The following is a 72,089-nucleotide window of genomic DNA, read 5'->3' as shown; positions in this document are numbered from 1 at the left end:
AAATCAGCACCGCCACAGTACAATCATTCTCAGGCATGGAATTCATAAATGGCCTGTTGTCGTCGGCGATCGTTCATTTGAGGAAGGTTGGGATGAATATTGCCATGAAAATGTCACAACCAGACATGATATGTTGCTTCTACGGCATATCGGCAATCTCGTCTTCGATGTCATTCATTTTTCCGAGCTGCAACAACAAGTTTACCTATCTTGGACAGTTCCATTGCCAAATTTATTACAATCTGGTGCTGACCCTCCCCAAGGTCAGTTTATGCCTCGCTTTATATCATGTAGTTACTTGTACCAAATTTATCCCTAATTTATTATCTGCTGGATACCTTCTCATCCTGCAGATTCTGTGATGCTTCAGCAGTCGGTTGCTTCATCAATGAAACCCAATTTAGCCCAAAACCTCACTGACTCGGTTTCCTTCTATCAAACCTTTCATGCAGCAACTCCAAACACATTGGTAACTTATCCTTGATCTATTTCTTTCTCCTCCTCTTACTACATTGCTATAAACAAGCTCTATACATTATGTACTCGGAACTAACTTTCATCCATTTCTATTAGAAAATCCCAAGATTCGTCGATCGCTTTGTTAATGAACAGAGAACCCCGACGCTTCTCATTAGGACTGGAGAAAATCTCACAGAGATTGGTGTGAAAGGGAAAAAGTTAAAAAAAAATTGGAGAAACTTCGTCCTCCAGCATCGATTGCAGCACAATGAGATCCTTGTGTTTGTTCCAGAATCAGCAACTAGCTTCACAGTTTTAATATTTGATGATCGTGGAGTCGAGAGGGTCTTTCCATGGTCTTGCATCTTCAGAATTTTTTCTAATTGTCCTACTTCTACCTAGATTAGGTAGTACGGTTTTCTCTGTAAACAAAATTCTCTTTTCTCTTGAAGCTCTTTATCAAACATGGTCGAAATTTTTTCCCCTTCGAGCGCACTATACATTCTCACTAAATATAACTGATTTGCAATGAATTTATGCATGCCGCAACAACATTTCAAATACATAACATCGCTCTTTACCGCTAATTTTCTTCGCATATGCAGTAATTAATTTTATTGGCTCTGCCATGAAACACAACTACACGGACAGATTTCCACCTTTCAATACATCAACTGGTTAATTCATTCTCCCGACAATAACTTCATTTAGGAGACATTTCCATTTGCTGCAAAGAAACAATACATTTCAATTGTGAGACGTTTCCATAGAATAAACAATATACAAACTATTGAACACCATCAGAGTCAATTCTTATTGTAAATTTAAAAACTACGCAAATTATCAACCTTCCACAAGAAAATAGAAAAAAAAACCCTTTGTTCATTGTTTAATAATTTTAGATCTCACATTTACTTCTCTCAACACTTCACAACGTCTCTACATCAAACAAAACAATCCTGATCAACTTCAATTTTACTCGCCTCCATTTTTCCTATTCAATCTTTTCAACAACATGTTGAATGCAAACTTTCATTTACTCACGTTTTTTCTTGCACCATTGCTTACTTCAAGAGTTAATCATTTTTTAACCAACTAACTCAAACACAATACATATACTTTATGATATTTTCGCTGGTAAAACTGGGCATTTTCTGGGCAATATGGAATTAACACCGCGCATCGCGCGGTGATCCCCTCCTAGTCCAACACTAAGAGCCAACTGGACGTCAGCAAAAAAAAAAAAAGTACAGTGAAAAGTACCCTAATAATTCAAAAAGTAAAGTAGCAATCATTGCAACAAAGGCGATACGTACTTGCAAGAATCTAAGGATCGACATTGAGATTGAGATCATGGCTGCTGCTCGCATTTCTATGGCGTTGGAGGAGTTACTGAATCAAATTCTGCTGGAAGGTGATGATTGTAGCTGTGTGAACTATGGGATCAGATACTATTGGGAGTTGTTGAGCTCGCCACTGCTATCCACCCGCTCAGCCTCCCTCATTGATGGGATCCATCAACTCAACAGGGATTGGAGTTTTTTGCGCTCAGTTCTTGAATCCATTCACCAGTGGAGTGATGCTGCTAAGGTGTCATGTGCTGTGGAGCTCAAGATTGAAGCTGCAGCCGAGGAGATTGCCCAGAACATTGAAGAGAAGAAGCAGATAAAGAACCTGAATCATGAGGAAGTCCTGGAATTAGTCCATTGTTTCCAAGAAAAAACTCAGCGCTTGATGACAGAAATTAAACAATCTGTCGACCATTTGTCATTATGCTCATTCCAGGTAAACTGTACTCGTCCTCTTCCCGATGGAGGTGGTGACGTTTGTTTTTCGTTTTGGACAAGTTTTGTCGTCTCTGTAATATGGAATCTGCGGTTTATGTTGCTGACTATTGATTCTACTGATGGAGAATCTATGCATTTTCGAAAACAAGTGTATGGCTGGTACAAAGAGTTAGACTGGATCCGTGATTACATTGTTGGTGCTTGTGGTAGTGGTTTTGACTTTCTAGCAGCAACAGCAGGTGATAACCATGTAAGCGTTATCGATAATTTCCTGAATCATGTTGCATCTGTGATTGTGCGCACTGCAATTCAGTCTTGTAATTACTGGTGCCATTACAAAATGACAACAACAACAACAACAACAGACTCACCACTTGAAGAGAGGAAAAAGATCAAGTTTGCTGAACTTCTGGTGGTGGAGGATTTGCAGCGTGAGATTGATCCTACTAATCCCTACTTCATGGAATTGCATCTCCATTTCCTTATAGCTCTCTGTAAAATAGGAAGATATCAGGTTGGGGATCTTGTTTGTTGTTTTTGTAAATATTATTTCAATTGGAGAGTAGGAGACATTCGAGACAGTGTGTCTTCCTTGTTAACCTGTTTTCTTGGCAATATGTTACACGAGGAGGAGGAAGAGAAGGAGGTAGTACAAAGTTCCTGTGGAGAAATTACTGCAGTGCTACTATGGATAGCATCTCTGTTTGAGGCAGCACGGAAAGAGGGAATGGAGGTGGAGGAGGAGGAGGATGTTTTTCTTCCTGTTCCTCCATGTTCGGAGGAGGATGTTCGTCTTCCTGTTCCTCCATGTTCTGAGTTGCTTATTGAAATTTGTCTTCTTGAGACAGAGCTTTTCCTGAAGAAGCTACTCCGCCATGAATCTCTCAGCAGCAGCACTTTGTCCTTGATTTCAGCTCAGAAAAGCCAAACCAAACATGAATTCAGTCAGATCCTCCAAAACCTCAGAAGGGATCACCAAGATTTACTTGACGAGAAGTTAGAACATGGGAAAAAGGCCTTTGCAGTCATTGAACAAGTGATCGACCAGGTTGCATCTCTTTGTCAGTCATTTGAGGCCAAGAAGATCTCAGAATCTATGTTAAAAAACTCTATTCGCCGAATGCTTCTTAAGATTGTGATTTTCAGGGCAGATTCATTCTTAACGGAGTCACTACCATTCATGAGTAATTATGCTGAGACTTTCGTGGCTGATGGGAAAGATCAAATAGCACTCCTTCTTGAGCAGCTCATTTTTTTGAAACCAATTAAGAATGTGATGGACAGAGAGGAAATGGACATAAGCTTTGTACAAATTGAATCACTTTTGAGGGAGATAACAAGTTTATCTTACTTGAATCTTGCCAACAAAAGAGACGCAAAAGAGATGATCAAGAAAATTAACCTTTCATCTGTGCTGCTGCTAGACAAGTTGAAGCATCGTAAGCGAATGCTTATTGAGATTGGCCCCCAATTTCCCTTGTTCGAGTTTCCCAAGACTCACAAACTGGGGTTCATTGATTTTCTATACACAAACCTAGGGGAGCTGCTGAAATATGATCCTGTGTCAATTGCACCATTGAAGCATTATGTTGAAGAGATTCAACAACATCTCAAGTCATTGAGTTCATTTCTTGTCAGTGTTTCAGAGTCGGATATGCATGAGAATCCAGAACTGAAAGATGTTGGTGATCGTGCTACTGAGATAGCATATAACGTGGAATATGTTATTGACTCGATTGTGGATGAAGCTCAATGGCAGCATTTCTTCTGGTTTCATCATCAATTAGAGGAGTTAAGACTTATTAATGAGCTGGCCACTGGAATTCGCTTGACATACTCTGATGCCAAAGTCCCAAAAAGCATTGTCTCCCGCGTTGCAATCGATATGGTATCGCAGGAGCGTGCAAGGGAAGTAATCAAAGAAATGGTGGTAAATCTCAGTGATGAAGAGCAGGTTATAATTGATCAACTTACCAGAGGATCCTCAAGGCGAGGTATTGTTTCTATTGTTGGAATGCCAGGTCTTGGAAAGACAACATTGGCTAGGAAAGTGTACAACAATCAAAATGTTACACGCCGCTTTCATTGTCGTGCATGGTGTTATGTTTCCCAAGTATATGAGAAGAAGGAATTACTGCTCAAGATTTTACATGACATGCATGGACTTTCTGATGAGATTTGCCAAATGACTACCGAAGATCTTGAATCAAAATTGCGTCAATGCTTGTTGAAAAACAAGTATCTCATAGTTATGGATGATGTGTGGGATGCTAGAGCTTGGAATGACTTGCAAAATTCATTCCCAGATGACAACATTGGAAGCAGGATTCTAATGACGAGTCGTCATTGTCACGTGGCCTTGGAAATTGAACCAAATGGTGATCCTCATTTACTTCGCTCACTTTTTGAGGATGAAAGTTGGATTTTGTTAGAAGGAAAGGTGTTCCAAGGAGAAGGTTGTCCCCAGGAATTGTTGCCAATCGGAAAGAAAATTGCTCAAAGGTGTGGTGGGCTACCTCTAGCAACTGTTACAATTTCAGGTCTTGATAGGGTATAATTTGTTAGTAATTTTATTATTGATTTCCCCTTCTATCCCTGACAAATATTGTGTTAATTGCTGATATTTACTCATATTTGGTATTTGGACTTAATTTCAGGAATAAAGCAGAAAACTACCAAAAAGGAGGGACTTTATGGAAAATATGGAGATTTCTAAGGGTTTCAATGCTTGGGCTCTTGAATTGGTGGGGACCACAAGCTAGTGGAAGGCATCTAGTCATTTGGACTCTTAAAAGAAAGCTACGGAAAGAGACTTGGGGGCAAGAAGTACTTTGAAGGCTTTGTCCACATGTGTGGGGACCACCTAGATAGCCTTTAGTCATCTTTCTTTTATTGCTTAAATAGGGATAACGTAGGGTAGGAGGGATATCTCTAGTTTTAGTTTAGTTTTAGTTTCTTTTCTTTCTTTCCTTAGACTGGCCTCTGACACACGCCAGGTGTTCGACAATATTCCCCAACGGAGAGATTTTCTCATGAGGCGTGGTTAAGCTTTTCTAGTTAAGGGGACAACTGAAAATTTGGTTCAACAATTACTGTGAGATCTAATTGATTTTAATTGCTTCCTTAATTTATTGGTATTTATATGTTTCCTGCTTTTAATTGCTATAGCTCGTGTGAGTGATTGAATAGATGCGCAATATTTAATTATTCACATAGGCTATTTTGCTAAATAGGGATAATTGAATCCGTAATTGTTCGTTATCTTTGTCTCAGTAGCAACTGGCGTAATTGGGTTTATGTCAGAGGAGCATACGATCTAACTTAAACAAACCCTCGTAGCGTGTTTGTTAGTTAGGATTGGGCCTTTCTAATTATTAATGCAATCTAGAAATTAAATCCTACGGTCGTACCTAGGGTTGTTTTTGGGTTAGAGAAATAGTTAACGGTCGTACCTTAACTATCGAAAAAGTAAGGAAAGGTTGGTTGTTTATCGCGTGCATGACAACTATAACTAATCTATTAATAAATGTTGGAATTATATTTGAATCGATGATCAGTTGCATGAACCATTTCTGATGTGTACCCTTGGCTAGAGTTTCCCCAATTATTTCTTTTAATTAATTATTTTCTGCAGTTAATTTATTTAGTTAGCATTTAATCCAAAACCCCCCACACTTTGGACTCCAGAAGAAACGAATTATCCCCAGTCCCTGTGGATTCGACCCTACTCACCGCTATATACAAAATCTGTATTTTTCTTGAGTAGCTAATTATTATTGCACAGGTTCGGCACCTGTCAATTTTTGGCGCCGTTGCCGGGGATTGGTGTCAGATTAATTTGTTTCTTTTTGAGTTCATTTTGTTTTTATTTTTTATTTTTTATTTTTTTTTATTTTTCTCATATTTTTTTTATATAGTTTATGGCTTCTAACACTCCATATTTTGGTGATAGTCTGGATCTTGTTTCCGGGGAAGGCGATGAGACTAGTTTTTTTGCTAAGTTTGCATATTCAGAGGCACTAAACTCTATTAGAGAAAGAATGGCTGCTGCAACCTGTAAAATTTGTTATGCCAGGGATCATTCAACCGGTATGTGCCCCGAATATCAAGATAATCTGAGTGTCCCCCTCAATAATTATGGAGATTTTTCACCATGGTCTCAAACGTGGTATAACCCTAATCCAAACGGGTATGATCAAGAATGGTGGGATAACTCCGATTATAATTATACAACGGGGCTAATGAATTTTCAGCAGTATGAGTCTCAAGAATCGTCATCTATGTCAGGTATGTCTCTTGAAGAAATAGTTGAATCAATAGCTATTAATACATATCAATTTCAACAGGAGACACAAAGGAGAAATGAGATGATGAAGGAGGCAATGAGTAATCTGGAAGATCAAATGTGTCTATTGACATTCAGAATAAATCGACTGGCTTCTCAATTTGAAGAATTGCCCTCGAAAACCATTGTTGAAAATGAGAGTGCAATTCGCCTGACTAGTGATGAGGAGCTGCAAGATTTTCAAGAAGAGAGATGTACAGATGCAGTTGAAAAAGAAGCCGAAAAGGAAGAAATGGAACCCCAACCGCAACCCATTCAAGTGAAAGAATCCAGTGAAGAATCATCAAATGTGGTGACACTATCTCCATTCCCTAACCCGCATTTTCTTAACTCTGACTCTACAATTTCTGTTAATGAGATTGATTTTGTTATACCGGAAGTTCTTGAGTCTCATGGCAGGAATGAGTTAAGAGTATCTATGGTCAAATATCTTGAACCGTTGAGTGCTCTTGATGGAGGAGTGGATGAAGAATTGAGATCACTGCTTGATTATTTGGCGCCATCTACTACTCCATGGAAGACCGTAGCTCGTGTGTTCAAAGATTACTCCATCTATGAGGATTACCAGGATCACATTGAAGATGAAGCATTGAGACGAGCCACACGATTTTATCCTCCATGAAAAAAAAACATAATAATGTCTAGCCAAAGACATTAAAGAAAGGCGCTTTTTGGGAGGCAACCCAAATATTGATTTTATTATTTTTCGTTGTTCATTTCTTTCGTTTTTCGTTTCTCAGTTGAGTAGTAATCGATCTTCATATTTTTCTCCACTGTGGCAGGAAGTGCAATCTTGGCGTGCCCACGCGGTGTTTGTGACTCTTGAGATCAGTGGACGTTTGTCAATCTTGGCGTGCCCACGCGGTGTTTGACGACCCAAAGACAAAAGAAAAATTTTTATATTTTTATATTTCTCTTTATTGAAAAAAAAAATTTTTTTTTTAGAAAAAAATAAAAAAAAATACTTTCCATTGTAACCTGCGATTTTATTTTGGAAAATTCAAATTCTAAACTAAAAAAAAAAATCCCAAAAAACTATTTTTTTTTCTTTTCTTTTTTCTTTCCTTCTTTTTCTTTTCTTTCTTTCTTTCTTTCTTCTTTTTCTTTCTTCCTTCTTCCCCGCTGCTTTCCCCTTTCCCCTGTCCTTTTCTACTTCAGCCGCAGCCTCCATGCTCCATGCCCCATGCCATCAGATCGCACGCCATCAGCTCGCGGCCAAGCCGCGCCTCTCCTCCACTCTCACCTTCCAGGAGCGCCGCCCCCTCAGCTTAGCTCGCCGCACCCCACCCACGGCCTGCTCCATCACCGTGCGCCTCCTCCAGCTTCGTCCGCCGCACGCCGCGGCTCCCTTTCCCATCGCGCGCAGCTCCTCCTGAGCTCGCGCGCCTCCACCGCCACCAGGAGCTCGCTGCGCCTCTCTTCACTGACCAGCTGCGCCGCACCACCAGCTCTTCAGCCCTTCACCTGCGCGAGAAGCCGCCGCCTCAGCTCGCCACTCCGCCACTGCCATCGCGACAGCCCACGAGCCCCGCCTATTTCTCCCTCTCTCCGCCGCACGTCACCTCCACCCCAGCTCATCCGCCTCGCGTGCACCTCCTCCGTCGCGCCCCAGCTTCACCCCGCGCCGCCCTCCAGCCAGCTCCATCTCTGCACCTCCAAGCTCCACCGCCAGTCCACACAGCGCAAGCCACCTGTCAAATTTCTTTGACAGGTGGAGGTATTGAATTCTTCCCCAAATTAGTTTCACTCTCTGAAAGTTGTGGTTGAATTTCTTGATGGATAAACGAAGGTGATAATTTGGGCATTTTCTAGGGTAAATTTTGAACAGAGTTGGGTTTAATTGCTGACATAGTGGGGATATTTTCTGCTATTATTTGAATTTTTGGGCGGTTGATTAATTTTTCCCTGTGACTCACCAGTGGTACTGGTTGATTAATTTTAAAGTTTAAGTTCTTGCGGTTGTGTTGCTGCCATTGAATTTAATTCTTTCCTGTCTGTGCACCAGTGGTACTGGTTGCAGTGTTGCTTTCCATTTCTTAATCCTCTGTGCTGGACTGCCTATTCGATTCTTGAGTTTTGGTGCCTGAACTGTCTCTCGATTCTTACCATTAGTTGCTGGAATTGCTGGTTTCTTGGGTCATTTGCTAATTTTGGTGGGTTTAACTGGGTATTTAACTGTCCAATTGGAGACAGTTGTTGAGATTTTGGGTGGATATGTGTCCAATTGCTGAAATTTGTTGCTTTGTTTAGTTACTCACACTGCTCCTAGTTTGCTCGAGTGAAAGTGGTTGGACGTCCCTTGCCCGTGGAGTTTAACTGTTACATTGTTTGGGGTGCTCTCTGGTGTTGATTATATTGTTGAATATTATTTGGGTTTTGACTACTTGAGATTTCTATTGCATCTGGGAGATAAAATTTGCCGGCTCTTGTGCCAGTTCATTTGTTTGGGAATGGTTAGGGTTGATTTGGGAGGTAGTTTACAATTGCTTGTCGTTTTGATTTCTGCTCATTTTTGGTGCTACTTGGTGTGTTCGGATTTATCAAGTGCAGTGGGTTGGCCATTTGATTTAATTTTTTTTCCCTGTACCTGCAGCGGAGGTACTGGTTGTGGTGTTGACTAAAATTTCTTATTCCTTTATGCTTGACTGCCTACTTGATTCTTGGGTTTTAGTGCTTAAATTGTTTCTTAAATTCTAAACGGTGGTTGCTAGAATTGCCTATTGCTTGGCCCAATTGCTAGGTTTGGTCGTTTAAAGTGGGTAATTGAATGTCCAATTGGTGACATTTATTGAGTTTCACTTGCTCCGTTTGGTTAAATTCTTTGCTCTATTGGGGTCCCTGTTGGTATCACTTGAGTTCTGCTTTGTTAGTTTCTGTATCGTGCCCCTTGATCTTATTTTGACTGAATGGGAGACCCAGTGCATATTCATTCAATTTGCTGTGTTGTTAGGGTACTTTTCTAGCATTTTGGGTGCCTTAGGGGTGCATTTTATTGTTTAGTTTGGCCGTGTGATTTACTTCTTTTCTACATGTGCACCAGTGGTACTGGTTGTGCTGTTTGGCGTATAATTTATTCGTCTTATGTGCACCAATGGTACTGGTTGTGTTGGTAATCTCGGACTGCTTTGTTTCTACATCTGACTGAATTGGGGCCACCAGTGAGTATTGATTGAAATTGCTGTATTATTGGGATATTTGTATAGTCTCTAGGTGCCTAGGTTATGCATTTTGTTGATTGGGTTGTCTACGAGGGAGGCACCAGTGGCTATTAAATTGTTATTGTTTTGAATTTGCTAAGTGGCCTCTCCCACCGATGGCCTCTGATGCTAAGTGGCGCCACTTCCGAGATCAGGTTCACCACGCGGATGAGCAAGTAATGCATATCGCCAACCAGATGGCTCCAATCTCTAAGAACCTGGCCGCGTACTTCCACCATGTCTGCTTCACTCCCCCGTTCCCGCCTATCCCGTAGCCGCTTGAGAGGGAAGTTTCGTTTTTCTCTTCGCTTTAATTGCTATATTACCTCCATTGAGGACAATGTCGGATTTAGGTGTGGGGGGAGAGCTGTGGTACAGCTGGTATTTCTGGTGTTTAGTTTTTAGTTTTTTTTTTCCTTTATTTTCGTTGTTATTTGTTCTATTTTTTCGTTTATTTTCTTTTTTTACTTTTACTAGTGATCAGTTTTATATGAATACCAAGTTTTGATACTGGATTGCTGTTTTTAATTCTGCTATTGCCAAGTTTTAGTAATAAAAGGATATCAAGTTGATGTAGTTGAGTTCAGGAACATCTCTTTGGTGAATATCAATACTTGCTTGACTTTTCCAATTTTTGGTTAACTCTTCTAGGCATAGGGAATGATTGTTGGCATTCTTCATGTGAATTGGTCCAATTATTAATTTTAGTTCTCCATATTTGGAATTTGAGGCTGACTGCTGTTATTTTTAGTTGTTGTGTTATATGATTGTAAATAGAGTTGACTGTACTCCGCTAGTAGTTACTACTGAGTAACCGGGGATCTTCACCTAAAGTGTTGATTTTCGCGTCAAAAGGTAGTAGTTGCTATGAGTGCATGGTCTCGTAGCGATTGGAGCTGAGTAACCGGGCTCCTCCATCTATCAAATGTTGGAGTTCGCGTCAAAAGGCTCTAATGGCTAGAAACTAAGTCTTTTGTTATTATTGAAAAAGAAAAAAAAATAGTAAAAAAAAAAAAAAAAAGAAAGAAAAAAAGAGAAAAATAGAAAACGTGATAAAAAAAGGTGAAGGTTGTGTAAGTGTGTGTCTAAAGTCAGCTTACCGATCTATGAGTTAATGTTGAGATTTGGATTAATAGTTGGACCATTTGCTGATAAATGTGAGCAACCATTCCTTTTTCTTAGATTAGTTTGCTTGAAATTGGAGGAGTTGGTAGTTTATATGCTAACCGGAGTGATTTTTCTTGGATCTTGACCTGTGTCGCTTGATATATGATTTTCTTGGTGTCTTGGCAATACGGTAGTTGGAGTAACAGCCATGGTCGAATTTTGGTGTTCAATTGTTGTTCTCATGCTTGAGGGCAAGCATGATTCAGGTGTGGGGGGAATTGATAGGGTATAATTTGTTAGTAATTTTATTATTGATTTCCCCTTCTATCCCTGACAAATATTGTGTTAATTGCTGATATTTACTCATATTTGGTATTTGGACTTAATTTCAGGAATAAAGCAGAAAACTACCAAAAAGGAGGGACTTTATGGAAAATATGGAGATTTCTAAGGGTTTCAATGCTTGGGCTCTTGAATTGGTGGGGACCACAAGCTAGTGGAAGGCATCTAGTCATTTGGACTCTTAAAAGAAAGCTACGGAAAGAGACTTGGGGGCAAGAAGTACTTTGAAGGCTTTGTCCACATGTGTGGGGACCACCTAGATAGCCTTTAGTCATCTTTCTTTTATTGCTTAAATAGGGATAACGTAGGGTAGGAGGGATATCTCTAGTTTTAGTTTAGTTTTAGTTTCTTTTCTTTCTTTCCTTAGACTGGCCTCTGACACACGCCAGGTGTTCGACAATATTCCCCAACGGAGAGATTTTCTCATGAGGCGTGGTTAAGCTTTTCTAGTTAAGGGGACAACTGAAGATTTGGTTCAACAATTACTGTGAGATCTAATTGATTTTAATTGCTTCCTTAATTTATTGGTATTTATATGTTTCCTGCTTTTAATTGCTATAACTCGTGTGAGTGATTGAATAGATGCGCAATATTTAATTATTCACATAGGCTATTTTGCTAAATAGGGATAATTGAATCCGTAATTGTTCGTTATCTTTGTCTCAGTAGCAACTGGCGTAATTGGGTTTATGTCAGAGGAGCATACGATCTAACTTAAACAAACCCTCGTAGCGTGTTTGTTAGTTAGGATTGGGCCTTTCTAATTATTAATGCAATCTAGAAATTAAATCCTACGGTCGTACCTAGGGTTGTTTTTGGGTTAGAGAAATAGTTAACGGTCGTACCTTAACTATCGAAAAAGTAAGGAAAGGTTGGTTGTTTATCGCGTGCATGACAACTATAACTAATCTATTAATAAATGTTGGAATTATATTTGAATCGATGATCAGTTGCATGAACCATTTCTGATGTGTACCCTTGGCTAGAGTTTCCACAATTATTTCTTTTAATTAATTATTTTCTACAGTTAATTTATTTAGTTAGCATTTAATCCAAAACCCCCCACACTTTGGACTCCAGAAGAAACGAATTATCCCCAGTCCCTGTGGATTCGACCCTACTCACCGCTATATACAAAATCTGTATTTTTCTTGAGTAGGTAATTATTATTGCACAGGTTCGGCACCTGTCAATTTTTGGCGCCGTTGCCGGGGACTGGTGTCAGATTAATTTGTTTCTTTTTTAGTTCATTTTGTTTTTATTTTTTATTTTTTATTTTTTTTTATTTTTCTCATATTTTTTTTATATAGTTTATGGCTTCTAACACTCCATATTTTGGTGATAGTCTGGATCTTGTTTCCGGGGAAGGCGATGAGACTAGTTTTTTTGCTAAGTTTGCATATTCAGAGGCACTAAACTCTATTAGAGAAAGAATGGCTGCTGTAACCTGTAAAATTTGTTATGCCAGGGATCATTCAACCGGTATGTGCCCCGAATATCAAGATAATCTGAGTGTCCCCCTCAATAATTATGGAGATTTTTCACCATGGTCTCAAACGTGGTATAACCCTAATCCAAACGGGTATGATCAAGAATGGTGGGATAACTCCGATTATAATTATACAACGGGGCTAATGAATTTTCAGCAGTATGAGTCTCAAGAATCGTCATCTATGTCAGGTATGTCTCTTGAAGAAATAGTTGAATCAATAGCTATTAATACATATCAATTTCAACAGGAGACACAAAGGAGAAATGAGATGATGAAGGAGGCAATGAGTAATCTGGAAGATCAAATGTGTCTATTGACATTCAGAATAAATCGACTGGCTTCTCAATTTGAAGAATTGCCCTCGAAAACCATTGTTGAAAATGAGAGTGCAATTCGCCTGACTAGTGATGAGGAGCTGCAAGATTTTCAAGAAGAGAGATGTACAGATGCAGTTGAAAAAGAAGCCGAAAAGGAAGAAATGGAACCCCAACCGCAACCCATTCAAGTGAAAGAATCCAGTGAAGAATCATCAAATGTGGTGACACTATCTCCATTCCCTAACCCGCATTTTCTTAACTCTGACTCTACAATTTCTGTTAATGAGATTGATTTTGTTATACCGGAAGTTCTTGAGTCTCATGGCAGGAATGAGTTAAGAGTATCTATGGTCAAATATCTTGAACCGTTGAGTGCTCTTGATGGAGGAGTGGATGAAGAATTGAGATCACTGCTTGATTATTTGGCGCCATCTACTACTCCATGGAAGACCGTAGCTCGTGTGTTCAAAGATTACTCCATCTATGAGGATTACCAGGATCACATTGAAGATGAAGCATTGAGACGAGCCACACGATTTTATCCTCCATGAAAAAAAAACATAATAATGTCTAGCCAAAGACATTAAAGAAAGGCGCTTTTTGGGAGGCAACCCAAATATTGATTTTATTATTTTTCGTTGTTCATTTCTTTCGTTTTTCGTTTCTCAGTTGAGTAGTAATCGATCTTCATATTTTTCTCCACTGTGGCAGGAAGTGCAATCTTGGCGTGCCCACGCGGTGTTTGTGACTCTTGAGATCAGTGGACGTTTGTCAATCTTGGCGTGCCCACGCGGTGTTTGACGACCCAAAGACAAAAGAAAAATTTTTATATTTTTATATTTCTCTTTATTGAAAAAAAAAATTTTTTTTTTAGAAAAAAATAAAAAAAAATACTTTCCATTGTAACCTGCGATTTTATTTTGGAAAATTCAAATTCTAAACTAAAAAAAAAAATCCCAAAAAACTATTTTTTTTTCTTTTCTTTTTTCTTTCCTTCTTTTTCTTTTCTTTCTTTCTTTCTTTCTTCTTTTTCTTTCTTCCTTCTTCCCCGCTGCTTTCCCCTTTCCCCTGTCCTTTTCTACTTCAGCCGCAGCCTCCATGCTCCATGCCCCATGCCATCAGATCGCACGCCATCAGCTCGCGGCCAAGCCGCGCCTCTCCTCCACTCTCACCTTCCAGGAGCGCCGCCCCCTCAGCTTAGCTCGCCGCACCCCACCCACGGCCTGCTCCATCACCGTGCGCCTCCTCCAGCTTCGTCCGCCGCACGCCGCGGCTCCCTTTCCCATCGCGCGCAGCTCCTCCTGAGCTCGCGCGCCTCCACCGCCACCAGGAGCTCGCTGCGCCTCTCTTCACTGACCAGCTGCGCCGCACCACCAGCTCTTCAGCCCTTCACCTGCGCGAGAAGCCGCCGCCTCAGCTCGCCACTCCGCCACTGCCATCGCGACAGCCCACGAGCCCCGCCTATTTCTCCCTCTCTCCGCCGCACGTCACCTCCACCCCAGCTCATCCGCCTCGCGTGCACCTCCTCCGTCGCGCCCCAGCTTCACCCCGCGCCGCCCTCCAGCCAGCTCCACCTCTGCACCTCCAAGCTCCACCGCCAGTCCACACAGCGCAAGCCACCTGTCAAATTTCTTTGACAGGTGGAGGTATTGAATTCTTCCCCAAATTAGTTTCACTCTCTGAAAGTTGTGGTTGAATTTCTTGATGGATAAACGAAGGTGATAATTTGGGCATTTTCTAGGGTAAATTTTGAACAGAGTTGGGTTTAATTGCTGACATAGTGGGGATATTTTCTGCTATTATTTGAATTTTTGGCCGGTTGATTAATTTTTCCCTGTGACTCACCAGTGGTACTGGTTGATTAATTTTAAAGTTTAAGTTCTTGCGGTTGTGTTGCTGCCATTGAATTTAATTCTTTCCTGTCTGTGCACCAGTGGTACTGGTTGCAGTGTTGCTTTCCATTTCTTAATCCTCTGTGCTGGACTGCCTATTCGATTCTTGAGTTTTGGTGCCTGAACTGTCTCTCGATTCTTACCATTAGTTGCTGGAATTGCTGGTTTCTTGGGTCATTTGCTAATTTTGGTGGGTTTAACTGGGTATTTAACTGTCCAATTGGAGACAGTTGTTGAGATTTTGGGTGGATATGTGTCCAATTGCTGAAATTTGTTGCTTTGTTTAGTTACTCACACTGCTCCTAGTTTGCTCGAGTGAAAGTGGTTGGACGTCCCTTGCCCGTGGAGTTTAACTGTTACATTGTTTGGGGTGCTCTCTGGTGTTGATTATATTGTTGAATATTATTTGGGTTTTGACTACTTGAGATTTCTATTGCATCTGGGAGATAAAATTTGCCGGCTCTTGTGCCAGTTCATTTGTTTGGGAATGGTTGGGGTTGATTTGGGAGGTAGTTTACAATTGCTTGTCGTTTTGATTTCTGCTCATTTTTGGTGCTACTTGGTGTGTTCGGATTTATCAAGTGCAGTGGGTTGGCCATTTGATTTAATTTTTTTTCCCTGTACCTGCAGCGGAGGTACTGGTTGTGGTGTTGACTAAAATTTCTTATTCCTTTATGCTTGACTGCCTACTTGATTCTTGGGTTTTAGTGCTTAAATTGTTTCTTAAATTCTAAACGGTGGTTGCTAGAATTGCCTATTGCTTGGCCCAATTGCTAGGTTTGGTCGTTTAAAGTGGGTAATTGAATGTCCAATTGGTGACATTTATTGAGTTTCACTTGCTCCGTTTGGTTAAATTCTTTGCTCTATTGGGGTCCCTGTTGGTATCACTTGAGTTCTGCTTTGTTAGTTTCTGTATCGTGCCCCTTGATCTTATTTTGACTGAATGGGAGACCCAGTGCATATTCATTCAATTTGCTGTGTTGTTAGGGTACTTTTCTAGCATTTTGGGTGCCTTAGGGGTGCATTTTATTGTTTAGTTTGGCTGTGTGATTTACTTCTTTTCTACATGTGCACCAGTGGTACTGGTTGTGCTGTTTGGCGTATAATTTATTCGTCTTATGTGCACCAATGGTACTGGTTGTGTTGGTAATCTCGGACTGCTTTGTTTCTACATCTGACTGAATTGGGGCCACCAGTGAGTATTGATTGAAATTGCTGTATTATTGGGATATTTGTATAGTCTCTAGGTGCCTAGGTTATGCATTTTGTTGATTGGGTTGTCTACGAGGGAGGCACCAGTGGCTATTAAATTGTTATTGTTTTGAATTTGCTAAGTGGCCTCTCCCACCGATGGCCTCTGATGCTAAGTGGCGCCACTTCCGAGATCAGGTTCACCACGCGGATGAGCAAGTAATGCATATCGCCAACCAGATGGCTCCAATCTCTAAGAACCTGGCCGCGTACTTCCACCATGTCTGCTTCACTCCCCCGTTCCCGCCTATCCCGTAGCCGCTTGAGAGGGAAGTTTCGTTTTTCTCTTCGCTTTAATTGCTATATTACCTCCATTGAGGACAATGTCGGATTTAGGTGTGGGGGGAGAGCTGTGGTACAGCTGGTATTTCTGGTGTTTAGTTTTTAGTTTTTTTTTTCCTTTATTTTCGTTGTTATTTGTTCTATTTTTTCGTTTATTTTCTTTTTTTACTTTTACTAGTGATCAGTTTTATATGAATACCAAGTTTTGATACTGGATTGCTGTTTTTAATTCTGCTATTGCCAAGTTTTAGTAATAAAAGGATATCAAGTTGATGTAGTTGAGTTCAGGAACATCTCTTTGGTGAATATCAATACTTGCTTGACTTTTCCAATTTTTGGTTAACTCTTCTAGGCATAGGGAATGATTGTTGGCATTCTTCATGTGAATTGGTCCAATTATTAATTTTAGTTCTCCATATTTGGAATTTGAGGCTGACTGCTGTTATTTTTAGTTGTTGTGTTATATGATTGTAAATAGAGTTGACTGTACTCCGCTAGTAGTTACTACTGAGTAACCGGGGATCTTCACCTAAAGTGTTGATTTTCGCGTCAAAAGGTAGTAGTTGCTATGAGTGCATGGTCTCGTAGCGATTGGAGCTGAGTAACCGGGCTCCTCCATCTATCAAATGTTGGAGTTCGCGTCAAAAGGCTCTAATGGCTAGAAACTAAGTCTTTTGTTATTATTGAAAAAGAAAAAAAAAATAGTAAAAAAAAAAAAAAGAAAGAAAAAAAGAGAAAAATAGAAAACGTGATAAAAAAAGGTGAAGGTTGTGTAAGTGTGTGTCTAAAGTCAGCTTACCGATCTATGAGTTAATGTTGAGATTTGGATTAATAGTTGGACCATTTGCTGATAAATGTGAGCAACCATTCCTTTTTCTTAGATTAGTTTGCTTGAAATTGGAGGAGTTGGTAGTTTATATGCTAACCGGAGTGATTTTTCTTGGATCTTGACCTGTGTCGCTTGATATATGATTTTCTTGGTGTCTTGGCAATACGGTAGTTGGAGTAACAGCCATGGTCGAATTTTGGTGTTCAATTGTTGTTCTCATGCTTGAGGGCAAGCATGATTCAGGTGTGGGGGGAATTGATAGGGTATAATTTGTTAGTAATTTTATTATTGATTTCCCCTTCTATCCCTGACAAATATTGTGTTAATTGCTGATATTTACTCATATTTGGTATTTGGACTTAATTTCAGGAATAAAGCAGAAAACTACCAAAAAGGAGGGACTTTATGGAAAATATGGAGATTTCTAAGGGTTTCAATGCTTGGGCTCTTGAATTGGTGGGGACCACAAGCTAGTGGAAGGCATCTAGTCATTTGGACTCTTAAAAGAAAGCTACGGAAAGAGACTTGGGGGCAAGAAGTACTTTGAAGGTTTTGTCCACATGTGTGGGGACCACCTAGATAGCCTTTAGTCATCTTTCTTTTATTGATTAAATAGGGATAACGTAGGGTAGGAGGGATATCTCTAGTTTTAGTTTAGTTTTAGTTTCTTTTCTTTCTTTCCTTAGACTGGCCTCTGACACACGCCAGGTGTTCGACAATATTCCCCAACGGGGAGATTTTCTCATGAGGCGTGGTTAAGCTTTTCTAGTTAAGGGGACAACTGAGGATTTGGTTCAACAATTACTGTGAGATCTAATTGATTTTAATTGCTTCCTTAATTTATTGATATTTATATGTTTCCTGCTTTTAATTGCTATAGCTCGTGTGAGTGATTGAATAGATGCGCAATATTTAATTATTCACATAGGCTATTTTGCTAAATAGGGATAATTGAATCCGTAATTGTTCGTTATCTTTGTCTCAATAGCAACTGGCGTAATTGGGTTTATGTCAGAGGAGCATACGATCTAACTTAAACAAACCCTCGTAGCGTGTTTGTTAGTTAGGATTGGGCCTTTCTAATTATTAATGCAATCTAGAAATTAAATCCTACGGTCGTACCTAGGGTTGTTTTTGGGTTAGAGAAATAGTTAACGGTCGTACCTTAACTATCGAAAAAGTAAGGAAAGGTTGGTTGTTTATCGCGTGCATGACAACTATAACTAATCTATTAATAAATGTTGGAATTATATTTGAATCGATGATCAGTTGCATGAACCATTTCTGATGTGTACCCTTGGCTAGAGTTTCCCCAATTATTTCTTTTAATTAATTATTTTCTGCAGTTAATTTATTTAGTTAGCATTTAATCCAAAACCCCCCACACTTTGGACTCCAGAAGAAACGAATTATCCCCAGTCCCTGTGGATTCGACCCTACTCACCGCTATATACAAAATCTGTATTTTTCTTAAGTAGCTAATTATTATTGCACAGGTTCGGCACCTGTCAATTTTTGGTCTTCTGCAAAGGACAGAAAAGAGCAAAGAATTTTGGGAAAACATTTTAGAAAGCTTGAGTTCCGAAATAATGAGTGATCCAGAAGCTCGGTGCAATGAAATCTTTGAACTGAGCTACAAGCACTTGCCAGGACATCTAAGAGCATGCTTTCTTTATTTGGGTGTTTTTCTGGAAGAAAGAGATATTCCTGTGAGTAAATTGATACGTTTCTGGCTTGCTGAAGGTTTCATTCCAAACACTGAATCAAGGAGATTGGAGGATATTGCCGAGGCATACTTGGTGGATCTAATTAACAGAAGCCTAGTAATAGTCTCCAAGAGAAGATCCAACGGGCAGGTCAAATCATGTCGCCTTCATGATCTTATACTTGTTTTCTGCAGATCGAAGGCCAAAAGTGAGAATTTCTTGCAGCTGTTAATGAAGTCTGATGAACCATATTCTTCTTTTCCTAGCTCAGATTATGGTTTTGAATTTGATTTTCACGATCATTTAGCTCCTGTAACATATAAGGCCTATAGATTGAGCATTTTTCTGAAGCGAAATCATTTTGTTGAATCAAGACCTTCTGGCCCGGGCACTCGGTCTTTGATATTCTTTGCCTCCACTGATGCAGAGCCCAGATGTCCCTATGACATCTCATTCATTTGTCACAACTTCAAATTTCTTCGGGTGTTGGATTTTGAAAGCATCAATATTGGTGTCTCCTTTCCTGTTGAAATTGGACTGCTGGTTCGGTTGAGATATTTAGCAGTGAGTGGGTACTTGCAGTATATCCCAAAATCAATAGCCAACCTCAGGAAACTAGAAACTTTGATTGTGAAGGGGTTGCGTGGTAAGGTTGTCCTACCAAAAACTATTTGGCACATGACAAGTTTAAGGCATCTTCATGTGAACATTCATGTTGCATTCAAATTGGATGATGAAGAGCTTGGAGGCTGGTATCAGTTGGAAAATTTGGTCAGCTTTTCCCGTCCATCTCTTTCTTGTGGTGAAGATAGTGAACAAGTAATGAAGAGGTTTCCATATCTTCGCAAACTGAAATGCATTTTCTTCGAATCACGGAAGTCTTCCAGTAATTGCAATCAATTTCCAAGATTAAGTTCTCTAACTCATTTGGAGTCGCTCAATATTTTTTACTATGGGAGGCCTATTAATACCACTGAATTCATTCTCCCATCCAATCTGAGGAAATTGACTCTTTCAAACTTTCACCTACCCTGGAATCGTATCTCGGCAATCGGGAAGCTACCAAAGCTGGAAGTTCTCAAGTTACTTTCTGGTGCCTTTGAGGGGCCGATATGGGACATGGGGGATGAAGAGTTCCAGGAACTTAAATTCTTGAAGTTAGACAGTTTGAACGTTGCCCAATGGAATGCTTCTTGTGATCACCTTCCCAAACTTGAACGCCTTGTCTTACAAAATTGCAAAGAACTTGAGAAAATTCCCCATGATTTTGCAGAAATATCTATGCTGGAAATGATTGAGGTGCACTGGTGCGGACAATCTGCAGAAAATTCGGCAAAAGGGATTGGGGATTCAACTGGGGAGATCAAAGTCCTAATCAGTAGTTCATATGTTAGATCGTGAACATATTATGGATTCCATCATTGCAATCTTCCACTCATTTGCAAGTACATGTCACTATTTTTCAGTAACTTATTCGTTTTTTCAATTCATTTCTGAGATGATATTTCTTCGTTGAGGAAGTGTGACTAGCTGAAAAGTATTAAGAACTTCAGTTTATGTTATGGAATTTTTGGGCCTTGTACGGACAGGTTAACCTTTTCGTAACAATGGTATCCGAGCCAGGCAACGAACCCAACATTCCAGGTTCGAATCTCGTAGAGGCTCTGCCTCCTTGAAGGGGGAGTCCCAAAATTACCAGGCCGTCGAGGGCGTCGGCCTCTAAGGAGGGACGTTTGTTATGGAATTTATGGGTTTTGTACGGACAGGTTAACCTTTTCGTAACAGTTTACCAAAAGAATATGAATTGGAAAGTTTTGATCAATCTGGATGGTCATTGACTAACTTTTCTTTGACAGTTTTACGTCAGTGGCTTTTGTTGTTTCTTACTGATACTACGTCTTTAGTCAGTTAAATTCATTTTTCTAGTTGGTTTTCATCTTCTCCTTTGGTTTTATACACTCACTTCTCATCACTATGCTAAGTTCAACAATTAGAGCTGGGAGTCCGTTAACTTTTTGTTTCTGCTGCAAAGACCAAAAGTGCAGAATGATTGTGGGTTTTTTTATTTCTAGTTCTTTTCTGCTGGTGAATCTTGCAGGTTAACATTGTTAACGAATCATGAGGATCATAATTTTTTGCTTGCACATCTTTGACATGTAACCTAGATATGTGTGCTTGAGATAGATCTGGTCGGGACTTTGTAAAAATTTCATAGTCAATTATGTGAGAGCAAGTCTAGAACTTGTGGCTTGGAAGATACATGTTGGAAGAAATTGAACAGCTATTTTGAACCTGCAGGTTTTGTTATGGAGAACAGAGTTAACGTTGTTAGCTGAGAAAGCTGGTTGCATTGCTCCAGTAACAACGTGCAGCACCAGAATGACAATGGTAATTCTCGGACGGATATAATCTTTTCAAAAAAAGTGCACTTGCGAAGATTGAAACTTGAGAGAGTCTCCTACTACAGACTAGTCTGCTCTGTTGAATCACCAGTGCAACCAAGCGCTTCATGCGAATGACCCTGGAGGTAATCTTCATTATTCTTGCTTTTCACTGTCAGGATATAGCTGTCTTTCTATAGCAATGCTTCCCTGAAGTAAGCATATGTTGAGAAGGGGAGGCGAGCCTAAAGGGTCCTAAAAACAGGAAATGAAAACTACCAAATCGAATGAGAAGAATAAAACCAATAGAGCATGTTATCTTTGTGGAGATTCATGTCAAGTCATCAAGAGATCTTGAAGTTTATCTAGATACTTATGTGGTCCAGGAAGTTGAGGAAGATTTAGATGTAAGCAGAAGCGTGTTTATTCTTTTCATCAATACTTTTTAAGATATGCTTCTTCTGAATCTATTTACTAGGAATGTATGATTAACTGCAAAACCTTAAATATTCAACAGACAAGATTTGTAGAATGTGGCATATTTGTTGAATCTGGACATTTTTTTTATTCGTTTAAACTTTTTTCAGAGTTTTACATCATTGTTTGTTTGTTGGTTTCATTGTTTCATATAAATTTTCTTAATTTTCTCAGAACTATTGGGCATTCCTTGAGAAAGAGGGGACTGAGTTTAGGGATCTGTTGAAATGCACTGGAGGTACAAATAGGGGAGTCAGTTACAAAGTAATTTGGGACCTACAGGTACTTCTTCGCCTAACTCATGACACAGGTGTAGCTTTATTGTGACAATAAGTTACAAAACCAAGAAGCTTAGTTTTCAAAATTGCTGTGGGAATGAGAAGCATGAGTAACTTATTTAAGCAGCAGATGCAGGATTCCATTTCTCTTTTCTTCTCAGATGAAATTACGAGAAGTCTGAAATAAAATTGCGTATCTCATATCAAGTCTAGTGACACTATATTCAATTGGACCAACAATGTTGTTTTATTGGATGCATAGTTGTCTAGTGACACCATCGACAGTCGTGCTATTCTTCTTTTATTTTGGCAAGCATTATTGATTCTGTTGCTGTTGCTTTGTCTTCCTATAGATCCTGGAAATGACAGTTCCGATGTTACTTAATAGGAGCATCAAGAGTTTATTTTGAACCTGCAAAAGAAAAAGCATGATAGTTATTTGTCTTTCCTGTCCAGAATTTTGTGAAAAGCATGCAAGACAGAAGCTTATTAGAAAACATCCCTTCCTAGAATGTTCATTTTTTGCTCTACAAGAGTGGAGTAATCAAAATTAGAGCAGTAGTTGAAACTAATGAGGGGAAGAAGTTTATAGGAACTTGTAGAATTGACTAATAATGTTTCAGTGCATATGCAAATGCAATTGACTCTTAATGAGGGGGTGAGGGGGTGCCAAGGCAAGAATTTCAATCTGAATTCTGAGCTTTTCTTTGTGCTCTCAATTATCTTTAAATCTGGTTGCTACCTTTTTCTTATTTCGAAAGGGAAAACTGCCCAGCTACTATCTAAATGATGTACATTGTCCGCAAACCATACTCAAGAAGCAAGGTGACAACAATGAGATGTGCTGGAGAGCATAATTATTTTACCCATATTTAGAGGGATTCATCACATGCTATTTATTTTGGGGTAAAAAACAAAAAAACTCCCTGTGGTAAATCTAATACACAGAAAAGCCCCTCGTGGTTTTAAAATATACAACACGACACCCCGTACTTTGAATTAAATTGTAAAGGTGACGGAATTCGTTAAACTTAACGGAAATGGACGAAATGACCAAAATGCCTTGATATAATTAAGCAAAAGACAACTCAAAAAAATTATTTGTTTTATTCTCTAGATAGAGAGAATTGAGGGTTAAGGGGTAGAACAGGTATACTTGTTAAAAATTAGGTATAAAATTTTTTTTTAGATTCCAATAAGTCATTTCCGTTAAGTTTTAACGGATTCCGTCACCTTTACAATTTAGTTCAAAGTACGGGGTGTCGTGTTATATATTTTGAAATCACGGAAGGCTTTTCTGTGTATTAGATTTACCACATGGGACTTTTTTATATTTTACCTTTATTTTGTAACAGAGCTTGTCTTTTAGAATCCTGGAGAGCATAACCTAGTTGCTGAGATTCTAAGATTTACCAAATTCACTTTTATGTCATTGTTGCCACAAGTCATCATACAAATGGTATGATATAGTTTGTCAAATAACTTGGTTAAAAACTGATCTTGGATTTCTTCTCCCTGTAATTCATAAAAATGCAGAGATGTGCTACTGGGACAGATCCAGTTATTCTTGATTTAAGAAGCATGGGAGAAGGTCAGGTTTGGGCAAATGGCCATAAAAAATACGCAGACATTGCATTCTTGCTTCTCCAAGAAATGGTTTCAGAAGAACCCCGTCTCTATGTGGGAAACCTGCTCAAGGCTTGTGTAATCTGCTCCTTTAGTAGCACTAATTTTGTGCAGTCCTGACATCAAGAGTCAAAAACTTTTATGCTGTAACAAGTTTAACATTCTTTCTCAGTACAATGATGACAATCGTTCCAACTATAATGCCTACTTTGGATGGAACCATTTAAACAAAAAAAAAAAAGAAATGAAAAATCCCTCTTAGGCAACAACAGCATATAAATCTGATAAAGTTTGTAGCTGATGCTTTTTGTAACTGAAATGCAAAAGAAAAGGAAGCAGAAATTTTATTAATTATCAACCCTGGGCAACCAGTTTTTTGTTTACGAATGGTTTTGTAGTATTTGGCATTTATGCTCTCTTACATTAATGTAAATTAGCTTTGAAGTGCATGTACTTCATTTATCATACTGATCAACACGTACTAATCAAGGTAAATAACTATATAAAGAAATTTAATGCAGGACCTCATATTCACAAAAGCACTCGTGGGCATGAATGGTTTTTCAGTTTTCAGTGACCAAGATTTGGCTAACAAAATTCAAAATGTATGATGCAAAACAACGCCTCGGATTTTGATACAAGCGAGGTGCACGTGTTGGTATCAAGAGTAATGGAATACTCTATTATTTGTTTGCTACACAGTTGTATAACTTATTAACCATATAGACTAAGGGCGGACGCCTGGTGTACACGTCGGACGTGGTCGTCCTCCGCGTGGCGGCTTCGGATTGGTTTGATGGTGACGTTGGCGGAATGCATTGGTTGCCGAGTGTTCTCGTTGCGCCTCAGCCTTCCTCCTTGCGTGGTCGTGCTCCTGTCTCTTTCGCAGGCACTGTTTTCCTCTGCTTTGCAGGCGGTTGGTTGACAGTCTCCTCTGTACCGGCTCCACCCACTTGAAGCTTTCCCTCCTTCTCCACTCTTCTTCCTGCACTCATTTTCCTTCTGCTCTCTGCTGCTGTGTTACCTACGCATCCTGAGCTTTCTCCCCTTCACACCGTACTATTTACTTTCCCCGTTTGGAAGACCCATCTTTCTTTTTCCTTTGGTCCTGTTTGCCTGCACTGTTGTTTCCTGCATCCTTAAGCTTCGGGCCGTCGGGCCCCTCTCTGCTCGGTCGTCCACCTCCTCTGCCACCAACTGCTTCTGTTTCCACTCATAAAATTATCTTCTTGCACGCGTCCTTTCTCCGCCGAATTTATTTTCGCGTGTTGCCTTCTCCTCCTTTTTCCTGCTACATTGCCTTGCCCACGCATCTTTTCCCCCCTCTTTTTCCCCCACCCTACAGCTCCCTTCCCCTCAGCAATCCCTGTTCCGCCTCCACCCCTTACACGCCACCTTCACCTGCTCTCTCCTCTTGCCTCCTGACCGATTAGGTTGCTGCCATGATGGCCCATGTTCTCGCTTCTGCTCACCTCTCCCCACAATCAAGCATTTTCTCTTCCCTTCCTGTTTTGCTGCTTTTGCTTCTCACCTCGCCTTGCCCTTGCCGCTGCACCGGGTAACCTCTCCTGCTCCTTTCCTGCTTTTCTCCGCCCTCTGCTCTCCGGTTTGTCTTTTGCATTTTTCTTTCCCCCGCGATGGTTCTCCATTAACCCCCCCTCCAAATTTTGCTCTGCATCGACCTCCCCTCTCTGAATTTTTCCTAAACCAGTATGTGTTCCCTTTTTGGTTCCTCAAATTTTCCCCGTATGCCTTTGTATGCTGCAGTTACACTCTTCCCTTGATTTCTTTTGCCATAAATTACTTTTTGTTGCTTGCAACTTTATGCACCTGTTTCTCAGCTCACGTGCGATTTCTTCCCCATATTTTTTTTAAAAGCTTTCCCCTCTTCTTACTTATGCAGGTCGATTTCAGCTGGTTCCTCTGCCTTGTTCTTCAGGTTCCACCTGTCTATTGCTACAGGTAATTTCCTTTTTATTTGCTTTCATCTGTTATGTTTCTTTTGTTCTTATTGTTATTGTTACCGGTTACTTCTGAAATGGCTTTAATGAGCATTCTGAAAATTATGTTATCAGCTTTAGTGTATTTCAAGATGTAAAGAAAGTGGAGGAAAAGCTTAACCTTGATGAGCAAATTGGAGAAAATGGTGCCAAGAAGGATGACACTCCGAATGAGCTGTCACAGACAGGTGAGTTTTTGTTTAATGGGATAGACAAGGGTGCTGAACATAGCAATAATGGGTTGGGGACTTTTCAGAATTATGTGAACGATTCAGGGGATACTAGTGAATCAGTGAGGTTGCCGTGGGAGAGTGAGAGTGATCAACAATATCATGAAGGGAAAAGATTAAGAAAAAGTAGCACTGAGGTGGCAGAGAAAGTAATACCTGAGCCTGAATTGAAGAGGCTTAGGAATTTGGCTTTAAGGATGGTAGAGAGAATAAAGGTTGGGGCAGCTGGTGTAACGCAGGCGATGGTGGACTCTATTCATGAGAAGTGGAAGCTGGATGAGGTGGTGAAGCTGAAATTTTAAGGTCCTACTGCCATGAATATGAGGTGGACACACCACATTCTAGAGGTTAGTTTTTCTTCATAGTCAGTTATGAATGTTAGCTTTTACTGCAAATACATGATGTCAGTCTTCCTTGTATCAGTTAACTGCTAGCGTTGATGTCTTTCTTTTATGCTGGTTGAAGTTAGCTTTACGTTATCCTATTCTATGGTTATAACATCCTCATTTGCAATAATTTCATAAATTTGCTTTACCATTACGACTGGTTCGAATGAATATTACTTCAGATTTGTATGCAATCGAGCCTATTGTATGCTTATATATAGTGTACTATGCCTTCTGTCAGAGTAGAACTGGAGGTTTGGGTTATTTGGAGATGAGGCAGTACAGTGGTATTGTACAGAGGCATGGGATACAAATTAGATTGTGTATGGTCGTATACTAGACAAGGAAAAAGGAATTTGAATCTTCAGGAGTTCAGGTGAATAATTTTGCTCGAAGCATCGGTGCCTCATGCTGTGCTGAACCATCGACTGCTAAATCTTATTCGAACAACCTATCAGTCAAAGAACTCAAGGATCTAAGTGAGCTCAACCTACTGCTGGACGGACTTGGTCCGCGGTTCAAAGATTGGTCAGGGCATGAACCAATGCCTGTTGATGCTGACTTGCTTCCTGACGTTGTTCCTGGATATAGACCCCATTTAGGCTTCTACTTCATGGGATAAGACATGGTTTTCGTGAGAAAGAAATGACATTTTTCCGTAGCAGTGCCAGAGTATTGCCTCCACATTTTGCCCTAGGTGTGTGCCAACTCATTTGTGCTTTCTCTTTGTTTCAGATATTGAGTACATATCTATGGAGTATGTTTTTACAAATATCTAGGAAGAAACAGACAACTGCAAGGTCTGGCATTGGCAATGTTAAAGTTGTGGGAAAAGTGTGCTATTGCAAAGATAGCCATCAAACGTGGTGTACAGAATACTTGCAATGAAAGAATGGCAGAAGAACTCAAGGTTGGACATCTGAATCCCTACATACATACATACATACATATATATATGAGTTAACGAATATTTTCACTTATGAATATGTTGAAGAGTGTGAACATTTGCTTGCTCACATTTTTAATTTCTAATCTGATTCATTGAATCTCCAGTCACATTAAACGCATGGACAAATTGTTGAACCTGAAAATGAGTGAAAGCACCATGAACTGTCTGTTAGTTTTTCTTTTATTTGTATTTGCATTTCAGTGTTTAAATAATCAGCTTCTGAGCAAGTCTTCTTTTTTGCTTGGTGCTCTTAAAAGAATTTGTTCCAGTCATGCTAATCATTTGAGAAACAGTAGTTTGCTTTCTTTTTCTTTTCTTGTAAGGAATGTGATGTCGTTGGTTGATGCACATCTTTCTTGCTAACAACATTCTGATTTGATTCGCTTAGGTATTAACTGGAGGTACACTATTGTCAAGAAACAAGGAATATATCGTATTTTACAGGGGAAATGATTTTTTGCCATCTGGTGTTAACACAAACATTGGTGGAAAAAGAGAGAGAAATTGTTCTCCAACAGGATGAGGAAGAAATAGCGCGTCAGAGAGCATTGGCCTTGATTGCGTCAAATGTCGAAGTTGCTGAACGGCCTTTAGTTGCCGGAACACTTTCCGAGACATAGGCAGCAACCTTGCGCTGGAACAACCAGGCAACTGGTGAAGATTTAGAGAAGATGATGAGAGATTCAGCTGTAGCAAAGCATGCTGCTTTGGTTAAATCTCTTGAGAACAAGCTAGCTACTGTAAGTGGCAATATATTAAGATGTGTCTTTTTTTTTGGAAAATGCAGGCACTACTTTTAGCCCATTGTGAATATTTGGCTCTATATAAACTTTTTGCTATTTGCAGGCAAAAGGGAAGATAACGAAGGCCGAGAAGGCTTTATTGAAAGTGCAAGAAAATTTTGAACCTGCTGAACAACCCACTGACTTGGAAACTATAAATGATGAGGAAAGGTTTTTATTTCGGAAAATGGGTCTGAGTATGAAACCATATCTGTTTCTAGGTAACTATTGCTGTTCCTTGAGCTTTACTTATTAGGAAATCTATCTGCTGTAGCCATGTAGTGGGACCATGCGATCTAAAGTCACCAACGTTTTCTTTTCATATCAATTCTGCACTGCTATTTTGTCCAGTTCTTTTGTTTGTGTATCATTAATCGGTAACAGATGAAAGCTAGGAATTAACATGTTCTGGTTTTTAGGAAGGAGAGGCATTTTTTATGGTACCATTGAAAATATGCACCTGCACTGGAAGTACAGAGAGCCGGTGAAGATTTTTTTGGAACAAAAAAGTCTCCCACAAGTCATATAGCTCCATTTTCTACCGCTAATTTTCATTCTCGCCAATATTACTAGCTAAACGTTAATTGGGCATGTATACCACCGCGCACAGCGCGGTGTTACCACCTAGTTAACAATATAGATAAAGAGGGAACCGCCCCCTGCCACGTTGGATGGTCGTCCGCCCATGTGGCAACTGGAGATTGGCTGGAGGTGATATGCCACTTGGTTGTCCTCCCTCTTGTATTTGTTTGAGGGCTTTTCTTCTTTCCTCCGATAAACCAAACGACGACGTCGTCTGTTCCTTCTTCTTCTTCTTTTTTTTTTTCTGTCTTTCAAAACGTAGCAGCATCAATCAATGTCAAGAGGTCTTGAAGACTGGTTCCTATACAGAACTCCATTTTGTCCTCTAGACAAAACTCCATTTTTTCCATGAGACCCAGAAGTCTCTCCTCAATTTCCGGCATTTGATTGTACTTGGGAGAGATTGTAATCTCGATTGGAGGGTCCAGATTTATTTCTTCTTCTGATGAGTGGGTGCTTAGAATTTGATGGACGATGGGCTCGAGATAGAAAATGGTTGGTAATCTTCTTCCCCTTTCACTCTCGATTCTCTCTCTTGTTCTTCTTCATCTTCCTCCCTCCCTCGAGTCTCTTTATGGGTCTTTTTTTTGTTTGGCTACTCACAAGTTTTATTTTCTCCCCTTCATTTTCCTTTTTTTTTATGCATAGTTTCTTCCATTTTTGTTGCCGTGACTTTCCTGTAATTTTTTTTGGGGTTACTCAAAAAATCTTCAACACCCTCTAAGAAGAGGAAATATAGGGGTTTTGTGTTGAAGTTTTTCTTTTGGGTTCCATTTGGTTTGTTTCTCATCATTTCATCCTATGCTGGTTTCTTTTTGCTCCTACTTGCTTGCTGTGTTTGCTGGTGATTTGAGACCCCAGCAGCCTGAGAATAGGAGAGTTTTGCTGCGATTTCTTGAAAATTACTAGGCTCAGGGACATGGTTGACGAAGAAGAGGATGAAAAAAAGAGATTGAAGAAGGTCTGAAATTCTAGGGCTTGTAGCGGCCAAAACTTGATAGGCATGTGGATTCCTAAAGCGCCTGATAATTTTTTCCCCACAATTCGGGAAAATTTTATACTATGATGGCTCTAAAAATACAGAGTTTTCTATCTGAATCTATCAATTTTTTGTGCTCGCCCTGATTCTCTCCCTCTCTCTCTCTCTCTCTCACTCTCTCTCTCTGTATATACGGGTCTCTGTTGGTAATTAGTTTTTCCATCACTGCCTTCCGGACCTGGTGATGAGATCTTCTGTGAAGGTTCTTTTTTATTTTTATTTGTTTTGATAATTTTTCCTTTTCTTGAAATTTCTTTAATTTTTTATTAGTTATATTTTGATTTTTTTTGTGGTTCGATTTTTAAATCTCAAATATCAAAAGTGCTTTACCCCATATTTTTATGACCATGGATCCTTTTAGTTTTAGTTTATCCCTACAATCATTAATGATCTAAGATTTTAGCTCCGAGGACTTGGACCATGGAGGGGTTTTGTCTTAGTTGTTTGGCATTCTCCATTTTTTTTCTCACCATGTAAATGGTCTCTCACTTTCTTAAACTTTGACTCTTTAAATGATGACCTGCACTTTCTTTGCAAAAGTGACCTGTTGAATGCTCTGGATTACTATCATGGAAATAAAATTTGCTTGTAATTTCTATTTATTTCATATATACTGAAGGCTCATCTTATTTATTTTTTTGCGTACCCCCCTCCCCCTTCTTCTTTTCTATGTTAATGAAAGTGTGACAATGTGTGGTTTTCTCCCTTTTTTTTCCATGCAGGAAGTTCTGTCTATCTGCCCCTAATTTGATATCTGACCCCAGGAATGTGCATGGCGCTTCAAGCATTTTTATCTCCTGAATCATAGGGCTACCTAAATGTTTTGACCGGGTATGTCCTCATTTTATTTGCTCATCTTTGCCTTCGGACTCAGCTTCTATTGCAATACGGTGGAAAGGCTTATAGAATTGGGAGAAGGGCTTGTGCTCATGATGGCATGACAACAAATGATTGGGGAAACCCATGAATGCTATCTTTATCATTGGATATTTCCTGATGAGTGTGGTTCAGGTTTCCTTAAAGAATGATTAATTGGTTGAAGCTACTCCCACCTCTGTTGCTCATCTTAACTGATAAAAATCACCCAAACTTTTTTTGCATTCAGGTTACTACTCCTTACCAAAAATCTTAGCTTTTAGATATGGAGCAAGGTCACCATATGAACAAGAAACTTTTGGTCAAAGCTTCATGGTTTTTTTTTTTGAAAAAGGATACATAAAGTATGGCCCGTTTATTGATATATAACATCCAGCCTTTTCTTTGTCATTCTTTGGTCTTGGAATTATGATTCTTATCACAAAAATGGTACAATCGACAACCTTGTTTCCCCTAAAAAACCATGTCTCTATGATTGTTTGCTGCATTTTATCTGATTAAATGGCTTTATTATTTTTTTAGTTGCTGTGATTGGTAGATGCTTGATGTCACTGGAACAGTTGCTTAGAGTCTGCATAGAGCAGATGTACCTTACATCTGATTGAAATTCTTGAACTATCAAATGAAGTTTATTCACTCCCTTTATATTTTCAATATTTTAGATATGAGGATGGTTCCATGGCCTGGTGGGATGTAAGGAATCCAGGGGTTCCAATGAATTCTGTTAAGTTTCATAAAGAACCAGGTATAGTGGTGCTGGCTCCATATACATCATGTTATTTGTTGATTGCGACTTCTCTCTCCCCAAGAAACCCAACAAAAAAAATTGAGATCTCGTTCCTTTTTTGCAGTTTTGAGCCTTTGTATTGATGGGGCATGCAGTGGTGGTATCTCTGGAGCTGCTGATGAAAAACTTGTGTTTTTCTATTTGGATTATCAATTGGTAAATTCAAGCTTGATAAATTCTTATCCCTAGCATGTTAAGTCACTTTATTGCATGGCATCTTTACACTTTCAGCTAACAGGATGTGGCATGCTGCTGTTAGTCATTGCTGCCTTTGCCTTGCAAAAAAGAAATATAAGAGAAGATAAAAATATCACGTGCCATTTGTTTACAACTCCTCTATGGTGTTTTCATTTCCTATTCTTGAAGTAAATTTGATGCTAATATACCTCAATCCAACAATCTTTTGTTTTGCAATTGGTGACTATTTAACATCAGAAGGTGCCTATTTTGAACTTTAATTTTCTTAGTGTGAGGATTACTGTTTTTCTTAATTTTGCATTCTTGACTTCCAAGTGGTCTCATAATAGTCTCCTCCTCGTCTGGCAAATGCCAAGTGATCACGAGATGTTATGCTCGTTTGTAATGTGTCAGATGCACCTTACTTAAAAACAAGTTCAGAACTTCCTGGTTTGCAATTTTGAAGGATTTAAATTGCAGTTGGTCTAAAAATGATGATTGAATTGTAGTTTGAACTTGAGCTGCATGTGATAGGCATCATTGACATGCAATATTTCTTTGAGCAGCGGCCAGCGGGTAGGAGGAAGAGACTTTTGGTCATTTTTAATGTCTTAAATTTCAAATTTCTAAGTTATGCATCTTTCTACCGGCTTGCGATATAGGGATCAGCACTGGTCAAGAAAGAAATTACATTGGAGCGACCTGGAATAGCAGGAACATCAATCCGGCCAGATGGCAAAATTGTTGCATTTGCTCGCTAGGATCACCGGTTAGTCACTCTTGGACTTTTTTGTGAGCCGCCCTGTTCAGAAAAATCATCTTTGTTTTTTTCATATGGTAGCTCATTAGTAATTCATGTAATTTTTGTGAATATTAAATAGGAGCAACCCTGAAACAAAATTTAAGACCAATTTTTAAGATAAGTATTTTTTATTGTCGGGCAAATTCCACTTTACCCCCCTGTGGTTTAGCGTTTTTCCACATAACCCCCCTATGGTTTCAAAAGCTATACATGACCCCCTTATGGTTTGGATTAAAGTGTCAAAGTAACGGAAGTAGTCACTCGTAACGGCGTCACCTAAAATGTCAAAAATACCCTTATGTAAGGTTGAAATTTATGTATTAACCAAGGGGGGTTATGTGTATATTTTGAAAATCATAAGGGGGTTATATGGTAAAGTATTAAACCATAAAGGGGTTATATGGTAAAATATACAAATCATAGGGGGTTAATGTGTCATGTATTTATAAGGATAATTTCGACATTTTTAGAAATTCCGTTACGAGTGACTATTTCCGTTACTTTGACACTTTAATCCAAACCATGAGGGGGTTATGTATAGCTTTTGAAATCATAGTGGGGTTATGTAAAAAAAGGGTAAACCACAAGGGGGTAAAATGTAATTTACCCTTTATTGTCTTTCACTTTGATTGACCACATTGATTGACACAGTTGGCTTCAGGTTTGTCTTCATTTTTTTCTGGTATTTTTTGTGATTTTTCCTTGGGCTGACATTGGCAAGAAAAGTAGCTATGCGAAAGAAGAAGAATGAACAGCAGTTGATGGCAGGTTTTTTTTTTTTACTATTTGCTATTTTTTCTTGCATAGATGTTTGTTGCTGTCGTGGCTCATGAATGGCATTGTTTTGGGTTTTCTGAGTTTTTTAGAATTATAGAAATAAAGCACTTTTCATCTTTGTTTGTACAATCTCTGTTTCTTAGGTCTCAAAAGTGTTTTTTTTTTTTTTGCTTTTCTCTGTTTTATCTTCTGCTGCAATTTTTTTTGTTGAATATGTGGTGAACTGTGATAGAAATAAAGCATTTAGAATTATAGAAATAATGCTCTTTTTATGCAGCGAAAGCGAACTGTGATAGTTTGACAAATGGAAAGAATGAAATGAGGCTCTTTTCTCAGTATTTTTACTTTGTTTTGGTTTAGCTCACCTGTTTTAAAATTGATTATTTTGCACCTTTCGGTATATTATCAGATGTAAGTCATCCTTCAGAAAGACAAGGATTGGTGGCTTCATGTTATCTTAGTGTTTTTGTCACATTTTTAGAAAAGCTTTTTTTTTAAAAATGATTCTACTATATCTGCTACTTGGTTAGGGATGATGTGTAATTATCATATCAAATTGTTTGGAAAGTTTGTTATGTTGTTATAGGGAGTACAAAAACTTTACAAAAATACTAATTTATTCTTTGTAATTTTTCCCCTTCTGATTTCTTGTGTATTAGTGGAAATCTTATGTGATTATATGTGTCCTTTCATGCGGTGCATTGCGTTGTTGTCCACTTGCTTGGGGTGGTTCGAAATTCTCTCATGTGTTCACCTATGGTGCAACAAAGGTAACTTTAATTGTAAGGCTCTTTAATTCTTTCATCATTAAAGGTATGTAGCTTGTTAACATATAGCTAAGCTACTGCATCAGGGTTTGTAGGACTCATTAATCCTTTCATCGTTAAAGCTACTCTCTCTATGTATACTCTGAATTTGTTCTCATTCTGCTTCTTTCTTATTTCTGTTTAATGGAAAACAGGCATAGCATGGATCACAGCTTGTGTTGAAATGAGTTTTAAGAATGACAGAGATTTTTATTTGGCCTGTCCAAACTGTGAACGGCCTAATAATTTTCAATACACATAGGAAGTTTTATGCAGATATTGTCACTCTGTTGTTCACCTTTTACCTAGGTACATAAGTAGATATTGACATCTCATCTATTTTCGCAGACCTTTTCTTACCTTTTTTCTAATTATTGTATAAAATTTAAATCATGGTTCTTTATCTTAATTATTGCTAAAAACTTAATTTGACCAGCTTTGTTGCGTCTAACTTGCATGGAAGAATGCTCATGTGCTGCATCAAACCTTCCTGTCCCAAGTTTAGGGCACTTAAAGAAGTTGCCTTCACTATAATGAATTCTCATATTTGGTTGAAATTTTCGGCATTGACAATGCGAACTTCAATAGCCTCAATATTTAGAACTGATAATAATAAAGAATGCAGGGTATGCAATCAATATAGAGACGTCCAAGAAGCTTTACAGACACTTGAAATCATTCCTTGTTAATCCTCTCCCACTGTTTAACAGGCAAATAAATGGCAGCAGCCACAAGAATGATCGAGAGAATGCTGCAAATAGGATTGGCAGATATCGATACAGCTTAGCCTATTCCTCTTTGAGTAGTTATTGGAGCCTTGAAAGCTGATTTTGTTCCAATCTTGACACTAAGTTCTTTCGTTCTTTTTATAATTTTATCAAATTGGATTATGTACTTTGAATGTAATTTATATTCTATAATGTGCTTCCTAATTCATGGTATTTAATAAACATTTGGGAAGACCATTTTAACTCCTGTATTAATTATTATTTTGACCTAAAACCAAGTTCTTGACATAGATGATTTGCAATCATAGTTTACTTAGTATTGTATAATTTATTTTCAAGCACAATTTACATTGCTGCTAAATAATCCTGGGCACAAAGCAATATTGGGCATTAACACCGTGCATTTGCACGGTGATCACCTCCTAGTCAACCTATATAGTAAAAGCACGAAAGGATTCGTTAAGGAGGGTGGTGGTTGTGCTGATGTGGTTGCTTTTTATTCGCTGGGGGGTCGTCCTCCATCACGTGGGGCTCGCGTGCTTTCGCTGGGAGAGGAATTCGGATTCTTGCTTTTGTCCGCTGGAAGGAGAAGTACAGTTCTTGCTTTTTGTCCGATAGACGAAAATGAAGACTAGCTTACCTGCTAAGTAAGCTTATGGCGGTTGGTGCTGGTTTGATTGATGACAAGTGTTGGGTGATGGGCTCAATGTGGGTTGGCATTATTTTACAATATTGCCCTTCTTTAACAAATATGGTGTGCCAAAACATTGGCCTTTTTGCCGGTCCTTCCTCAATCTATAGCTTTTCTTTGTACGTGTGGGTCCCGATTCTTTTTCTTCTCAGAAGGTGATGGGATTTGATGGTAGATGAGGGGCTCAAGGCGAATGGGACTGGTAATCTCCTTCTTTCTTGGTTTCTCCTTTCATTTTTCTCTTTTTCCTTCATCTTCCTTTTCCCTCTTTCCTCTCTCAAGTGGTAATGGTTAATTTCTTCTGTTTTTCTGCCTTTTTATCAACAGGAAGTTGTCAACTTGAGCAATTAGAAGTGACAAGCGTGGAACGCAGTGGAGCAAAGCAAGGCGTAGTTCTTCCTGTTTCTGGATCAAGTTTACCCGATTTGAACACTTCAGCTCAAGTATCTTTATTCTTTCAGCAGCCTTTTACAGATCTACAGCAAGTGCAATTACGGGCGCAAATTTTTGTTTATGGGTCCTTGATGTGAGTCCTATACTGAAATCGAAGATACATACACAATATGGCATGTGAAGAAAGTAAATAAATTCTGGTCATTAGGCATAGTTATGTTTGTCCGCAAATAAGACCTGAGTCTGGTTTCTTTTCCTGATACCTATCTCTTGCACTTCCTCAACTTTTATACAAAATTCTTATGTCATGTCTACCTACTGGCATTTGATTTAACTATATTTTGAAATTATGATGGTGCAGACAAGAAGTAGCACCTGATGAAGCTTGTATGGTTTCGGCATTTGGGATGTGTGGTTCGTGTATTCTTCCTTCTATTTTGTTTGTCCTTGTATATATCTGTTAGCATCTGTGGTAACTAGCTTGAAGCTTTTCACTAACAGGAGGTAGGAGCTTTTGGGAGCCTGCTTGGCGGGCATGTTTGGAAAGGCTTCATGGCCCAAAATTGCATCCAGGCAGGTCTGAGACCCCTGTACAATCACGTTCAGGTACTTCATGACTTTTTGAGGTTTTTGAAGGTTTTGTTGTTGCTGAAGCGTGTTCCAATTTGCTCCAATGTAGGTCCTAAAACTTCAGAGCAGGGAAATAAACAGGGTTTGAGCCAAAGCAAGGTTCTTTCAACGCCTGCTGCTAGAGTGAGCAGCAAGAGTTGCCCTTCTCCTGTTGTTAATCCAATGATACCTCTTTCATCACCTCTATGGAACATACCTACTCTCTCCTGTGATGCTCTGGCATGTTAGAGGCCCTGTTCTTGATTATCAGGCACTTTCTCCACTGCGTGCTTATCAGACACGGCCTTTGCGTGACTGGGGTGGAAATGCAACTTCTTGGGCATCGCAGCCCCCTTTCCCTGCTTCATGGGTTTCCTCTGCTCAAAGTTCTGCTGTAGATGTCAGTGCTCGGTTTCCTCCAATACCCCTTACAGAAACAGTAAAATTAACACCCATCAAAGAGTCATCTGTTTCAGTTTCTTCCACTGCAAAACTTGCTTTGCCTGATCCCACAGCTCATGATTTGAAAAAAGTCTCAGGTTCACATGGCCCGTATTCTACTGATCCAAAATCTAGAAAAAGAAAGAAGACTTCTAGAAAACTTTGCAAGTAGAGTTGGCTTTGTTTATATTTTTTATTTTTTTCTTTGAGTATTAGATTACTGCTTTGTGTGGGTGTTTTATTGTTATTAATGTTGCTACTTTGATTGTGGATTATCTCAAAAAAAGAATTTGATATTGTCATAGGCTTCTGCACTAGAGGACATGTTGGATACGCCAGTACTAGACCATTGCTCAATGAATAATGGTGCGCTGCTTATGATGTTAACAAGATTGTCATACTGACACTTTGTTCTAGAAAAAGATATGTACACAAGGCTATTAATTTCTAACATACTCTAAGATTTGAGTGAGCGAGAATGCAAATATTGGAACCTTGGAAGCTGATTTAGTTCCGATCTTGACATTTAATTTTTTTTCTTCTTTTTATATGTTTAGCAAATTAGATTGTGTATTTATGAATGTAATTTATATTTTATAATATGTTTCTTAATTCATGACATTTGATAAGCATTCAAGAAGATCATGTTAATTGTTGTACTAATTACTATTATCCCTTACTTCCAAGTTCTCAAAATAGAAAATACACAATCTTACTCAAACATTGTACAATTTATTTTCACGTACAACTGACATCGTTGCTAAACAATGCTGGGCACAAAGAAATCTTGGGCATTAATCGCGCGGTGATCTCCTCCTAGTTTGTAATGAATGACAAATTGCAAGTTTTTTTCTTTGTTTTTATTTTTGTTTTTGTGATAACGATAACAGTCGTATAATTTACTCTAACTTACTTTAGGGAAAAGGGGAGTATAATCAATGAAAAATTTCGTCGAAAGAAGTCATCTGAAAGTGACAATCACAAATTGCAAGTTTTTCAAAATGGCATAAACTGTACTGATATGATTGCAATTCATGGGCAAAAAAGGTCACCCATGACACAACACATAATCATACACACACACACTTTAGAACCACCAATATGATTTGGTGATTTAGTTTTTCTTTCTTAAAATGCCCTTATTAGTAATATTAAAGACTTTAATCTATTTCCAAACAATAATGTAATTCTAAATAGTATTGGAGCTTTTTATGTAATACCAACCTTTAAGTTTTGTTTTAGAAGTAGAATCTCTTGCGGAATAGAAATTGATTTGGAAAGGTTAAAGGTTATAAGTCAATTCACCTTTTTTTTTTTAAAAATTTTTTTAGCAGAAGAATGTTGGAATTTTGAAAACCGGGAGATTAGATACCTAAGACCTCTAATTCCTGAGGTCGCAACCTTAATAATCAGACCAAGGCCTCCTCACAATAGGTTAATTTACTTGAAAAATTTTCCGCTAAAATTAGTGATCAGGCATTAGTTAGGCCATATTCTTAAAAAATCTGGACTAACTTCATGTATATCAACCTTCTTAAACTTTTATAAATTCCTACCAAGTTGATTAGAAACTTTTATAAATTCGCTGTCTTATTACTTAACATTATATTAAACAAGTTGCCTATATCACTATATCAGTGGATGCATATCCAACAAAGTTCAAAGCTAAATTTAGTTCAAAGAATCATATATTTTGTTTTTCTTTTCCGTGATGTTACTGCTTTCAAAAGATACTTCCAAAGGCGGACATTGCTGACATATATCTAATTCTAAATCAGTATTAACAGAATAAGTGACCCATTAATGACTATTATATTATGTTCCCAAGGTCCTTTTTCTAATCCATTAATGGCTACGTCATGCTCCCACGGTCCTTTTTCTAATTTTTTTGTCGTTATTCATATAATATAGGCCTTTATATTTCATCTAGGAAAATAAACTTGCTGATGTAAATTTTTATCCTGAATAGAGTTTTAAAAATTGATTCCAGAATTAGTGACTTGGATGTTTTAGTTAAGAATAAAATTCTATTAAGGTAAACTTCCTCCAATGGAATTTGGTTTTGCATGGAATTATGCAATAATGATGGAAAATCGTTTATTGCGAACCACTAGATTCATTTGAATTGCTCTTAGAATATAAGATGAATAGGAAAGAAACCTAATTTAAATGATTTCTTTGGAATTTTCACGTAAGGTAATACCAACTTTGAAATACATTTTGCTCAAAAAAAAAAAATACTTTGAGATATATTTCAAAAATATAATTTCATTAAAACATTTTTTATACAAAAAAATTGATGTGTAATATATTTCAAATGTATCGACTTTTGAAAACAAAACGATTGCGAAAAATAATTTCTCACTACAAACTATAGAAATTAAACAATAATATGAAAAAGTTTCCTTAAAAATAAGCTAACTACTTTTGACTTTTTGAAATAAAAAGTTACACTTTTATCAATTGAAAACTGTGAGTTTCATTCTATAACAAATAAAAAAAAAAATCAAGCTCCAAGCCTCAAAAAAATAAAGAATTTAGTAAGGAAAATCCCTGTACATATCTCCCTAGCTATACTCAGAAATTTTGGCTTGATATTATAAATTGTATTTCAATCCAACTCTACAGCAACTATTGGTAAACCCATTTACGTGTACTTGTCCATCGTTGAATAAATACTTCATCAAATTATAAGTAAGAAATATAAAATTTATTTCTATGATCCGTGACATGAGCCATTAGCCATTCATGTAAACCAATAGCAATTATTTAGTAATAGTATAGTCATGACAAAAGAATAAGTCAAAAAAAAAAAAGATATTATAAAGGAAAAAAAAGGACCACTCAAGTCAAAGTAAGAAACTCTCAATTTCTTAATAATCCATACTGAATTTTTTTTTAAGATTCTTAAATCAATCAATATTCTTTAGGCTAAGAGAATTAAATATGGTAGTAAAAATCTAACAAACGTAGACTTCTAACAAAAATGAAACTCAATTCTAATTAAAATTATAATTATAATTGACATATGTAAGTTTCAAAATGAATAACACTGTCTTTTAAAACAAATTGAAGACTAAAATCTAAAACATGAATTAAACAAGTAGACTAACACGAGAATATTAATTCTTTAACCAAGCATTTATTGAGAGTTTGTTAAATCACAATAAAATCTCCGTCTTATAAAATTATTTCAACTAACACTCTTTATCGTTTTTAATAATATGAAATCAAGAAGAGACAAGATCCAACCTAATACGTATATAACATCAATCAATTGCATAACCATAACTTTCTTTATCGTTATATTTATGTATGGATTTGTATTTAGTATTTGCAGTACTTTAATCAATAATGCTCGGTGTACTATTCAATAAAAGAATGCTACTAGCAGTGCGTACCGGGGAAGGCCTTCTTTTGACTACGACCGACCACCTACATAAAATTATTGCTAGCAGTGACATGGTTCAAAGCTAGACTAGGACGCGTTATCACTCGAACAGGGCTCTCGTTGTTCTTATATCGAGACTTGGATAATTCCAAGATAATAGATCGTCGAGAATTCGATCGAAACATCTTCGAAATGGATAGGAAGGGTTCAATCATCCCAAGTTACTCCGAATCATCTCAAATCAACACAAATTTTTATTACTTTTATTAATTTTTTATTATTTTTATTTATCATATTTTTTTATATTATTCATAATTTTTAGAATATTAAATATTTTAAAATTCGCAACTTTGAAGCATGAGCAGTAATTATGCTTCAATAGACAAATCTGGTAGATAGTTGTACTTGTGTCCAAAAGTCAAGAGATCAAAATTCTGCAGATGGCTGCCGCTGGTTCCAGCTTTGATCTCATAGATTCGACCTTGGAACTGCTGAAGCGAGCATTTGATAGATATCACTGGAGTGATGAGTTTGGCAGAGATTTTGACAGGTTCGATGATGTCAGTGAGGATTGGAAGTTTTTGAGGACGCTTTGGGAGTCTGTTGACATGCTGAGAAACGGTGATGATGAGGCAGATAAGGTGTTTAATTTGGGATTCAAGATTGAAGCTGCAGCCAAGGAGATTGCTCAGGACGTTGTACTCATAGACAAGAAGATGGAGATGGCCAGGGTGGATCTGAAATTTCTCTATGCTTACGAAACAAAAACCAAGAATTTGATGGCAGAAATCCGAGAAGATCTTGACCAGCATTTGTCAGGATTTTCGTTTCAACTGCGCCGCCCTTCTCCCCATGTTTGGTTTTGGTCAAGGTTTGTATCCTCTGTAGCATCGCGTATGGGCTCTATCGAACCGACTTCTACGGATTTCAATGCGAGGAAACCGCTCGATGCTTTGGCCAGTGAGATGCGCTCGCTGCAGAATTACTTGAATGATGTATTATGCAGTGACGTTGACTACCCAGTGGCAGCAGCAGCAGCAGCAGCAGCAGGTGGTGATGACGTTATTGACATCAATGCTTCCATGAATCGTGTTGCATCTGAGATTGTGCACCTTGCAATTCACACTTGTGATTACTGGTTTTCTTACAGGACAAACCCAGGCCCAATCCAAGAGGAAAAATGGATTAAGCTATCTAAATTTGCGGTGGATTTGCAGCATGAGATTGATCCTACCAATCCCAAGTTCATGGAGTTCCATCTCCATTTCCTTATAGCTCTCTATAAAACTGGACAACATCAGGTGAAATTTTGCCGCAAATTTTGCAACTATGTTGCCACGAAATCGGGGGCTGAACAAGTTCTCGACGAGGTGTCTTGGCTGGTGAAGTTTTTAGTCAGCAGTAAACTAGAGGAGGAGGATCAATTTCTTCCAATTTTTTTTGCTGAAATTCATGCAGTGCTCGTAGTAATGGCATCTGTTTTCAAGAAACAACGGGATGAATTGTTGGGTAAAAAGCAAAGAATTGGCAAATATTGTGACAAGAATTGGCTTCAAATCGTGATAGAAATCACTTTCCTTTAGGCTTTATTTGTCCGATATAAAGTGCAATAACCTTGGACAAATATCCTTTAGGATAAGATGAAGTTTTGTTTGTCTTAAACTCTTGCACAAAGCAAGACAAACCCTTTGTGAACTAAGGAGTGCTTTTGAGAGAGTAAGGATAGTAGGAAAGTGATTTTCTGCAGCAAACCACTCTCTACTCGACCTCTTTATATAGGAAGATTATTTGGGAAACAAAGGATCTCATTAAACACTTGTATGAACAGATTCAAAGTATTGTGTATGAATAGATTCAAAGTATTGTGTACACATTCATGCACTTTAATTCATGCATCTCATGATCATTAGATCAAAACATGAATCTATCCTTTAATTCAATAATTCCCATATACATGAATACATTCATAAATGAATGTACATTTTAGAAACATTCACAATACTATACATGTACCAAAAATCAATGAATACACATTAATTTCATGTATGTACATCATACAAATTTTGAAAAGTTTCCAACAATCCCCCGCCATTTCAAAATTTAGAAAATGAATTTCTAAAAGGTCACCAAGTAATCTGACACTCATATGCATAAATAATGGTGTCTTTCGATTGAACCACTATCTTAGTGAAGGTTCTTTGAAATCAATCCTTCAAGATGGTAGACAAGCTTTGAACCACTTGGACATTGGACCAACCTCATAAACACATCACACACTGAGCAACGCACAACCATAAGTTCTTCAATGATACATTTTACGGCCTTGTATCACTATCCTTTCATGAATGTTTACAAAGTAAAGTCCTTAACTTTGTGGTTTGCCGAAAACCAACATTCATATAGGCGACATCTTAGTGCCCCCGCCATTGATAGCACTTTTAAGATTCGTTAAGAGTCCAATGACTCATCCTTACATTTGCACTGGCGAGAATAACATGCACTATTCAACATTGGGATGTCTAAACTTCACATAGTGCACCAACCACTAGAATGGTGTACTTTCACTCATTGAATTCAAGACTAGACGTTGTATCTAGCGTTGAATTGAGGTTCCACCATTAGTGATTAAGAATTTTGGACTTTAAACCCATCCCCCTTGATGTATTTGACACCAAATTTCTTGATAACCCTTTTGTCAAAGGATCACTCAAATTTTCATTTGATCTCACAAAGTCAATTGATATGACTCCATTTGTAATCAAATCTTTGACATAACTATGTCTCAAACCGATATGTCTTGATTTACCATTATACACTTGACTATAAGCTTTAGCAAGTGTAGCTGCACTATCACAATGAATTGAGATAGGCGACAAAGGTGTTGGCCACAATGGTATATCACAAAGTAAATTACGTAGCCATTCAGCTTCTTTACAGGCCGAAGCAAGTGCTACAAACTCTGCTGCCATTGTTGAATCGGTGATACAAGTCTGTTTCTTAGAACCCCAAGAAATTGCACCTCCACCAAACATAAAGATCCAACCACTTGTCGACGAGTGATCATCTTTATTGGTGATCCAACTAGCATCTGAAAATCCTTCTAGAACTGAAGGATAACCGGTATAACATATACTATAGTCCTTAGTGGCCTTTAAATACTTTAAAATTCTGGTTACACCTTGCCAATGTAACCTACTAGGGTTGCTTGTATATCTGCTCAATATACCAACTGCATATGCAATATCAGGTCTAGTACAAGTCATTGCATACATTAAACACCCTATAATCTTGGCATATTCCATTTGAGATTTTGGATCCCCCTCATTTTTCACAAAATTTATTTTGGGATCCAATGGTGTTGAGGCTGGAATACAATCACTTTGATTGAATTTGTTAAGAATCTTTTCAATATAATGTGTTTGAGACAACATTATATTGTTATCATGTTTGAAGATTCTCATACCAAGAATGACATCTGCCTCACCCATGTCTTTCATGTCAAATTTGCTTGAAAGCAAAGTTTTTGTGACTTCAACTTGTTCCAAGTCAGTCCCAAAAATCAACATGTCATCAACATATAAACAAATTATGACACCTTTGCCATCACCAAACTTGCTATAAATACATTTATCAGATTCATTTATTTTGAACCCACTAGCAAGAATAACTTGGTCAAATTTCTGATGCCATTGTTTCGGTGCTTGTTTTAGTCCATATAAAGACTTGACAAGTTTACACACCTTATGCTCTTGACCAGGTATCACAAACCCTTCGGGTTGCTCCATATATACTTCTTCATCCAAATCACCATTCAAGAATGCTGTTTTAACATCCATTTGGTGAATGACTAGATTTTGGATAGAAGCTATAGCAAGTAGCACTCTAATTGTAGCAATTCTAGCTACTGGTGAATATGTGTCAAAATAGTCCACACCATACTTTTGTGTGAACCCTTTGGCAACCAACCTGGCCTTAAACTTATCAATAGTTCCGTCGATCTTCATTTTCTTCTTGAAGATCCACTTACAACCAATTGGTTTTGAACCAGGTGGTAAGTCTACTAATTTCCAGGTTTTATTACCCATGATTGAGTCCATCTCATCATTAATAGCTTCCTTCCAAAAGGGAGCATCTTGTGAGTTCATTGCTTCTTCATAGGTCTTGGGATCAGCCCCAATATTGAAGCAATATGAGATTTGGTTGCTCACTGTATCTCTAGTTCCTTCAACTAGATACACATAAAAGTCCGAACCGAAGTCTTTTGACTTTCTAGCTCTTTTGCTCCTTCTCAATTCAATGGTTTCATATACACCATCTTTTGTCAATTCACTTGATTTTGGAATAACATCTTTTATAGAGGTGAACCAATTCTCTTCAAAAATAGCATCTCTAGACTCAATTATGGTATTAACCGAAATTGAATCATTAGGTTCAATTACCATGAACCTATATGCTTTGCTATTTTGTGCATATCCTAAGAATATACACTCCACACCTCTTTCTCCCAATTTCCTTTTTTGAGATTCTGGGAGTTTTACAACAGCTCTACAACCCCAAACTTTCAAATAGTTTAGGTTGGGCTTCCTTTTATTCCAAAATTCATAAGGGGTTATAGAACTCCTTTTATTAGGAACTCTATTTAGGATATGACAAGCCGTTAACAAGGCTTCACCCCAAAATCCTTGACTTAAACCAGATTTTGACAAAAGTGCATTAACCATTTCTGTCAATACACGATTTTTCCTTTCGGCTACACCATTTTGTTGTGGTGTGTAAGGAGCAGTCACCTCATGTTTTATCCCAACAGACTCAAAATAGGTAATATCATAATATTCCCCACCTCTATCTGTCCTTAGACATTTGATAAAGGATTCACAATGAAGTTCAACTTCTGATTTGTATGCCTTAAATTTTTGCAAAGCTTCACCTTTTGAGTGTAACAAGAAAACATGACAGTATCTACTATAATCATCAATAAAAGTCACAAAGTACTTTTTACCACCCAAAGTAGGAGTACCATGCAAATCACATACATCACTATGAATAAGATCCAAGATTTTGGATGATCTTTCAACTTTAGGAAATGAATTTCTTGTAATTTTCGTTAGCATGCATGTTTTGCATTTTCCTTCAATCTTATCACAATATGGCAGCAAATCAAGTCTCATCATTTCATGCATTCTTTTGTAATTAACATGACCAATCCTATTATGCCACAATTCAAAAGAAGACTCAACCAAATACGCAGAAATAATATCACTCTTATTATTTCTAATAGCAAGTACATTCAACTTAAACATCCCATTGCAAAGATAACCCTTGCCTACAAACATACCACCTTTAGACAAAATAAATTTGTCAGACTCAAACACAAGTCTAAAGCCAAATTTATTTAACAGCCCAGCCGACACCAAATTCTTCCTAACTTCCGGTACATAAAACACATTTGTCAAGATTACAACATTTCCGGAAGTAAATTTTAATTCTACTTCTCCAATGCCTTGAACCGGAATTGTAGCAGAATTTCCCATGTAAACAACGGTGCTTTCATCCACCGGTTTCATGGACTTGAAGAACGTTCTATTGTTGCACACGTGTCGCGTAGCTCCAGAATCAACCCACCAAGCAAAATCATCTTCAATCATATTGATTTCAGATATCATTGCTACAAGATTTTTGCTTGTGGTTTGGGAAGACTCTTGCTTCTTCTTCTTGTTTTGAAGAATCTTGCACTCGGACTTGTAGTGTCCCTCTTTCTTGCAATAGAAGCATTGTCCCTTCTTTCTTTTCTTGGATTGATTCTTAGGTTGTTGGCCCTTCTTGCTTCCTTGAGACTTTTCAGTTTGTCTCTCTTCAATCACATGCACTTTTGAAGTAGAATCTTTATTCTCTTCAAGGATTTGACTATCCTTCTTTTCTTGTATGCGAATTTCCTCTTCTACTCGAAGAGATTTAGCAAGAATCTCAAGAGAGATATCCTCTTTCTTATGTTTGAGGTCTCTTTTGAAATCTTTCCAAGAAGGTGGTAACTTATCTATTATAGAGCAAACAATAATGGCTTCATCCATGTGTAGATTGTGTTGTGTGAAGTGATTAAGAAGCCTTTCAATCTCACTAAATTGCTCCATAACAGACTTATTATCTACCATTTTATAATTATTAAAAGACGAGACAAGAAACTTCTTACTTGTAGCATCTTCTTGCATGTACTTGGACTCCAATCGATCCCAAAGTTCCTTGGCGGTAGCAATTGAATGGTAGACATCGAACAGGTTGTCACTCATGGTATTGAGGATGTGACCACGGCATATTTCATCGTCGTTCTCCCATTTCTGACGGTTTCGGATGTCTTCAAGAGTTTCTTCATCGGGATTGATCAATGGTTTTGGTGTGGTCAAAACATAGACCACTTTGAGTGCAGTGAGAAGGAAACGAACACGTTTTTGCCAACGAATGAAATTCCCTCCATCAAACCTCTCGAGTTTGACAATATTGGATGCCAAATCTTTCAAGGTACCAGCCATTGTAGAGTATAAATAAAGCCTAAAGATTGTTGGGTAAAAAGCAAAGAATTGGCAAATATTGTGACAAGAATTGGCTTCAAATCGTGATAGAAATCACTTTCCTTTAGGCTTTATTTGTCCGATATAAAGTGCAATAACCTTGGACAAATATCCTTTAGGATAAGATGAAGTTTTGTTTGTCTTAAACTCTTGCACAAAGCAAGACAAACCCTTTGTGAACTAAGGAGTGCTTTTGAGAGAGTAAGGATAGTAGGAAAGTGATTTTCTGCAGCAAACCACTCTCTACTCGACCTCTTTATATAGGAAGATTATTTGGGAAACAAAGGATCTCATTAAACACTTGTATGAACAGATTCAAAGTATTGTGTATGAATAGATTCAAAGTATTGTGTACACATTCATGCACTTTAATTCATGCATCTCATGATCATTAGATCAAAACATGAATCTATCCTTTAATTCAATAATTCCCATATACATGAATACATTCATAAATGAATGTACATTTTAGAAACATTTACAATACTATACATGTACCAAAAATCAATGAATACACATTAATTTCATGTATGTACATCATACAAATTTTGAAAAGTTTCCAACATGAATGTCCTAAGACTCTGCATTCTGAGTTAGTTATGATGATTTGTCTCCTCCAGACAGAGCTTTTCCTTACGGAGATTGCTCTGCCAAAGATTAAGAACAGCACTTTTCAAATTGAAGATCAGCTCGATCAAATGAAAGATCAGGTCCGTCAGAAGCTGGGAAAAGTGAGAAGATATTCCAAGAATCTTCCAAGTGGGAAGGCTGAATATGGGAATAAGATTTTGGCTCTCATTGAACAACTGTACTACAGTGTAGCATCTCTCTGTCGGTCATTCAAGGCCAAGAAGATAAACAAATCTACGGTAAAGAACTCAATTCTCCTCCTGCTTCTTAACATTGTCATTTTGAAGGCAGAGTCATTAAATAAGAGTAGTAATGCTGCAAATTTCTTGGTTTATCGGAAAGGTCAAATAGCACTCCTTGAGCAGCTCAATCTTTTCACGCTTCTCTCGAATCACCTAATGACAGTGGACATGGACATGTTCTTCTCACAAACTGAAATATTTACTACGGGGATGATGACAGAAGGCAACAAAAATATGATCCTCTCATCTCTTGAGCTGTTAGATAAGGTGAAGCGTATCAAGGCTAAGCTTAGAGAGGTTTGTCCCCAGGTTCCGTTGTCTGATTTTCCCAAAACTTACAGGCCAGGTTTCATTGATTTTCTACTCAGAAACCTAGAGGACCTGCTGAAATATGATCCTTCATCAATTGCACCAGTCAAGCATCATATAAAAGAGGTTCAACTACAATTCAAGTCTCTGAGTTCTATTTTCATGAAAGCTTCAGAGTCGGATATTAGTGAGAATCCAGAACTAAAAGATTTTCTTAATTGTGCTGCCAATATAGCATATAAAATTGAATATGTCATTGATTTGATTGAAATTGGTGCTCAGTGGCAGCATTTCTTTTTGGTTTTTGATCTACTAGAGGAGTTAAGAGTTGTTAATAAGCGAGCCTCTTGACAGGTCGTCAACCTGTGCAATAATAATAATAATAATATAGAACCTAGCTACCACTAAGAGCTGTCAATAATTAATCCTAGGTACTGGAGCAGGGACTCTAGGTGTGTAATGGGTTACTTGATTCACCCTGTTCCCGAAGAGTTTGCTGAATCCGATATACCAGAATTAATTAGTTGGCAAAAATAGTAGGCAGTGGCAAGTAAAGTCGTCTCCTCAGGGACTGGAGATATTTGTCTCTTTTTAAAGTCCAATTGATAAGGGGGGGGTTTTACCGGAATGAAACTAAAAACAATTAAACAATTCAACTAAAAATAAATAATTAACTAGCACGAATATAGCAGGAATTAAATCAAGAATAAATAAATTCTAGCCAAGGATGCAACTACTCAGGCACAGTCCATTTATCCGATCATTGATGCAGGAGAGGTTCACTTAATTTATTAATAGGCTAGTTATAGTCTGACGACCAATTTTTCCTTAAATTATTGATAACCAAGGTACGACCATTGATCACCCCTAACCAGAAAATACTCCTAGGTACGACCGTAGGAATTAATTTCCCAATTGCATTAATATTAGAAAAACCTAGCCCTAACCAATAACACGCTACGAGGGTTATTTAAATTAGATTGCACGTTCCCCTAATGTGTAAACACACCAGTTGCCACTAATATTAATCAATCAAACAATTACGGATTTAATTGACTAAATTGGCACGAGACTAATAAATCACATTGAACATCGGGCCCTTGACATCCAATTAATAAAATAATCCCATGAGAATACAAGCAGGCAACGTGCAAATATTAATAAATTAAGGAACGCGTGAAAACTAATTAGATCTCACAGGTTTTCGGAACTGCGCCGTCGAGTTGACCCTTGACTAGATGGAAGACTTAGCCACGCCGCATAATTAAATCATCACACGAATTAATGGATTGCAAAAGCATAGCGTTTTCTATTAAGAAGCAAGGAATAAAATGTGTTTTTCCCATTGGGGAATTTTGTCGAACACCTGGCGTGTGTCAGAGGCCAGTCAGAAGAAGGGAAAACTAAAACTAAACTAAAAGACTAAAACCAGAGATATCCCTCTGCTACTCTACGTTATCCCTATTTAAGCCACAAAAGAAAGATAACTAAAGGCTCTCTACGTGCTCCCCACACATGTGGACAAAGCCTTCAAAGTACTTCTTGCCCCAAGTCTCCTTCCGTAGCTTTCTTTTTAGAGTCCAAATGACTAGATGCCTTCCACTAGCTTGTGGTCCCCACCAATTCAAGGACCCAAGCATTGAAGCCCTTAGAAGTCTCCATATTTTCCATAAAGTCCCTCCTTTTTGGTAGTTTTCTGCTTTATTCCTGAAATTAAGTCCACATACCAAATATGAGTAAATATCAGCAATTAACACAACATTTGTCAGGGATAAAAGGGGAAATTAATAATAAAATTACTAACAAATTGTACCCTATCAATTCCCCCCACACCTGAATCATGCTTGCCCTCAAGCATGAGGAAAATTTAACTCAACAATGGCTAGCTTTCACATTATCATAGCCAGCTGTGCCTATACCCAAAATCAAGGTCTAGTGACTAAGTGTCAAGACATATCTCTCACGGTTAGCTTTTAAGTCCATAGACCTGTCCAATTCATGGCTAACTCGCTTAGGAAATCCAAATAATAACTAGCAACAGTTAGTAATTAAGTCAACTGGCAACCAAAATCTCAACAATACGAACCAAGGATCGGTAGGCTAATATGATCATAAACTCACATATTCTCCACATCTGATTTTCTTTTTTTCTTTTCTTTTCTGTTTTGTTTCTCTTCTTTTTTTTTCATTTTTTTTTCATTTGTTTCCGATGCTTAGCCCCGAGCTATTCAAATCTTTTGACGTGAACTCTGACATTTTTAGATGAAAGAGCCCAGTTACTCGACCTTTCGTAGCTCCCGGTCTATTTACTCATAGATATCGTCACTTTTTGACGCGAGAGCCGACACTTGTGGTGAAAACTCCCGGTTACTAGGTGGCGACACTAGCGGAGTATAGCCATACATTATTCACCAGAAAGCACCAAGATACCAAATAATTACAGATCATAGCCTGCGTCATGTCCCAAATATGGAGAACTAAGGTAAACAGGAGACCAAACTACACAACAGTGCCAGCAAAATATTTATATTGCCTAAACAAGTTAGCCATAAATTGCACCACGTCGTTACACTCAAAGTATTCACCAAGAAAACATGCTTTTACTTGCCACTGTAACTTAACTCATAGTACAAACCACAACTAACAAGAAAAAGTGAGCTGCCAAAAATATTCACCAAGATAGAAGCAAGGGAAAGGCACTCAAAAGGGAATAAAGGAACAACACCTAAACAGAAAACACTTACTAAAAGCATAGGAAAAATACCCCAAAAACGAAAAATGGGAAATATCTAGCACTCAAACAAACAAAGACCCCCCCCACACCTAAATGACACATTGCCCTCAATGTGACAACAGAACAGCAGCGAAAAAGGAAGGGGCCACGGTACTTCCCTGAAGTCGTCAAGACAAGGGAGGGTTAGGCGGAAACTGCGGAGGGAACCCGGCCTGCTGCATAAACGCCGCTAGATTCTGCGCCATATTGTGAATGTTAACGTCCATGTGTCGCTGCCTTATCTCAAGCCGCTCGACTGTGCTGCGGAGATGGTTCCATTCCTCATCCGTACGGGAGGAAGGCGGGGGAGCGGAGGAAGATGGGCCAGGATCGCCGCCCTCAGTGGAAGCTCGGGCAAAAGACGACCGAGGGGGAGGGCGGAGCGGCCCCGAGGGAGCAACCTCCCAACCATTGTCGCCCTCCCGAACTAAGCCCATTTTCTCTAGGCACGGGATATCCAATGGCTCCATTTGACAGGCTACATGCAAGTTATGGTTAGAAATATCAAGGACATGCAAATTAATAGCCAAGTGGGTAATGTAAGACCCCAAAATCAAGGGGCGCTTCCTTTTAGGCAAGATGGATTTGAACTGAGAAGCGAGCCAACACCCAAGGTTAACCTTAATATTGTTTTGCATGCACCATATAAAGAAGAATTCCGGCTTAGACAAAACGCCCGAACTATCTCGCCTACCCGAGAAACTGTAAGCCAAAAAACGGTGGATATAGCGAGAGGCCGGGTCCTTCAGAAAAGAACCCTTAGATAAACGAGGGTCATAGTTATCCCTGTCTACGGACATCTCATCCCAAATAAAGCGATAGCGGGAGAAAAACGGCTGAACATAGTCACATGCACTCTCGGCATACTCCCTAGACTCAGCATAAGCAGGATCAATGAAACCAAAGGCCAGATTGAAGTCAGTTATGGAATGGTGAAACTCCTGACCCATTAAACGGAAACGAATGACATTAGGAGTGGAAACTGTGTAACTCGTGGGCAGGTCAAACTCAAACGTGGCATAAAACTCCCTAACCAACTCGACAAAAGCCGGGAGGTCAGTGATACGAGAATAGGGCCGCCACCCGATGGCTTCAATCAAATCGTGAAAGGGGACGCTAATATTTAGAAGGCCCAAGGTGGTGGGATCCCGATAACGACAAGGAATAATCCGTCGTTCACAAGCCGCTTCATAGCGCCGCTTGTCGGCTGCCTTGGGGAAGTCCAAATGACCCCCAAAATGTGCAGGGTCAAAGATATGGACGCCTCTTTGTCGCCCAAGACGAGCCCGCCTCCCAGAGGAGGAAGGATCGTGCGAGGGGTCAGAGGCGGGAATGGAATGCTGGGGTGGAGGGGGCTGAGGAGTCCTAGGGGTCCTAGTCTTAGAAGAAGATCAAGGCTTCACCATGGTGACCAGCAGGCAACCCAAAACAACCAAGTAGCAAATATAAGCGTCACGGGCGCCCCCAATAAGCAAATATAAGCGTCACGGGCGCCCCCAATTTTAACCAGCAAACGCAGCAATCCACCACAAAGTAATTGAGAAAGTTTAGGAATTCGAGCAACAAAGCAACTAGTACCACTGGTGCTCAGACAGGAGAGTATGAAATTCAACGGAAACTCTTAACCACAAAAACTGTAAAATAAGCAGGGAGCTTCAAATAGGAGCCACATCGGTAAGCCAAAAATCTCTACCAGTACCACTGGTGAGTCACAGGGAAAAACTAAAGCAAATGGCAAACTCAATAATATAATCAATGCCAGAAAATATCCCCAGACGGAGTAGCAAATAAACGTAATTGTTTTTTTCAAAATTGACCCTAGAAAATGCCTAATTCATCCCCTAAATACCGCAGCAAGTGCCCCAAAATTAACCCCAGCAAATGTCTAAAATTAGTGCCTCCCAAATTCCAACAAAAGGCCCACGAAACAAAGAACGCAAATTCCAACAATTTAAGGACCAAGAACTTCTAATTAAGGTAGAGATTGGAGTACCTCCACCTGCCAAATTTGGACAGGTGGTGACGCGCGGCTGGAGGAGATGTGCGCGGAGCTGCTGGGGGTGGTGCTGAGCTTCAAGCGGCAGCTGAAGTAGATGCGTTCGCAGGTGAAGCTGATTGGGAAGGCCGCGCGCGAGGGTCAGCAGCGGGAGCTCCTGGGGCTAAGGATGCGGCTGAGGAGCGGCGATGGCGACTGGGTGTTGGCTGAGGTGGAGCGAGCTGGTGCAGGCGCGGCGCGCTGGTGGTAGCGGCAGGCAGCGCGTAGGCCTTGGCCACGAGCTGGCCACTCGCGGGCTGCGTACGAAGCTGTCGCAGGTGGAGCTGGCCGACAGCAGCTGCGGCTATGAGAGGCGCGGCGAGCTGGCGGCTGGTCAGTGTGGAGAGGGCTGCGCGCGGAGCTCGGCGTCCTGGAGTGAACTGGCGGTGGAGAAAGGGGGAGATCTGGCGGCGGCGTGCAGCGTGCGGCGGAAGAAGAAAAGAAAAGGGGAAAAAGAAAGCAGCGGAGAAGAAGGAAGAAAGAAAAAGAAAGAAAGAAAGAAAAGAAGAAAAAGAAAAGAGAAAAGGGAATTTTTTTTTTTTTATTATTACGCTAATGTAATCGTTTCAGCTGGAAATTGCTGAAAAAATTCTTGTTTTGTTTTTTTATTTTTTTTTTTAAATTTAATTTAATTTAAATTGTTTTTTTTTAATAGAAAGAAAATAATTTTTTCTTTTGCTGTTAAAGATAGGAATAATAAGAATAATAATAATACTAATAAAAGTTGGTTTTTTTTTTTTTTTTCAGGTCGTCAAACACCGCGTGGGCATGCCAAGATTATAAAACATCCACTGACCTCAGGAGAGACAAATATCGCGTGGGCACGCCAAGATTACGAAACGTCCTCTGATCTCAGGAGACACCAACACCGCGTGGGCACGCCAAGATTGGTCTTCGTCCTCTGATCTCAAGAGACACCAACACCGCGTGGGCACGCCAAGATCTCACTTCCTGATTTCAGTGAAGGAAATATTAATACAGATACTACCCAACGAGTAAATGACCCACTGCAAAAGAAGAACAACTACAAATAACAAAACTAATATTCGGGTTGCCTCCCAAACTAGCGCCTTTCTTTAGTGTCTTTGGCTAGACACAGCCCATAATTTGCTTAAACCAAGCAAATTGGGTCCTCCAAATGCATTATCTCTACCCGCTCAACTGGAACCTCATCATAATACGGCTTGAGACGATGACCATTCACCACAAATTTCTTCTCCGTCTTCAGACTCTGGATCTCCACTGCACCATAATCAAAGACATTAGTTACAACAAAGGGACCAATCCAACAAGAACGTAACTTACCCGGAAATAACTTCAACTTCGAGTGATACAGTAGAACTTTTTGTCCACATTCAAACGTCTTCCTAGAGACCTGCTGGTCATGAAAAATCTTATTTTTCTCCTTATAAATCACAGCATTTTCGTAGGCTTCATTGCGAATCTCCTCCAATTCTTGTAACTGTAGCTTCCTTTGAATTCCGCCCTCTTCGATATCCATGTTGCATTGCTTGACCGCCCAAAATGCTCTATGCTCGAATTCGACAGGGAGGTGGCATGGCTTCCCAAATACCAAACGGTAAGGGGACATGCCGATCGGTGTCTTGTACGCCGTTCTATATGCCCACAAGGCATCTTCAAGTCTCACACTCCAGTCCTTCCTGTCAGGTCGAACCATTTTTTCCAAAATCGACTTGATCTCCCGGTTCGATGCTTCCGCCTGACCGTTTGTCTGCGGATGGTAAGACGTGGAGACTTTGTGCAAGACACCGTACCTCCTAAAAAGTGCAGCAATCGTCTTGTTGCAGAAATGGGTACCCCGATCACTTACAATTGCTCGTGGCATCCCAAAACGGACAAAGATATTAGATTTAATGAATTCTGCAACCACCTTAGAATCATTAGTGCGGGTGGCTTTTGCTTCCACCCACTTTGAGACATAATCTACGGCAAGCAATATATACAAAAAACCGAAAGATGAAGGAAAAGGGCCCATAAAATCAATACCCCAAACATCAAAAATCTCAACAAAAATCATTGGGGTTTGGGTCATTTGATCCCTTCGAGAAATACTACCTACTCGTTGACACTTATCACATGACTTACAAAATAAATAGGTATCCTTAAAGAGGGTTGGCCAATAAAATCCACTCTCTAGAACCTTACGAGCAGTTCTCTTTGGTCCAAAGTGACCTCCACATGCAAAAGAGTGACAATAAGCTAAAATAGACTGGAATTCATTTTCACTCACACATCTGCAAATGATTTGGTCGGCACCACGTTTCCAGAGGTAAGGATCATCCCAGATGTAAGATTTTGCGTCACTCCTTAACTTATCCCTTTTTGCCTTAGGCCATCCTGCAGGAAACTTGTCAGTAACTAGAAAATTAACAATATCTGCATACCAGGGCAAAGTTAAATTAGCAGAAAATAAGTGCTCGTCAGGGAAGGTTTCTCTCAACGGGATATCGTCCTTGGTGACTTGTACCCGACTCAAGTGATCTGCTACCAAATTCTCTGCCCCTTTCTTATCTCTGATCTCCAAGTCAAACTCCTGTAGCAACAATATCCACCTTATCAGTCGCGGTTTTGCCTCTTTCTTGGTCAACAGATACCGCAGGGCTGCATGATCAGAGAAAATAATAACTTTAGTACCAAGTAAATAGGAACGAAATTTTTCTAAAGCAAAAACTACAGCTAGGAGCTCTTTCTCGGTGGTCGAATAGTTCAATTGGGCTCCGTTCAAGGCTCGAGATGCGTAGTATATAGCGTGGGCTGCCTTTCCCACTCTTTGACCTAGTACCGCACCCACTGCGTAATCGCTGGCGTCACACATGATTTCAAATGGGAGATTCCAGTCAGGGGGTTGGATGACAGGTGGAGAAGTGAGTAATTTTTTCAACTTCTCGAACGCTTCTTCGCATTTCTCGTCGAATTCAAAACTGACATCCTTTTGTAAAAGCCTGAAAAGTGGTGCCCCGATCTTTGAGAAATCCTTGATAAATCTGCGATAGAAACCTGCATGTCCTAGAAAAGAACGAACTTCCCGTACAGTTACGGGGTAAGGTAAAGCAGATATCACATCTATTTTAGCTTTATCAACTTCAATTCCTCTAGATGACACTACATGTCCTAGAACTATCCCGTGCTCACCCATGAAGTGACATTTTTCCCAATTTAGCACCAGGTTAGTCTCAATGCATCTTTTTAAAATCAATGTCAGGTTATCTAAGCAATTGTCAAAGCTATCACCATAGACACTGAAGTCATCCATGAATACCTCAATTATCCTCTCTACATATTCAGAAAAAATGCTAATCATGCACCTCTGGAATGTTGCAGGGGCATTACACAATCCAAAAGGCATTCTTCGATAGGCAAAAGTGCCAAAGGGGCAAGTGAAAGTTGTTTTCTCTTGATCCTCTGGCGCAATTGCTATCTGAAAATAACCAGAAAAATCATCTAAAAAACAATAATAGGCACGACAGGCTAACCTTTCAACCATTTGATCAATGAATGGAAGGGGAAAATGATCCTTCTTGGTCACTGCGTTCAATTTACGGTAATCGATGCACTGGCGCCAACCCGTAGGCTTCCGAATTGGAACAAGGTCCCGTTCATGATTTTCTTCCGCAGTTACCCCTGCTTTCTTTGGCACCACTTGGACCGGACTTACCCATGGGCTGTCTGAGATAGAGAAAATAATTCCTACGTCCAGAAGCTTGATTACCTCTTTTTTGACCACTTCCATCATGATGGGGTTCAATCTCCTTTGTGGTTGTCTTATCGGCCTAGCATCCTCTTCCAGGCGAATTCGATGCATGCACACAGACGGGCTTATACCCTTGATGTCTGCAATTGTCCACCCTATAGCTTCCTTATGCTCCCTTAAAACCCGCAGCAGCTTGTCCTCCTCCGTGGGTGATAATTTGGATGAGATTATCACTGGTAACGTCTCTTTTTCACCTAGAAAGGCATACTTTAAATGCTCGGGCAGGGGTTTCAACTCCACTTCAGGTGCCTGCACGATAGAAGGTAATAGCTTTAGGTGTGGTTCAGGCACAAATATAGGAGCAACATCATACCTTAGAGGACTTTGGTCTAGTGAATGCAAGGCTCCAACCATTCTTTGCAAATTGATGTCTAACTCCATTTCGCAGGCTGCTTCCAGATCCAAAGGTTTGGTGATTGCTACCTCCAATTCATCCCTGCCATCAATCTCAAATACTTCTTGCACCACAGGGTTAATTATACTCACAGCAAAAACAGCATTAGAATGACACGGATATTTCATGGCCTCAAATATACTGAAATGAACTATTTCTCCATCAAATTCCATCGTTAGGGTGCCCTTACTAACATCAATTTTTGTACGAGCCGTGCTCAAGAAGGGCCTCCCCAACAAAATTGGTGATGGATTTGGAGAACGTTCATCACCCATATCAAGAATATAAAAATCAGCAGGGAACACTAAATTGTTTACTTGTACTAACACATCTTCTATCACCCCATCAGGATAAGCATTAGTCCTATCAGCCAATTGAATTATAATGCCAGTTTCTTTTAAGGGGCCCAAATTCAGAGAAGCATATATAGCCTTGGGCATCACATTTATAGAGGCTCCTAAGTCTAACATGGCATTCCTAATGCTAGTGTTCCCTATTTTACAAGGAATAGTGAACATACCCGGGTCTCCGCACTTTGGTGGAAGTTTTCTTTGAAGCACTGCAGATACGTTCTCTCCCACGATTATCCTTTCATCTCCCCTCAATTTCTTCCTATTGATGCATAGGTCCTTCAAAAATTTGGCATACCGGGGTACTTGCTTAATTGCGTCAAGTAAGGGGATATTTATCTCCACCTTCCTAAACATCTCCAAAATTTCTTTCTCCTTGTCTTGCTTTTTAGGCCTTTCCAACCTGCTAGGAAAAGGTGGTGGGTTAGGCTTAACTGGACCCACTGGGTTACGTAGTACCTCTTCATTTGTGCCAGGAGTTCCTTCTTCCTCAAGCTCCTTCTCAATACGGTCCTCATTCTTGTCCTTCGGAGCCACTGGGGCTGGACCTTCAACCTCTTTCCCACTCCTGAGGGTCATTGCACTTACATTCTTGGGATTCACCTCAGGTTGGGATGGGAGTTTTCCCTTCCCCTGGGAGTCTAGTCGGTTGACAATTGAGGCTAATTGACTCATCTGATTTTCCAAGTTTTGCATACGTGCTTTCATCTCTTGATTGTTGGCCTCAGTGTCCTGTTGAAATTTCATAGTATTAGAGGCTATGGTTTTAACCATGTCTTCTAGGGACATACCTGAGGTAGAGGAGGGTTGATTCCTTGTTTGATATTGTTGCTGGAAGCCCTGCTGTCTATTGGGGATGAAATTTTGTTGCTTATTTCCCCCATAGCTTAGATTTGGATGATCCCTCCAACCCGGATTGTATGAGTTGGAATAGGGGTCATACTGTCTACGTGGCATGGGCATGTTACCAGCCATATTTGCTTGCTCAATTCCCTCTTCATGTAACTGTGGGCACGAGTCAGTGGTATGACCAATATTCGTGCAAATCCCACACACTTTGGCCTGCTGTGCATTTCCTACAGCTATCTGTCGAACAAATGAGGTTAATTCCGATAGCTGCTGTTCAATGGAAGATGAACTTACCTCATTGACCTTTCTCGTAGGAACATCTGCTCTCGTACCAAACTGCTGGCAATTCTCTGCCATTCGCTCGATTAAGTCCCATGCCTCCTGGGTAGTCTTATTCACCAGTGCACCACCACTTGCTGCATCAATGATATTTCTATCGTTCATCAGTAGCCCCTCGTAGAAATACTGAATCAGCAGTTGATCACTTATTTGGTGATGCGGGCATCGGGTACGCAGCCTGGTGAACCTCTCCCAATATTCATACAAGGATTCCCCGTGAAATTGCTTGATTCCACATATTTCCTTTCGCAAACTAGCAGCTCTGGATGCAGGGAAATATTTTTCAAAAAATTTTTTCTGCATCTCTGGCCACGTGGTGATAATGCCTGCAGGTAGACAGTATAACCAGTCCTTTGCCGAATCCTTGAGAGAGAAAGGGAAGGCCCTTAATTTAATTTGTTCATCAGTTACTCCCGAAGGTTTCATACTCGAGCACACCACATCAAATTCCTGCATGTGTTTGTGGGGTTCCTCTCCTGGCAGACCATGAAAAACAGGCAACAAATGTATTAAACCAGGTTTTAATTCAAAAGCTGCATTCTCACTAAGGCGAGGAAAAGTTATGCAAAGAGGTTGTTGGGTCAAGTTTGGAGCAGCCAACTCCCTTAATGTTTGTGTGTTTGCCATGTCGACGCTCTCTTGGCAAAAATCACTTGAAGTGTCACCAAACGAATCTGCTGGTTCAACTTCGGGCTCAGGTCTCTGAGATGTAGCCCTGGAGTGCTCCTCTCTGAGCTGTCTGGTTTCTTTCCTTGTTCTACGCGCAGTTTTCTCTACTTCAGGGTCAAAAATCAATTCACTTGCACGAGAAGACCTAGGCATACACTAGAAAAATACCAGAAAATTAGAACAAAAATGAAATTTAAAAAGAAACAAATAATAACGCCAGTCCCCGGCAACGGCGCCAAAAATTGACAGGTCGTCAACCTGTGCAATAATAATAATAATAATATAGAACCTAGCTACCACTAAGAGCTGTCAATAATTAATCCTAGGTACTGGAGCAGGGACTCTAGGTGTGCAATGGGTTACTTGATTCACCCTGTTCCCGAAGAGTTTACTGAATCCGATATACCAGAATTAATTAGTTGGCAAAAATAGTAGGCAGTGGCAAGTAAAGTCGTCTCCTCAGGGACTGGAGATATTTGTCTCTTTTTAAAGTCCAATTGATAAGGGGGGGGGGGGTTTTACCGGAATGAAACTAAAAACAATTAAACAATTCAACTAAAAATAAATAATTAACTAGCACGAATATAGCAGGAATTAAATCAAGAATAAATAAATTCTAGCCAAGGATGCAACTACTCAGGCACAGTCCATTTATCCGATCATTGATGCAGGAGAGGTTCACTTAATTTATTAATAGGCTAGTTATAGTCTGACGACCAATTTTTCCTTAAATTATTGATAACCAAGGTACGACCATTGATCACCCCTAACCAGAAAATACTCCTAGGTACGACCGTAGGAATTAATTTCCCAATTGCATTAATATTAGAAAAACCTAGCCCTAACCAATAACACGCTACGAGGGTTATTTAAATTAGATTGCACGTTCCCCTAATATGTAAACACACCAGTTGCCACTAATATTAATCAATCAAACAATTACGGATTTAATTGACTAAATTGGCACGAGACTAATAAATCACATTGAACATCGGGCCCTTGACATCCAATTAATAAAATAATCCCATGAAAATACAAGCAGGCAACGTGCAAATATTAATAAATTAAGGAACGCGTGAAAACTAATTAGATCTCACAGGTTTTCGGAACTGCGCCGTCGAGTTGACCCTTGACTAGATGGAAGACTTAGCCACGCCGCATAATTAAATCATCACACGAATTAATGGATTGCAAAAGCATAGCGTTTTCTATTAAGAAGCAAGGAATAAAATGTGTTTTTCCCGTTGGGGAATTTTGTCGAACACCTGGCGTGTGTCAGAGGCCAGTCAGAAGAAGGGAAAACTAAAACTAAACTAAAAGACTAAAACCAGAGATATCCCTCTGCTACTCTACGTTATCCCTAGTTAAGCCACAAAAGAAAGATAACTAAAGGCTCTCTACGTGGTCCCCACACATGTGGACAAAGCCTTCAAAGTACTTCTTGCCCCAAGTCTCCTTCCGTAGCTTTCTTTTTAGAGTCCAAATGACTAGATGCCTTCCACTAGCTTGTGGTCCCCACCAATTCAAGGACCCAAGCATTGAAGCCCTTAGAAGTCTCCATATTTTCCATAAAGTCCCTCCTTTTTGGTAGTTTTCTGCTTTATTCCTGAAATTAAGTCCACATACCAAATATGAGTAAATATCAGCAATTAACACAATATTTGTCAGGGATAAAAGGGGAAATTAATAATAAAATTACTAACAAATTGTACCCTATCACCTCTGGAATTCATTTGACAACCTCTGATGACGGAGACCGAGATTACCAAAACCTTAGCCAGGTTCCACTCAACAAGATGGCACAGGATGGAATCCCATTAATCAAGGAAACGGTGGTGGATATCAGTGATGAAGAACAAGTTATAACTGATCAACTCACCAAAGGATCCGCACGGTTGGGTATTGTTTCTATTGTGGGAATGCCGGGTATTGGCAAAACAACAATGGCTTGGAAACTGTTTAACTGCCCAAAGGTTCTGTCTCACTTTCATTGTCGGGCATGGTGTACAGTTTCACAAGAATATGAGAAAAAAGAACTGTTGCTTGAGATATTAGGTGGCATTCATGGGCTTAATGAGAATATTTGTCAAATGAGTAAGGAAGATCTCCAACTAAAATTGCGTCAGTGCTTGTTGAGAAACAAGTTTCTCATAGTTATGGATGACGTGTGGGATGCTGGAGTTTGGAATGAGTTAAAAATTTCATTCCCTGATGATGCGAATGGAAGTAGAGTTTTGATAACCAGCCGTCATCATGATGTGGCCTTGCAAATTGAACCAAATGGTGATCCTCATTCTCTACGCTTATTTTCCGATGATGAAAGCTGGAACTTAATAGTAGGGAGAGTATTCCAAGGTGAATCTTGTCCCGAAGAATTGTTGCTAGTCGGAAAGGAAATTGCCCAAAAGTGTAAAGGATTACCTCTTGCTGTAGTTGCAATATCTGGTCTCCTCCGAAGGATAGAAAACAGCAGAGAATCGTGGGAGAAAATTGCAAAAAGCTTGATTGCAAAAGTAATGGAAGATCCAAAAGCTCGGTGCATGGAAATCTTAGAATTGAGTTACAAATACTTACCCGGATATCTAAAACCGTGCTTTATTTATTTGGGAGTTTTCCTTGAAGACAAGGATATTCCTGTTAGCAAGTTGACACGGTTTTGGCTTGCTGAAGGTTTCATTCATGACTCTGAGTTGAAGAGCTTAGAAGGTATTGCCGAAGGTTACTTGATGGAGTTGATTAGCAGAAGCCTGGTGGAAGTCTCCAAAAGAAGATCCAACGGAATGGTCAAATCATGTCGCTTGCATGATCTGTTACGTGATTTTTGTCAGTTAAAAGCCAGAGCAGAGAACTTCTTCCAGCTAGTAACCAGGTTTGATGAGCCATATGTTTCTTTTCCTAGTTCAGATTTTGGTTTTGAATTTGATTTTGGCCATCATTCTGATCCTGTAACATATGAGGCCTACCGATTGTGCATTTTCTTGAAGCGAGTTCATTTTGTTGTATCGAGACCTTTTGGCCTGGGCACTCGTTCTTTGATATTCTTCCCCTCAGCTGATTCAGAGCCCAGATGTCCATATGACATCTCATTCATTTGTAGCAACTTCAAACTTCTGCGGGTGTTAGATTTTGAATGCATCAACCTGGGTATCACCTTCCCTGCTGACATTTCGTTACTGGTCCATTTGAGGTACTTGGCAGTTACTGGATATATGCAAACTATTCCACAATCCATTGCCAATCTCCAAAAACTAGAAACTTTTGTCGTGAAGGGATTACGTGGTCTGGTTGTTTTACCAGATACTATTTGGCACATGGCACGGTTGAGGCATCTTCATGTGAATATGCATGTTGCTTTCAAATTGGATGATGAAGGGCTTGAAGGCTGCTCTCAGTTGGGAAATTTGGTCAGCTTTTCCCGTCTCTCTCTCTCTTGTGGTGAAGATGTAGAATCAATAATAAAGAGGTTGCCAAATCTGCAGAAACTGAGATGCATATTCTTTCATCCACAGGGTTCTTCGAAGAATTCCTATCAGTTTCCAAGATTAGATTTTCTAACTCATTTGGTATCACTCAATGTATTTTACTACGGAAGCGCTATTACCAGGGAATTCATTCTCCCGTCCAATCTGAGGAAATTGACTCTTTCAAACTTTCGTCTACCATGGAGTCATATATCAACAATTGGGAGACTACCCAACCTGGAAGTTCTCAAATTGCTTCTTGGTGCCTTTGAGGGGCTGACATGGGACATGGAGGAAGAACAGTTCAAGGAACTCAAATTCTTGATGTTAGACAATCTGAACGTTTCTCAATGGAATGCGACTTGTGATCACCTTCCCAAACTTCAACGGCTTGTCTTGCAAAATTGCAAAGACCTCGAGGAAATCCCGTATGATTTTGCAGACATAGGTACCCTGGAAGTGATTGAAGTGCACTGGTGCGGACAATCATCAGAAGAGTCTGCAAAATGGATTGCGGAAGCAACTGGGGACATCAAAGTGCTTATTAGTAGTTCATATTTTAGATGATAAGAGTATGATTGTGGATTATGTTGTATTACTCCCCGAACTTGTAAGATAATCAAATTCCAGTACCTTATTCTTCTCTCGATTCATTTGTGAGATGATATCTCTTTTAATAGTTGAGGACATACGACTGGCTGAAAAATATCAAGGTCATCTGTTCCTTGTTGTTTGAAACATCTGCACAGTTGAATTCATTTTGCTTCAAGTTGGTATTTGTCCTCTAGATTACATCTACCGTAATCTTAACTTTTTCGAGCATGCTGAAATTCGAGTATTGCAGATTGGTTTCGACGTTTACTGCATTTTATCCTTCTATCATAAAATGTTGACAGCCGCAGTCGCTGCACCCCATAAGCGCTAGGCAGTTGCAACTCCATAACTTCATACCTGTTTCCCTGAAATACGTTTTCCAGTCTTTTTAAGTTCTCAGCATGGAAATGGCTGTAGTATTGTTACAGTCAACTGAAAATGCACAATTCACCTTAGACGCCAACACGGGGTGACATGCAACATGAGGGTAAACGGGGATTTTACATGCCCTAGATACCCTTGTGCAGTTATGCACATTCCCGATGAAGATCATGCCAAACTTTTTCCCAGAAAGGAATTTTATCTCTCGTTAGATTGCAGAGGTGAGTGATTTTGTGCAAAACTAAAACTAAACACGACCAATCCTAGCATGATCCTTAGGAAGAGAGCTATTTGGGAGATCGTCACTGGCCGCAGATTGAATTCATCATGTTGGACAAACATGCCAAGCAATCAACCAATTCATCACCATGAAGAACATGCAATAGTTCGGTCGTTTTGGTCCAAATTTCCGCCTTTAATATCATCCATGATCTCCACCTTTGTTTAGATCAATAATCAGCACTAGCCATTTTCTTGGAAGTACAGAGAACACTTATTGAGGCACCAATAAACAAAGCCCAAGCTTTGGTGAAACTCACATTATTGGTGAAATTCACATCAATTTTATTTGGTGATTTCAGTGGTGGAGCCAAGAATTAATTTCATTGGCAGCAAGAACGACGTAGATTATTTTTATTTGTTAATTTCCCCTAAACTTAAGACATGGAAACAATATTCACTGAATAAATAAAAAATGATACAACTATCTCCAAGGGAGAAAAAAAAATACAACCATCGTATGATTAATATAATATAGAATGACATTCTGCAAATCATTATATGGTTTTCTTCATAAATTACATCAAACCTATTACATTTGTTGTAGATAAGTTTTTTAAAAGTTTGTGTTTGTTCGAGAAGAAGAGGATGGGTGAAGAAGGTGATCAGAAGAGTTGGTGAGGAAACAAAAAAGTATACGCTTTTATGTGTTAAAATGAGATCCAGAGTCAAAATAAGTAACATAACTACTTTAAGCAAATTAAGATTTTTGTTTTATTACGAGCTGGTGAGAAAAGAAATAGTTCTTGCTTTTATAGGTGTTAAAATGATATCGAGAAGCAAAATAAGTAATGCAACTATACTAGGTAAATTAAGATTTTCATTTTATTGAAAAGGCTCTCTATACAACTTTTTTAGCTTATAATTAACAAACAATAAGAAGTTACAAGGAAACTAAATAGTTGAAGCAAAAGGTTTTTTGATGGTTTTACATGCTGTTTCTATTAAGTTACAACACTAGTAGATGTAAATTTTCACTTCTCAATAACTTAGTGGGGGTAAAAATAGAATCCATGAAAATTATAAGCGCAATTACACAATTTCCATGTTCCCGTGCCTCCCAGTGCAAATCCGTGTAAATCCACCTCTAGTGAAATTTGTCTTAATCACTGGGGTGTCAAAAGTGGAAATCTTTTGCTTGAACTCATAATTTTGGATTGCTATTTTTCTTCAAAAAATTTTTACGTTTATCATAAGTACATTTTCTAATCGTATTTTTATCTCTTACACATTAAATCGTCACAATATATTTTCTATAAAAACTCTAAAAAATGATAATCTAAATGGGCTCTAAGTATTCTGAACTCGAGGACAGAATTCATGTTTTCTATCTGCTTTGATGATATAATTATCTGATCGAAACATCTAAAAACACTTGCCTTATCTGCTTTTCTCGTCCCTGAGAAATTGACAGCATAATTTTCTTTGTGGTATACCATCGAAAATTTTGACGAAATGGTGATAAGGTGCAGAATTGCTATATAATTTATGATCATTTTCCCATAATTTTAATCAAATATTGTTTTAATTGATTGATTCTACTTATATTTGGTTAATGGTGCTAATTATAGGAAAATGAGCAAAATGTGCTTAAAATAGGCAATTTTTCAATTAATTTGGGATTCACATGTTCGAGCCTGTTTCCGAGTTCAATTCAAAGTCTGGGCAATTTTAGAGGAAGATTTGAATTTTCATTATTAGTTTTATGGTTGAATTAGGAAACTTCGAATATTTTCTTTTGTGGTTTATTTTTTTATTTAGAAGACTAGTTGTTATTTAGTAGTAGACTTCAATTAGGAAATAAAGAGAAAAAGACAGCCGATTTCCCGTTTGATTACTACCTTGGGCCACCTTGGCCCAGGGAACAATCAAAAAGGACCGTGACCCCTTGTGGGAAAAAGGAGCCACTTGGCTTTCTTTTCTTCTTGATTAGTTTTCTTTGTCGAGCGCTTATGTGAAGGTTCTCAATGAATTCACACGGTTCCTTTTCTATGATGTGGAGCTAAATTCCCTTTTCTAGTCAAGGAACAATGAAGGATTTGATTCATATAAAATTGTGAGATTCAATTGATTATTTTTATTTCTTTTATTTACTGGTATTCATCTATTCTCTGATTTAATTTCTTATGGTTGTTATTTTGTTTGAATTTCAAGGGCACCCGATATTTAATTAATCTAATAACCTAAAACTAGTTAGAGCAGTTAAATTCATAATTATTTAATTACTTTAAATTAGTGGTGACTGGCATAATTGGATTTGTGTTAGGGGAACATATAGGCTAACTTAAAATAACTTTCGTAGCGTATTATTTGATTAAAATAGGACTTTTCTAATTCTTAAGGTAATTGGCAAATTGAACTCTACGGTCGTACATAGGATTATTTCTTGATTAGGGAAGTGATTAACAGTTGTACCTTGATCACCGATACAGTAAGAAGAAGTTGATTGTCATTGCTTGTTTGGCAGTTATAACTTGTTTATCAGTGAGTGAATGAAATTATTATTGCATCCATAATTAATTGAGTGAACCATTTCCAAAGTTATTTCTTGGCTAGAATTTATTTATTATTGTTTCATTTTTAGTAAATTATTAGTTAGGCCTTTTTATTTGATTTGTTTAGTCATTCATATTTTTATAAAAATCCCCCCATATTTTGAACTTGAGGAGAAACGAATTTCTCTGGTCCCTGTGAATTCGACTCTGCTTACAACTAGATACATAATTTATATTTAATTTGAGCAGATAATTATTATTGTATAGTCTCGACACCTCTCAAATAGTTCATATATGAATGTTACAAGAGTATAGTTTAGTTGTTCCTCTTTCCAGCTACCACGCCCACCATGTCCTCTTCAAGTCTTAAAAGTGACAATTTCATAATTTCATGCCTGCTGGATGGCTTGATCCGATCGGACTGGATATCATTTTCCTTTGAAAAATAGTGCGTCTGTAAGCTAAAGTGGGGAATTATTGATCATCTTTTTTAAAAGGAGAAGGAAAAAGAAAGAAAAGACAAAAAGCTAAAGTTGGGAATTATTGATCCTCTTTTTAAAAAGAAGAAGGAAAAAGAAAGAAAAAGAAAAAGCTAAAGCTGGGATGGGATGGGATGGGATGGACTTCGACGAGTTAATTTGGTAGTTACAATATTTAAGAGAGTTATGTGAGACGTCAAGTTCGAAACCTCTCAATTATATTAAAAAAACTTAATTTATCATTATCACTGGGAGTTATGAGTGATTATATTAGCGAATGTGATTAGATTATTAGGGTAAAAATTAATTTTTTAAGGGCAAAATTAAAAGTTGAAAAAATGACACAATAATATTTACCCCAACCTCTTCTAGACAATTTAGTTCAGATTGCACATCTTTTGGGTTTTAAAACTTGCAACGTGTAACAAAAAAATTCATCTAACGTACATCATCTAGACTGCTCCAGTGCCACCATCTAGTTCATCTTTTGAATGTCAACAACTTACAATTTAATGTTAACCAAAAGAACCATATCCTTGTACTGGTAAATAGGATTCGGGGCTTTACAAATTGAGTTGTTATGCAATTCAAATTAGTTGTGTAATTACTACTCCATTTGGTATAAATTCATACAACTTTAGTGTAAACTTGAGCTTGTGATTTATGCAACTAAATTTGTGTAAAAAAAAAAAATCATAATTTCACTGAAATTGTACGAGTTTACATCAAATGTTGTTAGATCTGCACAACTGGTTTAAACCGGAGGGCTCCAAATCCATGGTAAATGGGTGTCTTATGTTTCACAATTTACATCATTCAAATAAAAAAAAGTTCATTGAATATCCATTATCTGCTTCCCAATGCTGTTCATCCCCTGCATTACCAAAACAATTATCACCCTCGTTAATTTTGTATTATCAAAACCTACATGGAATTCCACCTGATTCTTGTCCATGGGGTAAAAGTCAAGGATCACCGTCATGAATGATTTCTATAAGCTTGTTTGGATAAGCATAAGGCCCGTGTGGCAACAGTGTAAATCTCCTGCAATTGATTGTAAGCCAAAGACATCAATATTGAATTGACTCTTAAATGTGTAAATAATAATCAGTAGTGTGAATTCCCAACAACTACTTGTGAGCTAACCAAAATCGAATTAGCAATAAACAAGTTTCGTCCAAGGCTTTGTCTCTAAAAGCAGTTCACATCACGATCAAAATGCTTTCACTGGGCGAACTCATAACAGTTCAACCACGCATTCTTTTGCAATTATTCAACAATCAAATTTATTTACAGCAGCTAAATAACACGATCAAAAGGGAAAATTTTTCTTTATAGTGTTTTTACATACTCTTGCACACAACACTGCCATGACGATTTCTAAATTGTTTTTGAACAGGACTAATTCAAACCAAAAGTTTTATTATTTTTTTTCAGTAAACAGAAACGGTACTTACATAAATTAACACTTGATACTACAAGAATTAGTTATAAAAAGGGGCAACTACCCTCATATCTTTTCTTACTATATCCATTATCCATACTCGAAACTCATTATTCCATTCTGTATCATACACTAATTTGATTGCATGTTGAGTTAGTGTATGATTACATATATTACCTGCTCTATACACAAAAGAAAAGTTACACGGTTCAATTTCTTCCTTCATCTCCTCAATATCCTCTAGGACTGTTGCAATGCTAATGTCTTGAATATTGCTTGCATTGATTTGATCCACCACAAATCTACAGTCTGATTGGACTTCTATCTTAGTCCATCCTGCATCTTTGCTCATCAAACTAAAAGTTTTATTTGCCAATTAAGAAATTATATTCGATTTGGATAATTAGAGAGTCAGGATTTTTGCTAATTTTCTTGACAAGTATAGAAAAAAGCAAATGCCTTTTGTATCCCCTTGCTATCACAACAAACGAAGACAAAAAAATTTCCAATACCTATGAATATTCTGAATATCCAAGGACATACTTGATCCCTTGATGATAGGAGAAAATCTTTTTCTTTTTTTAAATTGTCAACCAACAAGTAAAGCATTGGGAGAGTGAGAGTCTTGATTCGCTAAATTTTCCAATCTAATCTTGGCCGTGAAATTGTTTGAAATGGAAAGTGCCTCAAATTGCGAGGTCCCCGATGCTTGGGGGAGTTGAACAGTCGTACAGCTGTTTGTGGAAATTGTTTGAAATGGAAAGTGCCTAAAATTGTGAGGCCCCCGATGCGATTCGGAAGTCTCTTGCGTAGCTGCTACTCCATTTGAAGAATTTCTGTTTACACAGACAGACCAGTCTGATAGACAGATCTTGGTATCCTTGCTCAAGTAAGAGATCAAAATCCTGGACCTGGAGATGGGTATTCCTGGCTGGGATATCATAGATTTTTTCTTGCATGCGTTACCGGGACGTACACTCGGACCTGTAACCATCTCGGATTGGGAGCTTTTGAGCTCTATTTGGGAAGCAATTCACAAGCTTGTAAGAGATGAACATGCAGAGCGGGTGCTGCTTAATATGGGATACAGGATCGAAGCTGCAGCCCAGGAGATTGGCCGGGAATTGCTAATTATAGACAACAACAACAAGATGAAGCTGCCCCCGGTGGACGACAAAATTCTCCGAGATTATTACAAGAAAACCTGCAATGTGATCGAAGAGATCGGAGAAGCTGTTGAACACCTTTTGGTTTTATCCGGGAGGTCGTCGCGTCGACTGGAATCACCATCTGATGTTTCTTTTTGGTTCTCACTTGTATTTCCTCTAGCCGATACTTTGTTGAGTAAGAGGACGGGCCTGCCATTCCCAGTCGCGCTGGAAAAGCTAGACTTCATCCGAGTATACTTGGCAAATGTATTCGGGGCTCTGGACTTCCCAGCAGCAGCAGCAGCAGCAGGAGGTGGTGATGATGTAAATATTATCAATGATTTTATGGCACGTGTTGCATCTGTAATGGTACGCATTGCAATCCACATTTTTAAGTACCGGATTTCCCGCAGAAAAATGAATTTTCGAATAAAAAAGGAAAAAGATATTACGGTAATGCCGCTAGAGGATTTGCAACAAGAGATCGATCCAACTAATCCCAGATTCATGGAGTTCCATCTCCATTTCCTTGTAGCTCTCCATAAAATTGGAGGAGTTAAGCCCAAGTTTTGCTCTCGTTATTTTAATTATGTTGCCCCCAGGGTGAGGATCGGAGATCTTGGAGACAACTATTATCGAGTGATCTACAAGCAGTTAAAGATGTTAGTCTTCACCAAACTGGAGGAGAAAGAGGAGGACCAAACGATCCCAATTTTCTTTGCAGAAGTTCATACGGTGTTCACGGAGACGGGATCTCTCAAACAGCCGAAGCTTATACATCTTTGTCAAAAAGCTGAGCCTAGACTTCCTGACCTACTTATACATGTTTGTCTTCTCCAGACGGAGCTTTACCTCAAGGGGATGCTTCACCGTAACATTCAAGGGAGCACTTTCCAAATTAAAGATCTGCTCAATCGTGCTAAAGATGCTGCTGATTGGATGACAAAAGAATTGATAAAACGTTTGGGAGAAAATCCTCATGGAAAGGCAGAATATAATGCAGAATATGGGAGTAAGACCGCGGCTCTCATTCAACAAGTGGACCACAAGGTCGCATCTCTCCACCAGTTATTTGTGGCGAAGAAGATAACAGAACCCACGGTGAGGAACTCAACTCTCCTATTGCTTCTTAACATTGTTGCTTTCAAAGCAGAAGCATTATTTGAGAAGTTACCACTGGAGAGTAGTAGGGCAGCAAATTCCGTGGCTCATCGCAAAGATCAAATTGCACTACTCGCGCGACTTAATCTTTTCACACTTCTCTGCAACCAGCTAAAGAAGGAGACACAGGACGTGGACGTGATCTTCCCACAAACTGAAACTTTTGATGCAGGGATGACAGGACCCATCAACAATATGATCATGTCATCTTCTCAGCTGCTAGATAAGCAGAATCATCTCAGGACTAAGCTTAGAGAGCTAAGTCCCCAATTTCCATTTTCTGATATTCCCAAGACTTACATGCCAGGGTTCATTGATTTCCTCGTCAGAAACCTAAAGGAGCTGCTGAAATATGATCCTGCATCAATTGAACAAGTCAGGAATTACATAAAAGAGATTCATCTACATTTTGAGTCATTGGGTTCCTTTCTCATGAAAGTTTCAGAGTCGGATATTGAGGACAATCCAGAACTGAAAGATTTCGGTGTTCATGCTGCCAATATAGCATATAAAATTGAGCATGTTATTGACTCAATTGAGGTTGATGCTCAATGGCAGCACTTCTTTTTGGTTTATGATCTGCTAGAGGAGTTGAGGATTGTTAATAAGCAAGCCTCTAGTATTCAGTTGACAGCCTCGGATGCCGGAGTCCAAAGTAGCAAACACATCATCCAGGTTCCACCCAACATGATATCACGGGCAGCAAGCAATAAAACGGTGGTCGATTTGAGAGATGAAGAACAATATGCGATTGATCAGCTCATCAAAGGATCCACACGGCGTGGCATTGTTTCCATTATTGGAATGCCTGGTATTGGCAAGACAACTCTGGCTTGGAAAGCGTTTAACCATCCAAATGTTAGGGATCACTTTCATTGCCGTGCATGGTGTACTGTTTCACACGTATATGAAAGAAGAGAACTGTTGCTGGAGATTTTACGTGGCATTGTCGGGCTTACGGATGAAATTCGTCAAATGACTAACGAAGATCTCCAATTAAAATTGCATCAGTGCTTACTAAGAAACAGGTTTCTCATTGTTATGGATGACGTGTGGGATGCTGGAGTTTGGAATGAGCTAAGAAATTCAATACCAGATGATGCCAATGGAAGCAGAATTTTGATTACGAGCCGCCTTCGTGATGTGGCCATGCAAATTGAACCAGATAGTGATCCTCATTCTCTACGCTTATTTTCTGATGATGAAAGCTGGACCTTATTAGTAGAGAAAGTATTCCATGGTGAAGGTTGTCCCGAAGAATTGTTGCTTGTTGGAAAGGAAATTGCCAAAAAGTGTAAAGGATTGCCTCTTGCTGTTGTTGCAATATCTGGTCTCCTCCAGAGGATAGAAGAGAGCTCAGAATCGTGGGGTAAAATTGCAAAAAGCTTGATTGCTGAAGTTATGGAAGATCCAAAAGCTCGGTGCATGGAAATCTTAGAATTGAGTTACAAACACTTACCAAGATATCTAAAACCGTGCTTTCTTTATTTGGGAGTTTTCCTTGAAGA

The 72,089-nt window shown here is 38.9% G+C and overlaps 2 protein-coding genes and 1 pseudogene across 2 annotated transcripts; all 3 read left to right on the top strand.

Annotated features, from left to right (window-relative positions):
* The first annotated feature begins 18,817 nt into the window (after positions 1 to 18,817).
* LOC113736347 (putative late blight resistance protein homolog R1B-14) lies at positions 18,818 to 23,969 on the top strand. Its single transcript, XM_027263272.2, has 4 exons — positions 18,818 to 20,451; positions 21,305 to 21,533; positions 22,039 to 22,146; positions 23,679 to 23,969. Exon 1 carries the CDS (start codon positions 18,890 to 18,892, stop codon positions 20,405 to 20,407), a length of 1,518 nt encoding a protein of 505 aa, XP_027119073.2. The 5' UTR covers positions 18,818 to 18,889; the 3' UTR covers positions 20,408 to 20,451; positions 21,305 to 21,533; positions 22,039 to 22,146; positions 23,679 to 23,969.
* Positions 23,970 to 24,987: 1,018 nt separating this feature from the next.
* On the top strand, positions 24,988 to 37,337 carry LOC113688363 (CRM-domain containing factor CFM3, chloroplastic/mitochondrial-like; annotated as a pseudogene).
* A 23,598-nt stretch (positions 37,338 to 60,935) lies between these two features.
* LOC113723507 (putative late blight resistance protein homolog R1B-17) lies at positions 60,936 to 63,167 on the top strand. Its single transcript, XM_027246563.1, has one exon. The coding sequence runs from the start codon at positions 60,936 to 60,938 to the stop codon at positions 63,165 to 63,167; it is 2,232 nt and encodes a 743-aa protein (XP_027102364.1).
* The last annotated feature ends 8,922 nt before the right edge of the window (positions 63,168 to 72,089 follow it).

This window comes from Coffea arabica, chromosome 3c (assembly GCF_036785885.1).
Source record: "Coffea arabica cultivar ET-39 chromosome 3c, Coffea Arabica ET-39 HiFi, whole genome shotgun sequence".
Lineage (NCBI taxonomy): Eukaryota > Viridiplantae > Streptophyta > Magnoliopsida > Gentianales > Rubiaceae > Coffea > Coffea arabica.
This window is presented reverse-complemented; position numbering and strand designations above follow the sequence as displayed.

What these genes read in the sequence shown, in the direction of transcription:
- LOC113736347 (XM_027263272.2), top strand. Translation starts at nt 18,890, where the DNA reads ATGAGTGATCCAGAAGCTCGGTGCAATGAAATCTTTGAACTGAGCTAC.
- LOC113723507 (XM_027246563.1), top strand. Translation starts at nt 60,936, where the DNA reads ATGGCACAGGATGGAATCCCATTAATCAAGGAAACGGTGGTGGATATC.